The following is a 60,948-nucleotide window of genomic DNA, read 5'->3' on the forward strand; positions in this document are numbered from 1 at the left end:
CTTACGTTTGACTTCGAATAACCATAAGCATAAGCATCTAGCCTTGTCCTGACTATCTGGGCTCAGCATAGTTAAGGAAAAAATTGCACACAATTCCATAAATATAGTTAACAAACAACTCATTCTTAATATTCAAATATATGTTAAGTAAAAAATGCACGTGTTAAGTTACTATAGTATATCGATCAAGCTCAGCTGTCCATGCACTTCATGTATTCAATGACTGCATGAAATAGACATGCTTAACATTAATTGCGTAATTACGACAAGCACTTCATGTATTCAATGACTGCATGAAATAGACATGCTTAACATTAATTGCGTAATTACTACAGGCAAGCAAGCTCTGACCTCCCAGGAAAAACCCAAGCCTTAATAAGGAAAGCAAAAGCGAAAAAAGCACGGAAAAGGAAAGAAACTAAGACATTTATGCTTATGATGATATTCTTGAGACATTAGCACAAGGTCGCACTAAAGCATAGAAAATAAACAAAGTCAGAAGATTTTCAAACGTCAACCGGCAGCAGAACTGATCAACAATAAAAGGCTAAAAAAGAAAGGGTTAAGTTAGATGCCATTGGACAACTTAAATTTTCAGAGCAGCTTGGCCCACACATAGTAAGCATTGTCAACACCAAAGCCATGAAGCACTGACATCATGTCCATGCATCCCATACAATGTGCAACCTATGCTTTGTTGGCCAATCAGATTGTCCACAGAGAAACAGACCAGACATGTTCCATAAGACAAAAACTAAATGCTGCAATCAGGACTAGATGAAGTCAAGCTAGTTAGAGATACTATCCAATCTTTCTTGATATGAAAATGAAAATATCATGCTTACTGTAATACCAACTAATGATGCCCAAGTTACAGAATGCAAAGCAAAACAAGAAAATTGACTAGAAATAACAATTTCTATTAAGCAAATAATATTTTTTTAGGAAAAACTGAGATCTCACATACAAGGATGGAAGTGCAAAAATAAGGTACCCATGACATACCAGAAGACTTTCTAGGAGTTGCAAGACCAAGGCGCATGGGCCTACTAGAGCAAAATACACCATTCATTTCAGTCATGGCACGGGTTTTCTCATTATCATCTCCAAACCTTACAAACCCATAACCTTTTGAACGGCCAGTATTGGCATCGATAACAACTTTTGCACCTTTTACTGATGAATATCTACTAGCAAAAGTTTCTTGCAACATGGCATCAGTCACATCAGAAGTTAAATCACCAACAAATATAGAATGATCAGAAGCAGCATCTGAACGTTTATCACCCATGCTAAATGATGCCCAGTTCAACCGAAAAGGCTGTTCTGTGTTAGGCATCGCATAACCACTGAAGTTCTGAAGAACTTTCTCAGCTGCTGCATGTGAGAAGAACTCCACAAATCCATATCCCTCTGATTGTCCAGTCTTCTTATTGCGAATAACTTTAATAGAGACAACCTGCATGAAATCACAGTGTAAAAATATTAATATACAATTGCAGTGCGGAATTTGGATGGCTTCAAATGGCTACGCATGGAGTGTTATAACTGAAGAGATAACTAGAATGTTGTAAAGTATCAAATCTAAATGAAAGGCAGTGGGCATACTCTCCTCCCACCCACCCTTTTTCCTTTTCTCTTTTTTTTTTTTTTTTTTTTTGTTTGGGGGGGGGGGGGGGGGGGGGGGGGCCTATATATAAATTGACATTAACTATATAGTTTGAACTGCCTTTTGAGTCTAACAATTGACTTCACCACTTTTCATCCGAGTCTTTGTCCAGCAACAAAGGTTTTAAGGAAGTACTGGTAAGAAGTATGCTCATGACTGTCAATTGCTCTAGAAATAAGGTAAGACCTAACTAACATGGATGGAGATTATAGAGACATAAGTACATTAAATGTTAACTTTAACAGAAACAGCTGGAGAATAAGTTAATAAATTTAGGGGTTCCTTCGCATGTATACCCTCCTATATGCAAAATTATATGAATACCCTCGCAAAATTGTTATTCGTATGTATAGCCTCATAAAACACTTACTTTGCATGTATACCCTTTTTTTCTTTGCATATATACCCATGCCATCTAACGCCGTTAAGAAATAAACGGTTCAAAATTAAAATGACTGAAACACCCTTAACAAGTAGACATGTAAAAAGAAAGGATATATGCGCAAATAGCAACTTTGCGAGGGTATTTATGCAATTTTGCATATTTAGAAGGGTATACACTCAAAAAACCCATAAATTAATATGAAGAAAATGAGACATGGCTTGATGGTTATGGCTCAACCTCACCTCAATAGAGTGCGCTAATTCTATTCCTTAGTCCTTACATGGTAAAAAATGATATAGGTGTTAGCATATCTGAAAATTACGCTGACAACTTAAGCAATTTAAAGCTTTTCCTTAATTGGAATTTTTTTTATTTTACCATCAAAAACAAAGAGGTGGCTTTAGATAATCAATTGTTCTGGATACCATTCATTTGATTCTAGTTTTTCTTAGTGATCATTGGAGAGATCACCAACTGCAATCACTTATTAATAATAGGTTGTAGTGTTTGACTTGTTCAAATGTGCACTTCTTCCCAAAATTTTCTGTATGTTCATGATGTTTGGTTTGACATGGCAGTTCATTGTGCACTGGTTCGACATCTTTCTTCATCATGCCCTATAATCCTGTACATAGGTGATTTAGGTGACATTTCATAATAAGACTTTTTTCCAAGTTTCTAAGCATGATGATTACTATTTTGCTTTCTTTCATAGCAAGAATGGCCACAAAAGTTTCATTAGTTACGAAAATTGCATTTATTCTCTCATATTTCAAAAACGTTTCAGGCGACTAGAGGCTACCCATCCACTATTTGCTTGTCATAGGGCTATCAATGGATTGGGTTGGCCCAAATGGCCCTAAGACCTGACCTGGTAAAAACCAGGCTCAATCTCAAGTTTTAAAGCATGGGCTGAGCTCATACCTGGAAACTGAGGCCCGGTCAATTTCGGGCCAATCCTAGCTAAAGAAATGGAAAAAATTTAATAGGGGCCAGTTTTGAGCCTAGCCCAACCTGAAAGCATATACTATGTTGCGTCGGGCTTGGGCCTGACACCTTTGAGCCAAATCTAGGTTGGACCAAGCTCAAGCCTGAGGTTCAAATTTCGAGCTTGCTTCAGGCCTAGGCCATACTAGGCCCATTGACACCCCTAGCTTGTGATACAAGATTGCATTCAAGAGGGGGGATTGTACTTCAAGAGTAAGCAAATGACACAACCATGTGCTAAAGGGGTTATTGATTAAGAAAGTCATAAGGAGTAATAATATTGCCTAAAACTTAATTTGCAAGCACAAAAATTCATTAAAATAATTTAGCCAACTTATTTCAATTATTTTTCCTTAAAATAGGGTCTGTATCACTAAAATTGCAGTTACATCTACTTTCTTGTGGAACTTTGAATATAACAGAATTTTTATCCAAAAAGGTTATAGTTTAAAATGGCCAGCCATCTGGTGTATTATAGTATTGAAACAATAAGCTACGAAAATTGTCTTTTTTTGTGTGAATGGTGGATTACAACTTTTGGCATGGATTTTATTAAACATTCTTGTTCTCTCTTTCATCTGAAGAAACTCTGTTGTACCTATGAATTTCATCTCATAGATCCAATTGTTAGATTATTTATAGATATCCATCTATAAATCGAAAGGAAGGTGATAGTATAACATCTGAGCATATAACACCATTCATTAATCATATAGCAGTAAACAGATTGCAGACAATTCAGACATTTCAAATCTCACATCATGATCTATGTTGCGCCGAAGGCAATTTTCAACAAACTATCACCATTTATATAATCTTTGAGTCACAACAAATAAAAAGTTTAGGATGATACAGGCAGGTGTAATAGAAAAAATGATTAAAAATTGAAAATTCAAGTTCCACTGCTATTGGTCGGTGAACAGATATGGGAAGACAGCTTATGAAGCCAGTAGCACAACCTTCATTATTCTATTACAATTAACAGTGACTTTCAGGAGAAAAGGCTGCTCTCATGTATCTAACCTGTCCTTCAATTAACAATTTCCTCACTTTAAGATCTTGAAAATAATTAAGTTAAGAGGTCCAAATATTGTTGAAGCTCTTATAATTGCATCTCTCTTTCTTTCAGCATATTCAATGCAGATGCAACTGAAAAAAAAACATTTTTTTCTTGAATTTGTTCATAAATATGACAGATTAATCAGATTGAAGACAGTTATTGAATAAATATATACGATCAAAAGACTTAACTTCTGCCACTAGTAAATAAAGAAAAGAAACTTCTCAACAAGAATCTCAATTTCATTGCGAAAACGAAGCGCAATAAAGGAGAACAACAAGAAGGCGTCAAGATTGGAGAAGGCGAAGCCCGAACCTCGCCGGTGTGGCCGAAACAGCTGTGGATATAGCTCTCGTCCATCCAGTAATGGAGATCCCCCACCCAAATCGTCTTGTTCTCATCCGACGCCAACGCCGCGGCCCAGCCCTGCTGGTGGTGCTGCTGGTTCGGCGGCGGCGGCGGCGGTAGACAGTGTTGGGGGTACGGCAGGAAGAGCTGCGCGTACTGCGGCGGCGGCACCGCCCCCATCATCTGGTGCTGCATCGCCATCGCCGCCGGGTACTGCACCGCCACCCACGGCCGCATCGGCGGCCGCAGCGGCTTCTGCTGGGTATCTCCGCCGGCCACTGGTTGCATCATCGCCGCCGGTTCGATGAGGTCCGAGAGAGAGAGAATTTGGGGTGATGGGGTGGGTTTTAATAGGAGGCGGCTTGGAGGCGAGGTTTGATATCAGCCGTCGGATCGAAGGGGTGGGGGGGATGGCTGCCGTTGATTGGAGAGCGTGGGAGGTCCTGCCGCTGTCTGCCGTATCCGCGTGGATGTCGGGTTTTTTCTGGGCTGCCCTGCTAAAAACTAAAAATGTTTGCAAAATAGAGATATGCGTATCAAGCGATAAAGGATGCCGGTTAACAGGCCGGGCTGGGCTTTCTGTTAGGCCTTTGGGGGAACCCAGACTAGGGTTTGCAATGCTCTACCAGTCTCTCCTTATCTGGATTGGAGTTTTTAAATTTGGATAGTTTTTCGAGCTTTATAATATAGTGTTACCTTGTGAGGGCTGAGCACACTAAGTGATTACATCAAATTTCATCATTTGGATTTCGAAACAGGTTTGTTAAAGCAAGTAATTTTTTTTCAAAAAAGATTTTGACTAGCATGCCTCTTAATTCGAGAAGAATTATGCAGAACAACTGAAGACAAAATTGATGTAAAAATCGAGATCCATTTTTTATAAAATTTTAATTTTTCATAATTATTTATATTAGTCATTTTTCTTTTAGAAACATTGCATTTCTTTTTAACTAGAAGAGCAATTCAACTTATACTATGTAAGATGGACTTTACTAGTATAAATATAACTTTTGTGGGCTAGGATTTGGTAATATAAAGTGACATAGCTGCTCACAAGCAAGGCATGTGTAGTGCACGTGAGGAAAGAAAAGAAGAAGGGCAGCTGAAAAGAAAATAAAGAAAAGATGAGTGAGAGGGAGATTTTGGAAGAAGAGAAGTAATTACCAAACCCATGTTTACTCTCCAACATCTGTTTGTGTTACCTAGCACTTGTAATTTATAAAGTTTTCTAATTGCCCCTACAAAGATCTGTTTTTGTTCATTGGATGTTTTTTAAGCAATGGTGGAAAAATTCATTTTGCATATAGTTTATGCTTTAGAATTTTGCCAGGTAAAGAAATTATTTTGCCTCTATAGTGAAAATCTAAACCTCTTTTTTTTGGTTTCCTGACATTTGTATACTTGGAATGGTTGCACAAGTGGTGAAAATGGAGCTTGCATTGGACTAGTTGGATCATCAAAATGGAGAATATGAATGAGAGGAAGAGTATGGTTCTGACTAATTTGACTTAACAAGCTTACTGTTGGCTCTCAAATTGGAATGATTTCTTCCATGTTTTAAAATAACAACTAGTTGTTTTAGTTGTTAGTCATGGAATAGAATTATAGCCCTCTAGCCTTTGGATCACATGTTTGAACAAGCCCATGAGCCATGATTGTTCTTGGATTGTGGTATTACGTAAATTATATTGTCCCTGATGTCAAGTCTCCACTTCACGAAGATAGTCAGTTTGTGTACTCAAACATTATTTTGACTTCAGGCCATTTGACTTTTTTTTTTTTTTAACTCATGCTTGTATGGTATAGGTACCTAGATACGTTGAATCCGCAATCAATGACTCTAAGGGCTCGTTTGGTTTGCGGGAAGTATTTTCCCTCCTAGGAATATGATTCCTGGGAATCAGATTCCTAGGAAGAGGATACCTAGGAAAGTACTTTTGGCATGTTTGGTTAACCATGGGAAAGTGACAAATTTCCAAAGTGCTTATGTTTGGTTGACCATCCACTTTCCTAGGAAAGTTATGTATAATTCCTATTATGCCCTTAATAAAAATTAGGTCTTTAATGCCTCTTTAATGCTTCTTTAATGCTGAAGGGTCTTTTTGGGAAAAAAATAAAAAAGGAGTGATTCCCACCTCATGGGAAAGTAACTTTCCCATGTTTCTCATGGGAAAGACTTTCCCATGAAATGTGGGAATCATATTCCCATGGGAATACAACTTTCCCATCTCTCTCCTTTGAAAACTCCAACCAAACAAGAGGCATTTCATTACTTTTCCGTTGACCACACTTTCCCCCCTCCTTTTCCTGCGAACCAAACGAGCCCTAAAGTAAAACCATCCTCTTCTTGCTATTGCATAAACAAAAGGACACCATTATGAGAGCCAACGATTTATGGAAAAGAGGTCTTTTATTCTGCAGGAACATGCATGATCTAACTTGGTATTACGTGATATCTTTGGTTTTTATTCGTGTGAATGTTTGAGAATATTCTTGAGTATCAATCCGTCCCTTATCGTATTTTACGTATGAAAGCAAATTAAGCCACAATTATCCTGAGATAAAAGAAAATTATGAAATGCATGATTTATTAATAGTTTATTTTCCCCTAATTGCTAGTGAACTGTTAAAATTTAAAACAAACACCCTCCTCATTTCAACAATCTTTGCATATAGCAATTGCATAATCGTTGGGGCAGTAAGTCCATGGAGGCACCCCTTCTCAAGCTACCTGCAAGGTAGCATTGTGACCAAATCCTATGAGGTTCTTCCAAGGCCCTGTTTAAATAAATAGTGATGGTTAGTGTGATCAAGATGCACTACAGCAAAAAAATAGTCTATAGTGACGAAATTTTAGTAGCATTCGGCAAAATGTGTTACTATAAATGCTCTCTAGTAATGATTTTAAGAAATATCATAAAAGATGCATAATATTGTAGCAATTAGTCCAGAGTGTTACTAAAAAATATTATATAACGATGATGCCTACAAGAAATTATATTCTTTAGTGGTAGTTTTAAAAATCATTGTAAATGTATAATATTTATAGATGCTGCTAATTACATTGCGGTGGTATCTTGTAAGGATAATATTTTCTGATTAAATAGAATTTAATTGGCAATAATTATGTATATAGTTTTATTTAGAATATCAACCATTTGTCGATCAAATAAACTTGTCCACCTATACGTCATTGTACGGCTAACACTTTCGTTGCTAATTATTTATAAATTATTTTTATGACAAATTAGTGTCATTTTAGACTGATTTGGATTTTTAACGATGATAATATTTCATCAATAAAAATGTATTAAAAGTATTCTATATTAAACACAATTACTTTTTAATTATAGCATGAATAAAAAGAATCATGAATTATCTACTTAATTTTAAAAGAATTTAAAAAACATATATGATCATAGAAATATATCATAATTATTGATGTCTCTAAATATTTTAAATAAATATACTTTCAAAATATTATAAAGAATAAAATGAAGCTATTCATTTATTATTCTTGCTTCAAAAGGAAGAGAATCAAATTTTTTGTGAAGCAATTATTTATTAAAATATAAAATACCATAATATATTTAAAATTAATATATTTTATAATATAAACAAGATTTGAATAAGTATAATAAAACATCGCCACAAAGTTGCTCATACCAACGGTCACCTAAACGGTTACTAAAGTTCTTTTCTACTGTATTGATGCAATGTGGCACAATTTGGACCAACCATGCACCTAGTAACGGTATATAAATTCCATAGTAAGCTCATCGCGACTAGTCTTTTACTAGATTGTAGGATGGTAAGAGATAGAGCGGGCGAAGACACGTGCATGAACGAGTTTGAGATGAAGCACCAACAATAGCTGTTAAACTGTAAACAACGTCAATGAGCAACTCCTATTTTATTTAGTTGCGTCTATTTTATTACGGTCTTCTGCATCTATTTCCTGTTTTAGCTACTAGGGTCTTTATAATCCCTTTGGGATGATAATTATAATGAACATAACCCTGATAAAGGAGTTCGACGCACTATTCCACTAGTATTATGGCCACCTTTTTTTTATTCCACCATCATTTTCAAAAGAATAACAGCTATTATACCAGCCCACTATCCCGTATGTAAATGGAGGAATTGGGCAAGCTAGCTGGGGCTCAAAGCCGGAAGAGGAATGATTCCAATTACCTCGGAACGTGGTTGCTCTGCCCAATGCGAGACCAAGGTTGTATTCAGCAAGCTCTGGTCCCTCGGAATCTTATGCTTCCGTACCGCAAATACTGTTAATTTTGATTAAATAGAAGTACTAAGTAGCTAAAAGAAAGGCATCATTAGGTGAGGCCGTGGGTGCAACAAAAGCCATGAGCTGCCTCTGCATTAGATTTTGTGTCCGATTCTGATGTCCAGAAGGAAGGATCTTGGCTCTTGGGCAACCCAACGGCACACTTTATATATTTACACACGTGGGACCTCAAACGGCTCTAAAAAAATCTTTGGTTGAGTATTCTTAATCTGAGCGCCACTTGCATCTTTTTTATTACGTCGAAGTACAGATTCCATCTTAGAGTTCCAACAAATGTATTTGTTAATTAGGGGCTTTGTGAATGGAGAAAGGCCATTTACTGTAGTTGTTAGGGACTATATAAATTGAGAAAGGCCGAGGTACATGGTTCACGTTGGAACGGAGCTTTGTTTCTAATGAAGTGACCTAAGTTTAAAATGCACGGGCGTTGATTAAATGCGGAAACCGAATGCCCTCTATTTGGTTTGCCCGTTGGAAGTGCTACTGAACCTCTGATACTGAAGCGGTACTGGGGTGACGTACTTACACGTGGGTTCGCCTGTACTGATGGAAAGAATATGAGAAATTTTCTATCTGCATCATCTAGTGAAAGGGGGCTCAGTGGGGGCTGCTATGCGGGTAAGGTTAATTTCTCTCCCCTTCCTCTTCTTTTGTTTTAGCAAAAAAAAAAAAAATGTCGTCCATGTAGAGTTCTTTTTTATTTATTTTAGTGGGCCGATGTATATGGAGTTACGCACTCAAGAGTATCGGTAATTTATTGACTCGAGATTCAGTTTATGATTCGCTATTTATGATCCGATCAGAGGAAGAAGGAAGCGAGCTTTACAATCCAGCTGAAACTTGTCAAAAAGCAATTACAGAATACGAGAGTTATGAAAGTATGATCCTTAATTCTCTTTTCTCTTATTAATTATAAAATAAATCAAAATCTCCCTGCCTATGTTATAATGTTTCTGAAGTAACCGTGAATGGTGAAATAATCGTGAACAGACTAAAATTCTTGCGGAACTAGATCTTGACTCCTATATTTCCACTTTATTTTTAGTCGTATTGCTTAATTCTTTCTGGATTGTGAGCTACATCCTGAGTCTTACTCCAAAAATAACATTTTAATTTGACTGGCTTATTTGAAGATCCAATCATTAATATTATATGTCCCTGAATGTTACGTGTGGCGAATCCTATAGTGATGATTATACCATCATATTACTCGTCAAGAGCTTGGATGCTAAAAACAGAAACTGGCTAAAAAAGTTATGAGCTTCAAAAGTTGTGCTTTTGATCGAATACCGGATATAGTGAATCTTGCTACAGAATCCTGTCTAAATCCGCTAGGCCAAATTCCAAAGTCTCTCTAGATCGGTTTGATACTTTTTTGAGTAGTTATATTTGAAACTTTGGATTGAGATCTACAATTTCTTTCATGTTGACAAAACTTTTGCAGCTGGTGTTGTTTCACCTTTACAATTTCATGAAGTTCGTGACACATACAGTAATCAGTGGAGAGTAGGAAGGTGAAAATGAGGATGCTAGACCCATTAAACAAAAAAACATTTGTTGCTAGACCCATTAAACCCTTGTGAATTTAAATATTATAATAAAATCCCTAATCGTATGAATGCATATGGTTTTAACAAGTTAAATTGCTCATAGAAAACATTTGCAATAAAATTTCCTAATCAAACTTTTAATCTTTTTATCTAACTTTTAGTAAGCTTGGATTTGTTCATCACATCACCATTAATCAAGCAGGTATTAGAAATCCATAATGTGCTCACTTAAAATAATCAACAATACTCATGAAGAAGGACGGGTGGTTAAATTCACCTAAGAAAAGCTCAAGTTAAAAAGTCGATCACTATTATAACTTTTTTGGCAAATTGTCCACTTAATTAGGGATATGCACATATTTATCAACGAGTGAGCAAGTAATTACTTGTAATATAATTTTTTTGTAATCTATTGTCTGAATGGTATTATCGATTTTATAATTTGAGGACTTTGAAAATACACTAAGGCACTATTTTGTGGCCTATAATAACATCCCTTTGCAAGATTTTAACTTGCAACTGATTCTTAGCACTGTTTTGGTTCATAGTAAGTTTCTTAACCTGCGGGATTTGGAGATATGACAAGTTATTTGTACGTATCAAGTCAACTTGCAACTAGACTAGCCACAAGCTGATTTGCAAACCATTATTTGTGAGTCAGAGTGCAGTTAACTTACACCATTATTTGTATAAATTTAGTATTCTTGTTCCTCGTAAGAAACTTTTAGCATGGTATTTTTTCCTACAACAAAGAAATGGCTCGAGACGTAGAACTAGGCCTCTTTAGTTCAACACGGATAGATATATATCTTAATCTCAAAAATAAAATAAATAAAATTATGTTATTTTACCAATACTAATGAAAAGATATACTTGAACAAATTTTCTGCACTAATTTTTTGTTTGAAAAGAGAAAAAGAGAAAGATCCATCGAAATTAAGAAGCGACCGTAGAACTTTTGATTGTTGAGCAAAGAGTTATGGCTACCGAGGCAATCTTGGTTTACTGATACAGGGCAAAAATTTAATTTATACAAAATTCATGAGATGCGAAAGCTAACAATTTTATAAATTCTTGTTCATGCATGTGGCATGCAGCATGCACGCACACGCATGTGAGTGTGCATGTAATGCGCAATGGAGAGAATAGTAAGGACCCGTTTGGCGGAGCTGTTGGTAGTAGAACTTTTATAAAAAGCTGTTTGTTGTTTGATAACTATATTTCTAAAGTGTTATGTCATTTTAATATATGTTTGGTAAATAAATTGAGAAAGTATTTTTGGTATGACAAAATGACCATAAAGAACATTATATAGTATTATGCAACATAGCATAATAAAATATAATATGTATTAATACATAAATATATGATATAGTATAATATTACTATAATATTATTATAATATAGCAATAAGTAATGTGGCACTTTAACATGTATTAGGTAAACAAACTGAGAAAGTACTTTTGGTATGACAAAATGACCATAAAGGACATTGCATAGTATTATACAACAGAGCATAATAAAATATAATATGTATTAATACATAAATATATAATATAGTATAATATTACTATAATATTATTATAATATAGCAATAAGTGATATGGCACTTTAACATGTATTTGGTAAACAAACCGAGAAAGTACTTTTGGTATGACAAAATGACCATAAAGGACATTGCATAGTATTATACAAAAATAATACAAAAAGTATTAGTCAAAAAATAATTTTCCAATCGGACCTAAAAGTGCATTTTCGAAAAGCTCGAAAATGGAGATTCTCCCAAAAAGCTGCTTTTAACTTTTTGAGAAAGCTAAAACAGTTTTTCAAAATTTTTATCAAATATTTCTATTTTATCTAAAAGTATTTTTGAAGGGGCAGAAAGTATTTTTGTGGCCCTTCAAAAATTTTTTCAAATGGGCTAAAACACAAAGTAGTTAAGCACTTTTTTTTTTGCTAGAGCAGTAGTTAAGCACTTTTCATGCTACGTGTGGCTTCCAAAGAAAAAGGACCCACTCCCACTCGTGTTTGTCTTACGAAAAGTCGGCTAGCTGCTGCTTTGCACAAGGCAAAGCGGAGGCAAATGGAATGTCAGCCACGAGGGGCCCGGAAGTGGCATGTGGGGCCTCCATCTGAAACCCGTGTGAGAAATGAAGTTTCAGAGGAGCAATCTACTGGGATCCCGTTTCTTGCACGCAAGTAAGGTTCTCCTGCCACGTTGGTCCTGGAACTCAAATAACAAGCAGGGATGGTCGAATAGGAAATTGCCAGGCAAGCATAAGTAGGTCTAAGAAGCCATTCGGGTGCACCATCGCGGTCGCCCCATAGTAACTTTGCTTTCAGAGATTCCCAGCACACTGGGTTGGCTCCTGGGGTCGAGGAACTGCCCTACTGTCTTTTAAAGAATTGAAAATTGGAATCATGAGCCGTTCTTTCCTTCTTTTAATCCTATTGCCAGACTGTGTTGAATCGTTAGAACAATATCATTTTTACCTACATAACAGTTAGTTTTGCGTTCTTGACACTGGGCTTCTCCCGTTGCCTGACGTATCTGGTTAGAGGAAGTAGGGCTCTGGAATGAGAATGAACTCAATCTTAACTCTCCCCTTGTTGGATTTACTTTTTAAAATTGATTTTCCAAAAATACCTTTCTTTTTAATTGATTTTTCAAAACTTTAAATTTTGGACTAGTGCCATTTTGATTCTAATTTCAATTCTAATTACAAACCAAATGCATCGAAAAAATATATAGTCGTTCCGATTTTCATTCCAATTGGTCGCAAATCTAAGACACCTTAAAGAATGTGTTTGATTGGATGGAGTTTGGGCTTTGAAATAGAAATAGAAATACTTCAATCCTCCAAAACCAAATTCTAACTCTTGATTCAATATTTAAATTTTATTCTGCCAATGTTGGTTGCAATTCTAATTTCAATTACGAATTAATGCGCTGGAGATCAATATGGCCATTTTAATTTTTATTTCAATCTATTTCAATTCCAACTTCGATTTTGATCCAGACGCATTCTAGGAGTATTTGCCACCTTATTATTAGACAAGAGTAACATGATCATCATGTGAAAAATAGAACTGTTGCTCGACGCTTAGGCGCCTAGAGCTTAACGGGAGGGTGTGCTTGCAATCATCACTAGGCTCCGACCATGATGCGACTTATTATGACGTCAAGCCGAAGATCCACTGGAGGATCTAAACGCCATGAGGACCCTTTCTACATAGCATGGACTAGCTTTTCCCCGTGTATTTGACATGAGCATGCAATTTTTCCATAATTTTCACAAAGTGATTAGCGGCGTTATGACCATTACTCTTACAGCAAAAAAAGAAAATACAAAATATTGTTTTATGTTTAGGATACATTTTACGTTAAAAAATGCAAAGAACATTGTTTGCTTTTAGGATTCCTTCTGTGTAGAAAATGAATATGGTGATGTTTGTTTTCTTACAGAGCTAGGAGGGAGGGAAGGAGGGAGGGAGGGAGAAAGCTTGAATTATCGTACATAAAATTTAAACATAGATTAATACACAAACACGGTACATACAAATGCTAAATAAGAAGCTGAAGGCCAACTTCTTTAGAAATATAGTAGAACAAGTCGTCACACACAGTACTTAGATACCAGGAGCATGATCCCTAGAGAAATATAACCTAAACGTCCTTGTTGATCACGTCCTTGCCGCTAAAAGAATGGCCAACACCGGGACTGTGCCCGGGAGTCGTGGGTCTAGCATCCTCGGTGTCCGCCATAAGTGCATTGTCTCCATCGACTGCGGGTGGGACAGTCGGGCCTTCCACCAAACCTTTGAAACTAGTGTTTTCCACCAAGCATCTCCTGCACACCCTAGCCTTGTCCTCCATTAAAGTCCTTCCCTCAGAAGTGAAAGTTTCAAAGGCAAGGACCATGATGATAAGAAGTGCACAAAGGTAGAAGGGCTTGTTGGCCGCCATTAAAGACAGAGATAGAGAGAGAGAGAGAGAGAGAGAGAGAGAGAGAGAGAGAGAGAGAGAGAGAGCTAAGGAAAATGAAAGAGAGCGAGGGACGATAGTTCCTCTCCTCTGATGGGTATTTGTAGTACTCACCAGTGGCTTGGGAGAGTTCCCACCACTATGGTAGTGCATGCAGTGAGAAAATAATAAACTATATCTCAATTATTAAATGCTCATTCTGTAATGTCCGAAAAAGAGTAAAAAAGAAAGGCTCGTTTCATAGAAAAAGGAGTGTGGCATAGTATTCCTTTGCATATCCCATGCAATAACCACGGGTTGTTTCTTTCACGCGAATGTATGTTCGTGAATGTGCTTCTTCGGACCCAAATGTAATACTAAACCGTTACCTGATTGTTGGGATACCCCTCTGGAATTAAAGAGAGAATTATATGACCAGTGGGTGCTTAATTTTATTTCTAAAGATTTGTACGTCAAGCACCATGTAATTAAGAATGCAGTTGGGGAACACTGTATATATACTTGAAAAATGCTTGTTGGGCTACAAAGTCACATCCACCACAGAATGGGAATCTTTTATATTAGCTAGATTCTTAGTCTTGTCGAGTACCAGCTTGCACATTGCTCGCCAGTAAAAATGCGCAAAGTGCCTGAAGTCTCATCTACTGTACGTTAGGGTTTCTTTTTAAGGTCGGCCTTGTGGGTCACTAACTAGTGAGCATGTCCACATCCTACGGTAGTTGTGATTCTGGAATCGCAATTAACATCACCCATGCTGCTCCCATTCATTTCCCTAAAAATGAGGCTTTCCGATTTGCAAGCCCCCCCCCCCCCCCCCCCCAAGGGTAACCTCATGGGGGATATTATGGGGGCATCGTAAATGGAAAGAGTTGTAAGTCAACGTCAAGCTTCTGGTCAAAAGACAGTCCTAGCGTTGTTCGGGTCGGGGGTTCATCTCGGCGCGAAAGAAGGGCGAATCCACCTTTGAGATCTCCGCTGGCAGACGAATGACAGAAGTTCGGAATGCTCTGAGAGCTGTTAGGTAAGTGCTGGATTCGCATCAACGAAGGCGGATATTCCTGTCGCGCGAAAGATACAAGCCCAGATCCGGGTTGTTTTTGCTTAATTCCCATATGCCCATAGGCAAGTCAAAGTGTCGCAACTTCTGAGCATGCAGTCCACACCTATCTAAGTTTAAGGTGTGTTAGGATTTTTCTTGTTGAAAAATGAACATATATAGTTGGGCTTATATGTGATTTTGTTTGTTATATTTGTAATTAACTACATTTCCTATATTTAGTTCCTTGAGTTTTCAGCTACAGTAAATTAAAGTAAAATTTTATATTTAATTGCATAAAATAAGCATCATAATTATATTTGGTCATACCATGTATTTATCATCCACGATCATTGTTGGGGCTTAAATCTATCGTAAAGGTGTCTCTAATGCTTTTTCCAATTGCAGTAGTTTATCTTATAATTAACTAACTGTAAAAGGACCTTCACATAGAGTTTGACTTAAAAGGATTTTGCTCAACTTACAACAATCTAAATAGCAGAAAATAGCGATCTCCTATTAATATGGGATCGACTTACACCTCGTTATCGGTATCCAAACACTATCTTAGAGAGTATTTGGCATGGGGCGTTAATCCCAAGATCAAAAATGATGTGGGTGGAGGTGATGAGATTACCGCATTTGGTTGCACCACGGAGATCCTATATAGCACGTGGCACTGATCCCAAATTACCCCTACCTCTTGAATCACCATCCAGCTCAGTGACGAAATGTCCATCTTTAAGGTGGAAATTCAAGATCATCCTAGGATAGTGATCATTGGCTGAAAATTGAGGATAAAAATATCCCTCAGTCCAACCAAAAAAATTGGTATATCAACAATATCATATATATGATATGATATTATATTAATCTTATATATTATATTTATAATAATTTATGTTATAATATATTATTAGTCATATTATTATTCAATGATAATTTTAAAATATAGCACAAATATATTATCGTACTTTATACTTATATAATGAAAGTATTTGATATATTACTTCTATTTACCTTATTTTTCAAATCAAAATAATTATTAGCATTAAACATAATATATTATAAGTATAAATAAAAATTTTAATACTATAATGACAATTAATATATCTTTATAGGATTAATAATTTATAGAACTAATAAATATATTTTTGACAAAATATATTAATAACTAACATAAATAAATATATTAATATTTTATTATAATATATTTTATATGATTAATAAATATATTTTTATGGAATATATCGGAGGTAATTTTGATATTAAATGATGAATGATCTTGGATTCCCAGAGAATACAAAATAGATTACTTATGGATAATTAAAAATCTTCGATCACTAAAATATAGCATACTAAATGTGAAGATCTTGAATCATCAAAGATGAGATTACCTCGAGATGAAGATTATCAGTGATCTAAGATTACCTTGATGATCCATTTGGGTAACCAAATGCCACCACAGCGATTCATTCTCTGCAGGCCTTAGTATAATGTTGTACGGGGATGGTGCAGAATCCATATTTTATCTCCCAACCAAAGTGCGCTGAGGAACAAGTTGGCATGCACAAGTTGGCACGGGGATGATAACCCTTAAAGGTCCCTCCATTCACATGCACCAAAAAGATAGGGATTCGCTTGTCCTTCCCACTAAGCTTAGATAAACTCGTTTAATTGGACGGTTCCTGCGAGAGCTAAGCATAGTATTGGTCGACAAAGCCTGCTTTCCAACTAGAAATCCTCTGAACAAGAGGCCCGTTCTTTTGAGATTGGAGCCTTTAAGTGAAAGTTGTATATGCTTTCATTAGAAGCCAAAAGCTTTAAAGATTCCTTCAATTTAGTCCTCTCTTGAGGGTAGGGAGGATCAAAGTGCTTTCCTTAGACTAGGGAGGGAACTTTGATTTATTTGTACTAGTATAAATGGCATTAGGATTTAAGAGTGTTTGCTCCGGCAGAAGGTTATGGTATCCTATTGTCTTATTTAATACAAGGCATTGGAGGAGACAAGTGTATGCTCCTGGTTACATCGCATTTAACTACCTGTAAAGAGTCAATAAGTCATTATAAAGTAAAAGATCTACTGGCCCATTTGATGTCTTTCTTCACTGGTCGGTATCATATAATGGCATCACGAGCACGATGGAGAGTGTCAACGACCAAGACTGGTGGAGAATCTCCTAAGTTCCAGAGTTGGTATGTCGGCAGGACCGCAGGAGATTCCCCTAGTATTGGGGGACTGAACCTGGAATCTACCGTCAGGCGAGCGCACATGGAGACGAAGGGGATCACAACCTGGAATCTACCGTCAGGCGAGCGCACATGGAGACGAAGGGGATCACATGACGAGCAACTGCAGAGTTGCAGCGCGCTGTGTTCGACACCCCCATGGTTCCATGAGGAGCTGCATCTGTGCACCAATGGCACACGAATTGATTTCGAGTCAAGATGGCCAGCATTTTAAGTCCAAGGTGAGACATCCATGACGGCCTGAATTGGTTCTTCCGAAATTATCGGAATAGGTTTTGCCTTCTAATGAATGTAGATAAATCATTGCTGTCCTATCTTTCTTTTCTCTTCCTCTTATACGGATGGATTAATTATTATATGTGGAATGAGGATGGTTAATTGGGTTGGAAAGATCACTGCCAGTTCATATATTGATGGTCATTAAAGTGATGATGAACGGAAGGACGGCTTACTGCCTTACCTTCAGAACCCAAGTACTTGCCTCGTCCATCGCCATCAAGTTGGTCTATCACGTTCCCTCCTTGAAAATAATTGAGGCGAACAAAAGGCTTAAAGTAAACTGAACGTTATACACAGAGAGGTAAACTATGTGAAAGCTGTCACCAATTTCTTCTTGTTAGAAAGGATTCTTCAAACAAGTAGTACGGCATACCAAATAAAACAAGAGTTACAGCAAGATAGACAAGGCGGAAATCCAAAAACTCGCATGGAAAGAAGAGTAACTATTTGTCAATCTGGTTTACCAAGAACTAGCTACAAGCTCGCAACGAGAAAATGAGAGGTTGGAGAGACATATTCGACAACATGCATACCTCCTCCAAATGGCAGACGGGTGCGACTACTGGAGATATTTTTAACAACATTCGCCTCTAAGCTATGTTACTAATATGCTCTCGGTAAGCTGGAATAAATTTGTTTAGATTGAGGTCAGCTGGTCGACACCCCTCTCATTAGTAGGGAGATTCTAGGTTCCATCCCGGATGGTGACGGGTACCTCGTTGTATAATTCTACGTTTTTTTTCTGAATGGTGATGGGTACCTCCTTGTATTTCTCACAGGGGGGGGGGGGAGAGAGAGAGAGAGAGAGAGAGAGAGAGAGAGAGCCAATCACCATGGTCAAGATGCAAGGAATCCTATAATTTTCTCAGAAGTATTTGACATTCTGGTGTTAGTAAGCCTCCATCAGGTTGCCGGCTTCCACATTGACTGCATCGCTGACGTTAGACTATATATTTCCAATCTAATCCGGACCCAGAGACAATCGAGATTCAGTCTAATATCTTCGTAGCAAAGAGAGAATTTCATTGAAAACCACCGGAAGCTGGTCTTGGTTTGAACTTTAAAAAAGATAGTCGATATGTAATGGCTATGAAACATTACGGACCACTATGACGTTATGTTGGTTAATGTTAAAGAACATTCCTTCCAAAAGGGCAATGCACAGGAGGAAGCCTATCTGACCAGTTTCCGAGTTGAGTGCCTCAAAACATGAAAAAAATCTGGCATTGGAGTCTCCATGGGTGGGCTAGAGCCCTTCCTCCCTATTACTACTGCTGCTGCCTTGTCAGTCCTCAAGAAAAGAAATAATTAATTTAGTCATATGAATAAATGTCAGCAATCCACAGGGACAAAATCTAACAATCCTCAGGAAGGCGTGCAGAAGAGATATGCCAATCTGCGATGTCCTAAGGTTGCAAGTGAGTTGAGAACCACCAAAATATACTGCATAATGTGAAATGTGAGAACGATTTCAAGAATTGCACATAATACCAGACAGAGTGAGGAAGCACTATTAGAACAAGAGATCAGTCTATTCCTTGCAAGCAGATCTCATTGTAACTAACCCATCTACTTTAAACAAGATCATCACATCTTAAGTACATTGCTATCAATGACCGGTACCAAGCGAAAAAATGATCAAGAATGATAATTTGCCAACACAACATGAAAACAAGAACAATCCGTGTATAGGACCAACTTTGTATACCTTGAATGATCTTCTTGGGGAAGCCAAAAACTTGGGAAAGCTTTCGGAATAATTCTTTTAGCATCAAATGCTATTTCCACGGCCAAAACTTTCTGGCTTAAGATTGAATAAACAAAGCCAGACACTGGAAGGGGTAGAAAAGAGAGGAAGTTATTTACACATACTGAGCTCATGGTCACGCTCTACATTTCGTAGTCAGCAGTCAAGAATTTCTCATATTGAGTTCCTTTAAGGGCATGGTAGACATCATTCCAGTTCTGAACCTGCTCCGACAATGGCCTTGTGTGTATTTTTACATGACGACTGACCAGCTTTCTCCGAGGCACTTTAAGGAAGTCCAGAATATCCACCATTTTCTGGAGCAAAATAAAGTAAGCAGCTATGGCGAGGCTGGTAGAGAAACAATTTAGATGTTTTCAAAATTAAAGGCAGAGAAATATTGAACTCACATTATGGTTCTGAATGAGATCCTCATAGTAGAGAACAATATGGCGTGTGCTCTTAAAGTATCTGAGAATATTGGAGGCCGACTCTCTTGTGTTTCTTAAATTTGGAACCAATGATGTTGCATCGATTATAGGCTTGTATCGTGCAAGCACATAAGCCTGCAAGCAATTATCAACGAAAAAACAAAGAATCTGCCTTAGAATTTTTGTTTTGATTTTTAGGAGTCTGTGCTAGCATATGACAAGAGAGAGCGACCTCATCTTTCGAGTGCACATGAGCTTTATGTGTGCCATTTAACTGCTTGGTACTTCGATCATGATTGTTCGCTAGTATTGAAACCATCTGGCGAAGCAAGTTTCTTCTAAAGAGGAATATTGCAGAGACCCCTCTTATCTTGAAGTAATTAACTATTTCTTCATGATATGTCATAAGACCCTGCAGTAGCAATAAAACCATGGATGTCAGGTAGACCGTCATATTCTGCAACTATTTTGAAAGAAAAAACCGAGAGAACAAATACTAATATACAAGACATTATCTGCTATACAACAAGTGGCCCTGATGATGGAACATTTAACCAAACAGACACAGAGAGATGGAATAGGTGATTGAATGTAAAAGATGCACAACCATGCAAATTTGCACAAGAACAATCTATTGTTCCATTCTTCTCCGCTAAATTTCAGTGATTGAGATGAATTCCTTCTCAATTTTTTTTTTTATCACATAGAACAATACATGATGGACAATATGCGTGAGAAGTTCACCAATAGCTTACAGAGGTAGTATCTGGAAGAATTTCTGTAAATGTCCAGAAGAGTTAATGATAAAAAAGTAACTTATTTAGGCCTAAAAATGGCTGTGTTACCTGGACTCTAAAAATCCATATCGAATACGTATGCTAGTTGGATATATCTATCAGATAATTGGATACCCATGAAGTTCTCCCGTTGCCACTTTTAAATATTGGCTGAGAGTTGAGCTCTTCCAACAATAAGTTTGACCCTCCATTTCCATGTTAGAAGTGAGTATTCCTTCTTTCTAGTGATGCCAAGAATGTAAGCATTGAAATAACTGTGTAAAATGTTATTAAGTTAATTGAGAAGTTTAGATGAGAAAATGTATTCAAAGGCCTTAACAAACAATATCTTTTTAATATTTATTTTTAACATTTAAAGAGATAATATTAAAGGCACATATACATATATTAGTTAAAATTATAGTTTATCCTACGTATCCATGTATCTCCTCTTTTTTTCCTTCTTGTCGAGTTAGACACTTGATACTCATCTAAATCCGATTCTTATAATCCGTGTCCATGCAATGCCGTTAAAGAGATTAATGAGCGGGATACAAAATTTGTTTTCCAAGACAAACTTTTACATGGAATAAAATTAGCAACCTCTCTCTCATCAGGAAAATAATGTATCCACAAAATCAAAGGGTTTCTTCATATCTTGTTGTCAAACAATCACCCTATTCATTTAATCACAGAGTACATAAATCTTTACTGTTGCAAACAGCAATTTCATTAGAACAAATAATGTGTTGACGCATCAAAAACACTTCTTGGATATAGCAGTTCACCATACAAGGCTACTCAATCTACATAATGTAGGACTTTCTTAGCTATGCTTTGTCAGATTACGTTAGTAAATTTTTGATTTCTCTACAATTCAAATTTAATTATAAGTCTTGCTAAATTATGTTTTAGTTCTCCTCTGAATGTAAACATCCTTTCAGATTGATGCTGTTCCTCTAAATGGAGTTGCCTCAGAAAAGCCATCTCTTGGTCGTAACGGGTTTCCAAGATACATATCCATTGAATAGTTGGTCACTTTTCCGAAGAGATATCCATAGGAAAGTTAGGACCTTTTCTTAAAAAGCGCATCCATTGGATTGACGATTTCTCCCAAGGGACATCCCATTAGTTTATGGGTTGCATCCAAGCCTAAAGGTCAAGCAAATAGGGTTGATAGTTACAACTTTCACCCTCAACATACCTGCTCACATGCACCCATAAACTTTCACAAATTGAGGATAGTCAATAATTTGATCCCATCCTATCCAAAAGAAGAAAAAGGAGGATAGCTCATATTAAGAGTAAAAGACCTCTGAGAGAATTGAACACATCAAATAAGTGAAAATATGACAATGTAACTTATGAGAACATGTTCTTTCTGTTGTGATCTACATACATTCAACAAACCACTGCAAGAAATATGAAACCAACAAGAAAATGGTCTTAAAAATTTAATTGATGAAATGCAATATCAATAATTCAGAGAGAAGATTCACATAATGCCAACAGTAGCAATAATTGAGTTAGGAGACTGCTTATGATAGGTTTCGTATGGAGAAAGCCAGATGAATGAACCACCAACAATTTTAATCTCCATCCTCTTCCTCATGATTGGCAAATTTTGAAGCACAAGTACTTCTTTAAAGTAGCTATACCAGTATCCAATAGATATGGACATAGATGCACCTTAAAGACAGCCTGATACATGTCTGGCACTTCCACGAACGTCCATCTATTTTCTAAAGGAAACTGGTACAAAAGAAAACAAGGATATGATCCAATTATTTCCCACACATTCTAGATACTTTTTGAGAATATCAGGTTATTGGTTTAGGCCAAGCCAGTTTGACACCCAGATAAACATTCCATCATGGTAAGTAAAACCCCTTTCAGCTTTCATTGTAATGTGTGTCCGAAGTCAAGGATTGTAATACGGTAATACCACTCATGTAATGGCTCTATATTGGTTGGTATATAGTGTATCAAAGAATGGTATATGATACCCCCAATATACCAGCAGACTGAAAACAGACCCTGTACCAATCCACATCGCTTCCAAATCATCCTATACCAACCATACCTCCCCCCAGGGATACCACTCAGCATGCTCTATTTTTTCCTTCTAATTTGAGCCAACCTCATACCGGCCAGTGCACAATTGGGGCAATACATGGTATGGTGTATACGGCAGCGATCATGGATTGGTACAGTCCCAATAATTGATATTTAGAAATAAAAGGCCTAGACTGAGACTGAAAGAGAGACTATAAAATGAGAGTGATAGGTCTAAAAGTATAGAAGTTTCAATAAATGAAATAAAAATTAGTAGTGGTCATACATGATACAATTATATATTAAGAAAAATATTTGTGTGTTGTCATAAATGGAAAAATCTTTTTCCAGATTTGTGATATCAGCATGTATTTGTATCCATATCCCATATCTTTGTCTTTCATAGTTGACCAATGGCAAAGAGTCAAATATAATGGTGATGGCAAGAGTAAACTTCCCATATTCTCAAAGAGCAAATAAGACGAAAATAGAGGCCAGTGTAGGCCTAGAAAGAAAAATGATGTGTTAAATTGTCTTTTTCATTAAACCTTTTTTTCTGATTGGTATTCTCAAATGGAGCACAAATTGCCTCTTAAAGAATCCTTTCTTAACATGTTTAAAACATTTCTTGAAGGAATGACAAGAGACTTGCAATGATGGAGAGAAATCACTTTAGAGAAACATCATCAAAATGGCCACCTAAAGTGCTTAAGCAGCTGCTTAAATGACTAAACACTTCGGTAGTATCTGTTTAATCACGGATTCAAAAATTGCCGGAATGAGATGGTACCATTTGGTATTTTATCATTCCGATGAGAAATGGGCACCGATACAAGTGCCGGGATGCCGACACCATCCACGCGAGTATGTACCGGCCGTATCAATTTGTATTAGTGCGTACCAATGATACCATACCGACCATGCCCATTGGTATCGATGGTTTTTGATTCTTTTGATGCTACCAATTTTGATGCCTTGCGCTTGTCCGGGCCACGCAGAGACTTAGACACTACATGCTAGCTTACCAAGTCTGGCTTTTGTCCAGGATGGACTGTATTAGCTGCTAAAGGTATTTATCCAGCAGTGGATCCGTTAGATTCAACGTCAACTATGTTACAACCTCGAATCGTTGGTGAGGAACATTATGAAACTGCGCAAAGAGTGAATGTCGTGAGTGGTTGGTTCAGGCGGAACCAAGGCATATCCCTTTTTTTTTTCTTTTATTTGCAAGCAAAAATCAGATGCGGGAGGCGAATCGGATATCGAACGGGAGAGCCTACCAACGGATCTGGGGATACAACTATACTCAAGTACCGTACCATTGACAGTGGTGACCGTATGAACTATTCCAATAAAAAAAATATACAGGGTTCGATACCATCATTAAAAACCTTAGTTTAAATATTTAAGAACCATTTAGTCTTAACATGATTATTAATTTTAAGACCGAACTAAAATATCTCATCGACATGACATGATTATAATATGCATTTTTTTGATGCTGTCTTTTAGTCATCAAGCAGCCTAGAAGCTTCATGCAAGTACACTATAATTATTTTTTAATGAGAGAGAAGTAATTTTCCGATTCACCTGCACCTTAGCATTTATTCTGACAACAAGCAGCAATTTCTGATAACCTTTATATTAGGGAAACTTTCTTCTCTCCTTCCTCTCTATAACTAAATCTGTTTTTTTTTTTTTTTTATAATCTTTAGATGCTCCCTTCTCAAAATTGTTGGAACAAAAACTCTTCTACTAATTCTCATTTTATTCTGCTTCCACCAACAATAACCCTGTTTTGTAATTTTATACGAATTACTATGCACAGTTCCTGGTTTTACTCCTAAAGTTGATAAAAAGGACACCAGATTTATTAAATAACAACTCATCTAGGAAAGTCGTTATATTTTATAAGTTTTAGATATTAATTTTATCTAAATCACATACTTCTAATATTCCATAAAACTCACAGTCATTTCATGGTCCATATTAACTGATTATACCCTTAAGGACTGGAGAGAGTTTAAGGACCATTTAACCATTTTAAAAACTTTGCTTTAGACAAACAACAGCTGCAAGTGAAAGAGCTAGAAAAATTGGAAAACTCCAGAGTCAAAACTTCGCTTTATAAAGCAAGATGTTAGAAAAGAAGAACTCTGCAGCAAGTCTTCTTAGACATCAATTGTTAATACAGAATATAAGATAGGGGGAAATATTAATGTAATAACAAGTTGCAGATGGGCGTAAATTGTAGTCAAAAGTGCATGTAAATGAGCAAAAACGATGACTCTACTACTTTGATAACCAGACATGCATGAGAACAGCCTTGAGGATTCATTCCAAATATTATTTATCAATTATCATAACTGAGATCTTGGCTCAATTTTCACTTCCAGGCGTTGCTTGCTAAGTACTAATAACCATAGTGGATTGTTACCAAGTTACCCATAAGGAAGACTGACCAGAAGGCAATGGTAACACCTAACAATTGGGAAGGGAGAGCTCAGTGAAAGTTATAATAACAACAATGAAAAGTGGCCAATAACTGACTCCAAATGATAACTAGAGATGATGATCAAACACACACTACCATGGATGCTGAAGCAACTGGTAATAGAAGTTTAGTAAGGTCTGATGCTACTTGTGAGGAATGTTCTAGACGAGCTAAGATACTATTGAGAGGAATTGCATGAAATATGATTAGTAGCTGAGGAATTGCACGATACATCATAAGTAACCAGAAATAAGAGCACAATGGGGAACGTGAGTACGTGAATAAACATTACTAGAAAAGAAGAATGACTAATGTGAATAAACATATCCAGAAAAGAAGAATGACTAACTGAAATTTTAATATGGTGATATCATGGCTTAGGTATGGGTCCAACAAACCTGACCCGCTGGCAGGTCAGGTTAGGTTTTGGTTGTAGGGTTATCACCGGCAGGTAAGAACCCAATATATATTAACACCACGGAAATATATAATGCCCAAACTTTTCAAAAAAATACATAAATAAAAAGAAACACAGGCAGACACAATCATGTCCAAACCAGCCACTGTCTGGTCCTCACTTCTCCTCCCTCTCCCCTCTTACCTGTCTCCTCCACTACTATCCCTTCTGTCCTCCCCTCTCCTCTCCCCTTTCTCCTCCTCCATTTGGAATGCCTTAATCTTATCCTCAAGCTAGCCTTCGTCTGTCGAGCTCCAGCACTGCTCGATGTCACTCCATCGAGGCCCAAGTTCCAACCTACTAAACAACATCAGTGGAGATCCACCGCATCAACTATCATGTCATCCTAACCAAATCTAAGTACGGAACGGTATGAGTCTAAGACTCACTCCCAATCCCACCTTCAGCTGCGCAGCCCCACCACTACATGCTATATTTGACTGGTCACAGACAAAAGACAAAAGATAAACTTGAACTATATTGGACTGGAATTTTTTTTAAAAAAATGATGGGATTAAAAATTCCTTATCAGATATGCTAGCCTTAATGTGAAAGTGCAATGTGATTAATATAACGTCAACTTATAGATCACAGTATGATCCCTCAATTTTTCAGAACTATTTTGAATAGCGATCAACATGATGCCATGTTTGCAAATTAGTGCCAGATTTTTAGCAAATAATGATCAGCAAGCAAGCAAGCAATCTATCACACTACCAGGATGATAAATTGGTACTTAAGGGCAATATATCGTCAGATCACATAGCTTAAGCTCATGCAGCCAAGAAGGTACCTTACATGAACAAAGAGAGAAGATTAGTTTTCATTTTAAGGAAATTCATTATTTTTAAAGCAAGAACTTTTTTTTAGTTTTTTTAGAGAAAGGGAGGTAGACCCACCAAATATAGTTACCCACGCCCAAGAACCTAGGAAGGACCATCCAAGACTCAAACGTAGTTTGTTTGTTAGCTAGAGCAATGTGACCACGGCGATAAGCCCCTATTTACCATTAATTTTAAGGCAAACAAACTATCCTAATGATGGCCTCTCAAACAAAGAGCTTTTTCCTATCCTTCACCCTATTTTTGTTGTCCTTTTTTGTCCAAAGGTTACAGAAATTCCAGAAACAAACCAGACCAGCTTCTTTATTTTTAATTATTTAATTATTCATTTTCCCTCTCTTCTTCAGTTTACTCCTTCCTAGCCTTGCTAATGAAGCCATAGCATCCCCATCAGCACTGAAAACTTAAAGATATTCAAGTGATCATTCACCTCCAACAATCACAAGCACCCTCTTCTTCCTCCAATCGCTCCAACCCCCCATCCACACCTTGTAAGGTCCTCAAGCCCAACTTGATCTCCCTCATATACTTGCTGCTTGATCTAGACCACTGCATACTCTAAATCACCTAAAGCTTCAGCTCTCTCCTGGCCTCTGATGGGCTTAGAATGAAGATTAGGATTTAGAAGGGGGAAAAAGCTTCTTTTAGTTCCTTTTATTGCCCACCCACCCTGCCCCCCACCCCAACAAACAAAAAAAAGAAAAAGATACACTCTTGACTCTTGATTCTTTATTTTCAATGTTGCTTTTGTTTACTCTCATCGTTCAGAATTTGAAAGAGAGGAGGAAGAGGGGGAATGGCCAATAAAACAATCAAAACAGTCCAATTATAAAATAACACATATAATTGTTAGAATATCTAAGGATCGAATTTAAATCTCTTAATACCCAGAACCAAGTCCTATTAATCAATGTGCACACATGTACAAAAGGAAAAAGAAAAGAGAGGAAAAAAACTTCAAATTTAGATATCTTAATTCCCAAAACCACCCTACTATTAAATATGTGTACACATATGTATAAAAAGGAAAAGAAAAGAGAGAGAAAAGAAACTTCATGAATGCATTATATATGTATTATTAAAAATTATCTACTATAGAAAAAATAATTGCTAAAGTACTTAAACCAGTTGTAATTTGTTGTGATATTTGGATATATTTATACATATGATTAAATTTAAAGAAGTCGCTGAAAGGCTCCGCGAACAGAAATAAATAACCAAAACTATAATCTACCTCGTGGCACATGCATGGCACGTGCTAGACTCACTAACTAAAGGAAAAGGGTAAACTAGTCAGATGACCAAGTAGACATGATCTTTAAAAATGGATCACTTCTTACCCATTGGAAGAGCAAAAGCATAGAGAGAGTATTAGAAGGAATGGGAACAAGATTATCAGAGGGAATGACAAACGTACTACTCATTTGAACGAATGAGAACAAGGAATGACAAGGGAAGCAAGAAGGCAATTGATAATGCAATTGATTGCATAATATCATAACCAAGCAACTATATTTCTAGATTGAAGCATCATCTAGTAAGGTCTCTAATATGACTGTCAATTTGCTAGTAGAATACCAAGTATAAGAAGCAAATTGTCGCAAAATCTAGTCTATGGTGACTTATACGTGACAAGTCATCAAGTTCCAGTAATGCTGAGCCGGTTCAGTCTAGCTAAGGTTTAGGCATTCGAAGTAACACAAGATGATCCAATCCAACAGGGAAATGAAGAATGGACAAGCTAATCTCACACAAATCTCCTTATTTTTCACAGAAAAGATCATGAAACAACTCCATGCTTAGAAATAAATCAAATTCAAAAGTAATTCTTTCTGACATAAGTGCTCATTCAAAATTAAAACAAAACATACATAAATACCTTAGAACTACTTAGTTAGATCCAACATTAACAAATGCATGACTAGAACCATAGTACATACCATACTAAATACAGAACACATAACAATAATTTTCTTAGCTTTACCTGATTAAGCATCCACTTAAAGCCAATGGCAGCTGTGCATTCATTTTTTGAAGCACTACTGTACCAATCTAGATTGTAAACTTTATCCAATGTCTTTGTGATAGCGGATATATTACTTCTCCTTTCTTTGGCAGAAAATATTTCCCCATTAGAGCTAATGTTAATATGGCTATTTAATAAAGTCTCAAACCATCCGCTTCCGGACCTCTGCATTGACAATATAGCGAAGTATCGAACTGGTGTGCATGCACATTCTTCCCTGACAAGTTAAGAGAGTTTTTATGCATGGTCATCGTAAAATCAAAGTCAATAATATTCAAAAAAGCCTCTTTACCTGCTATAAGTGGAAGGTTCCGGATAGTGCACATAAGGAATCTCAGCTTGTGGAATACCAGGATTATGACAAGGCTGTTCTGCTAGTTCAATCTTTATTATTCTAGGCTCTCTGTGATTCCCTATTAGCTCTAAACACACAGAGAAAATATAAACAACACAGATCATAACAGCAACTAAGACAACCGTCCTCAATACAAGCGGTGATTTCTTTGGAGGCTTTATATTGAGTGAGTCCTGTTTGAGATGAAAGGAAAGCAAGTATTTAATATGGTAAGTGATGCGAGGAAACATAGCTAAGCAAATGCCCTGGTAGTCCCATTGCGACCAGATACAAATGTAAATATAATTCTAACAAAGATTTCACTTAGCATGCGAGGAACTTGATAGGCACACAAGAAGGTTTCATATTTGCTCTACCTGATGCCGAGATAGTAATAAGCTCAGTTATGATATTTTGAATGCCATGCAAAGAAAACAAAAGGGAAACCACATGGTATAGGAGGTCCAAACCAATGAATTAATCAGTAAGGAAAACTTGAACTGATCAAACTTCCTTGTTTTTTTTTTTTTTGACTGTAAACTGGAGGAAGTGAGGAACTTCCCCCCACAGAATTTATTGAATGGAGAAAAGAATGTACAAGATAAATGAGATGCAGAGGTGTTAAAGAATTGTTTTGATGAATATGTCCAGGAAAAATAGCAAAGCAAAAGAATTGTAATAAGCTCATCAGCTAGTTGAGTGATTTGGGTCGAGAAAAAACAAATCTTTTGCTTTGCTATTTTTCCTGATCGAATTTCTAGAAAAAAAAAACAAAAGAAAAGAAATTCAATGACCAGGTAAAGTAGCAAAGCAAAAGAACTGTTTTTTTCTCTACCCAAATCACTCAACTAGTTGATGACCAGAAGAAGAAGAACATGCAAAGTCCGTGGAAGTTAATGAATCCCAGACCAGTAATTCATACCACAATTCACCCAAAAAAATCCTGATCTAAGAAATATTTTTTTCAAATGCAAGGCGCCAGAATATCGGGGTAAACCACAAGCTATGAGATGCTTCGAAGTCCACAGGCACAGAGGATTGTTCAAGCCAGTGCATTAATCGGATACAAAGATCTTGAAAATCACCAAGAAACCCTAATAAGGAGAAAAGAAAGGAGCTTTTAAGATATACAAGCAGTAAAGAAAAAGAAAAGAGACAAAAACCAAAATATACTATTATTTATTCAATTACAGTAAAAGTTCACAAAGTTAAAAGAAGAGTAACTCTGGCCAAACAAGGAAATGTGAATTAAATAAACCTCAGATCAAAGCATATTAAGATGAAACTTAGAATTCCAAGAAAAGAACAGTGTCCTAAAAAAGTTTCTACCAACAAAACAGACACTCGTATCTCCACTAGACAACATCAAAATTCCAACTTTTTGAACCCCTCATGGAATCAAAACCAGAGCGAGATATCTAATGGCATTAGACAAGAAAAAAGAGAGAAGAAAAGAAATCACCTTATTGAAGGAACAGCAATCTTCTGCCATCTTTTGCTTTTATTTCGGCCTTTTGTCGATCCTTCAAGGAAAAGGGCATAGAAAGAAGAGCTTGCCACTCTTCTTTCTCTCAGCTTTCTTCCCCTTACCTTTTTCTAATCCTCTTCCTCTTGTTGCCTCCCTCTGTTTATCTCTCAAAAATACTTTCTTTTGACTATACCCTCCTCTTCTTCTTCTTTTGGCAAAGGAGGCTCTTTTAGGGAGTGGAACGGAGGCGCGGAGCTAAGAAATCAAAACCCACAGCTAGGCTCGGCCTTTTCCCACCTTGTTAAAACGCTCTCCCGACCCAGCATTATTGCCATCAAACGCCTCCCACGCTCTCCTCTCTCTTCTCCGCCCCCTTTTCCTTTCGCTCGGATTCGCTTCTATCTCGAATCTCCGTTCGTTTTCTTGTTCCAAATCAAATCTTTCCACCTTTCTCGACCTCTCCCATTGCGTCGCGTCTTTAAACAGAGATGGAGCGAACGAGCGAGCGAGCCGGCGAGAGCGCTGAGAAAGTTAACAGGCAGAGGGAATATATTAATACATGACGGCAAAGAGAGTTTGATTATGGTTTAAATTTGGTTATGAGATTTTGTAGTGATAGATTACATAGTTTTTTTTGGGTAAAAGGTAGATTACGTATACTGTTCATCAAGTTTTAGAATTTCTCGATCTTCCACGTCAAACGCTTTAAATTGACAAGTAATTAATTTTATATAATTAAATATTTTATCTAAATTGACAAATTTATTTTGGCTCTTAGTTGCAACAATGACTTCTTTTCTTTTCGACCGTATATGACTTTCTATTCAGAAGGTAAGGAAGAGAGATGAAACAAATTTATGTTATATGGGCAGTAATGGATATATTTTATGGACTAACTTTTCTATCTCAAAAGGTATAAATTAAATTTTAAGAATTATTGTTTAATTGTATTTGGTGTTAAGAATGTCTATTGCTTGGGTGATTGTTTAGAGTGAATGTCAAAATCCCAAAAAGATGATCTCTTTTTTCTAAAATATATATACATAGCACATTTTTTGGGTTATTAGTACAAAATAGTCATGTAACTAAACTAATGACTGATTTTGTTGATTGTTATCTATTTAGCAATGATTTTTTATCTATTTTTTATTTTTAAAATACATGCTTTTAAAAGAAAAGAAAAGAAAAGAATGAAGAGTTCGTGTGGTTTGCAATCTAAAAAAAAAACTAGAGCATGATCATCGTTTAATAGATGGCAATCCATCAAATCAATAATTAGTTGAACAAGATGGACTATTTTATCCTAGTGATTAAAAAAAATGTGCTACAACACACACATATACACATGCACATATGTGTGTGTGTATATATATATAATTTTGAAAAAAAGTATTTTGAGATTGGGTAGGACAAAGGAGATTAAGGTGCCTTTTTTTTTTTTCTTTTTCCTTTCAAAGAATTTGAAATCTCTATATCTCTCTACTCCATAAAAATTATAATAGCAAGCAACTATTGAAGTTCTATAATAGGAGTCTTGCAACCAGTGATGATGATGAATAACTAATGGTTTTAAATATGGTACTAACAAACAATGAAAGTGAAGTGGCATTGTAGTTGTTGCGACAAGTAAAAAAAATAATGAAATAAGAAGAAAAAACAGAAAAAAAATAATAGTACACAATATTTATATAGTTCGGCCTATTAACTTATGTCTACAGGCAAAGTTGATGCAAAAGTTTCCGCTGTAAAAACTGAAAATTATAGAATATAAAATTTTCTCACAAACCTTAGCCCTCAATATATCCAATTTCTAGAACACTCAATTGCATTCTTCTTTTATGGTTACAAGAGATGTATATAGTAGATGGTTGATCTGGACTCGAACTAGTATCCTACAATAATCAGGTCAGTCTGACCTACGGCGCTCCATCCCCGCACCCCGGCTAACTATTCATGCGGCTCAAATAGGACAAGTATGTCGGTAGAGGGGCTCTTTTTGCAGAGGAGAGTGAGTGAGACAATATTCTTTGTACCCAACTAATTATTCTTTTTGCCTTTTTAGAGCTTGCAAATTCAAGACATACTCGACACTAGTATGTCAAGAACCCAACCCTCCCCCTTGTAAGTAACCTCAAGGTGACTAGTTATCTAGATTCCTAGCTTGGGAGAGAAACTAGGAATAAAGATAGCTAGATAATTTTTTTAAAAAATAGAGAGAGAAAACAGAAGAAAAGAAAAGATCTCCTCGCTCAAAAATTATAGTTGGTTCAACCCACTCGCACATACAACTGGTAGAGTTGTCAGCTAATGGCGCCCTAGTGAAATAAAAATTGAAAATATAGCTAAGCCCCATGTCTCACAATTCATGCATGTCAAGATGTGAGAAGGATCATTGATAGCTAGGAAAATTCGAGATTTTACGTTTGCAGTTTCTGCCCGTGGTCGTCACTTTTTCTTGTATATGATACATTCCTAATTGAATTCAAACTTTTTTTTTATATGGATTAATGTAGATATAGATAAAATTATCGAGAAAAGAGTAATGGGGATTGTATATTTCGAAATCATCACGAAAAATATATTCTCAGTTTAAATCTAAGAATAATTCCCAACAATCAATAATTATTAGTTATTATTTGTAGTTACCGACCAAACAAAATAAAAAAAAGCTTGGGTCTTTTATATCAAAACAAAATCTTAGCCTTCTTGAGTTATTCATCTCACCTAGAGCTTCCACCTCTTAACTTTCTCAAAATCAACTTTGAGAGTAATATGAAGAATAGAGGGCAGAATGCTAAAGCGAGATTTGTTCATTGTCCTTAATGGCTATGGGCAGGACATGACTATGTGATATTATAATGTTGTTAGTTGAGCTAAGAGCTACATGGAAGAGGCTAATCTATGCTATAACTATTTTAAGGACTGGATATACAATCTTGGAAGGAAATTTCAAAACAGTAATTTCCTGAACCAATAGCTAGATGGATCAAAAAAAAAGGACCCTCACTCCTTGCTAGTGGATAACTTAAGGCTTATCTCGATTCTCACCTTCTTTATTGACAAAAATATTTAAATAAAAATAAAAAGTGACGTTGATCGGGTCATTGCTTATGCAGCCAACTATAGTGGAGCTATCCTTTAATAGCCATCACTTCTATCTCAAGGCACCTCCGAAATAATTTGGTAAGTGATAGGAGTGGGCCCTACGTACTTTAAAGCCCCACAACGACAACAAAAACAATGATAATAATAGTTAATTCTGATATTTTTAAATTATATTTTAATTATAATTTTTTTTAAAAAAGCAAAGACTAAAAAAAAAGGGGGTCAAATACAAAGGGGTGGTGAAACGCCTTTGGGCTCGACGGAAAAGCCAAAGCCCAAGGACAAACTCGCAGCTATGGTCCTAATTTTTAGTCAGACGCTGACAGTTCCGTGTCCCGCATCCCCATGCTAGCTTGAAGCCCAAGGAGCATCATTATCGTACAGCCGTGGATCCCGGGGTACTACTTTTCAGTGGTCCCTCGTCCCCTGCTCGCAGAGCCGTCCGTTTATATTTGGAACCGAGCTCCGGGTCCGACAACCACCGTTAAGAGCCGTTCGATTCGATCAATGAGGAATCAGTTCGTCGCGGTGGTGACGCGGAGCGTGGCAGTGCGGGTACGGACAACGAGACGGTCTCGCGAGAAGAGCCCACACCCCACATGGGCCACCACATGATGTGGTCGGCGGTGAAGGGAGCCAGGACGTGGGCCTGGCCCATCATCATAGCGTCCAGTGTTATGGCATCTGAACCATTGAGACAATGGGCCCAATTTGGGTTATGCCTAGCGTGTGCTAGAGACCAGGGTAGATTTGCTTGAGGGTGACTCAGCTCCAGTAGGTCAGAGATATACAGACAGTATATATGGGTTTCATACCCGCTTCGAGATATTCGGGCCGTAGTTAGTGATGGCGTGGTTGTCCAAGCTAAATATATATACAGAAAAGCAACGGAGCTGCGGATTGGGTAGCCTCGTATGTGGCCAATTACTCTAAAAGTGTCTTATGGGTCGAGGAGAAAGAGCTGCCTAGAGCGTTCTGAGAGGTACTGTATTTTGATTTTTTTGGATATATTCGTAATAGAATTATATGGATCATTCATTTTTAGAAAGAAAAAAAAAACATATTCCCATCAAGGAAATTGGGATCGGAGCCGGTGACCATGGGCTGGTTTGTTTAGGCGTCATATCCAAGGGATGGAAAATAAGCCGGCAGACAGCGATAGACTCGAGACTGTTCCAAATCTTATTTAGATTCGGAAGAAGAATTGAGGACTTAGTTTAATACGCACTTGACTTTTAAGGATTTTTCCTATTTATATTTTATCTGGTTTTATTTTATATAAGTTTCTTTCAAACATTTGCTATCGAGAGATGCATTTTCTCCATGATGATGATTTTTATATCGATTGTGACGATTGGAAGGGCTCGACTTTCGACTTTTTGATGGAGAAATAAATGGAATCTGTCCATCCCGAGAGCAGTCTTCAAAGACTAAGGTATGATAGAAAAGTATTTTGGCTATCTAAATATCTGCTACTATCTGTCCATCCCGAGACTAGTCTCCGGGAATCCTCCATTTGATTGGAAGTGAGAAGTAAGAACGTGCGGTCTTCAAATTGCATCAATCCCACCCTTCACCGTTCTAACATTTTCTGACTTCTTGCTTGCTGAAGTTATCCAAGAACTATAAGCACTTCCTCGGCTTTTGATAGACCTGTAATCTCAAGTAAATTTGATTTAGATGGCAGTCTATTTTAATTCATCATGGTAACACATTCCATTGGAAGATACTAAGCGTTTCTAACTTTGTTTCCAATGGGCTTGAACCGTTCTCTTAACATTCCGTGCCTACAAACTGCTTCTTTTATAATCGCAATAATGTAACTGAACACGTACAGCAGTTTAGAGAACAAGAAAAAATTTCATACTAAGATAAAAAAAAAAACATAGCATGTCTGCAGCTTATATTTAAATTTTCACAAAATAACATTAATATATAGTGATCCCAGGTAGAGATGTTAAGAGATGACACCTTGGTTAGATTTCCTGTTGTTTGATGATCTTAAGGGTATTTTTGGGTAATCCAGCAAAATTGGGCTGAAATTTTTAATGAATTCGTGAATTGGGCAGCTTATTTAAGCACAGCCCATATCGATGCAACACCTCCAACTTGAATTCGATGGGAAGAAAAAAGATATTCAAGAGCTTTTTTTTCCTTCCAGCAAACTAATGAGACCACAGGTTGAGATTTAGGCTAGAACTTTGGCGGATCTTTAGAAGATGCAGCCTAGTTAGTCTAACATGCTCGATTCCTACAGGATATTCTTGTAGGAATATACATACAAACTTTAAGTGCTTGTTTGGGTAAGCTAGCACCACCGGGTTAAATTTCCCACTTCCATTCCTCCCCCCAATCCTTCTTTCTCCTTCCTCCCTCCACCACTCCTCCTCTCTATCCAAATAAGGGAGACACAGCCCTACAGATGGAGCCGCAAGAAATTCATCAAGGATTTCAGCTTGGCTTAAGTGCAGTTCCAGTACGGGATTTCAAACAGCATAGTTTTATTAGTGACGTGGGCCTTGTTTTGGGCTTGCAGCCCCTTAGTTTTTTAAAGGCCCGTTTCAGGCCCAGTTCAGTGATGCCCTAATTTCAAACCGAAGCACATGTCCTCTCTGGCTCGCCCCCGACCGTAGCCGTCGCTCTGGTGCCGCCCCGATGTTTCCGATCGATCCCAAATGAGATGGAGAGCTGCCGCCGCCTTCTCCTCTCTCGAATCCCTCCTCCAAGCCCTGTCCACCAGCGGATCCCTCCCCCAGATAGCCCAGCTCCACCAGCACCTTCTCGTCCGCGGCCTCGCCGCCGCCCCCTTCCGCGCCACCAAGCTCCTCCAGCTCTACGCCGACGCCGGCGACCTCCCCTCCGCCCTCCGCCTTTTCGCCGCCCTCCCCTGCCCCTCCGTCTTCGCCTGGACCCCCATCCTCGCCCTCCTCTCCCGCTCCGGCGACCATCTCCGCTGCCTCGCCACCTACGCCGCCATGCGCTCCGCCGCCGTCCCTCCCGACGGCTACGTCTTCCCCTCCGTCCTCCGCTCGTCCGCCGCAGCCGCCCACCCGTCCGCCGTCCACGCCGACGCCGTCAAGTTCGGGTCCGACGCGGTCCTCCCCGTCCGCAACGCCCTCATCGACGCCTACTCCAAGGTCGGGGACACCGCCAGCGCTCGCCGCGTCTTCGATCTGACGGACGGCCGTGATCTGGTCTCCTGGAACTCGATGATCAGCGCTTACGTCAACGCCGGGTACGTCGGATTGGCGCTGGACCTGCTGACGTCCGTGGAATCAGACGGCTGCGAACCCGATCTCGTGACGTGGAACATAGTAATGGATGGCTACAGTCGCGCGGGCCGCTGCGACGAGGCGCTTAAGATCTTTGATCAAATATCTGATCCGAACGTGGTCTCGTGGACCACGCTGATCTCGTGCTATTCTCGTTGCGGGAATCAAGAGGCGGCGCTGGCGATTTTTAGAAGGATGACGGGTGCGGCAACTGTTCCGCCGGACCAGGATACTCTGTCCTGCGTCATCTCCTGCTGCCGCAACGTGGCACGTTTAGCTAACGGCCGAGAGGCGCACGCCTACGGCCTGAAGACCATGGCCGCGGACGCGTTCTATAGTTCCGCAGGAGCAGCGTTAATTACGATGTACGCTAGCTGCGGTAAGCTCTCGACGGCCGAACAGGTTTTTCTGATGATGGACCCCGCCGATGTGGTGGCGTGGAATGCGGTGATCCTCGGATTCGCCCATTGTGGATTGGATCACACGGCGCTGGAACACTTTAGAGCCATGCAGTCGCGAGGCATCCGAAGTGACGAGACCACGGTCGCCACCATCCTTCCGGCGTAATCTGAACCTAGGCAAGCAAATCCATGCGCACGCGGCACGGCGCTATGCCGGATCCTCCGCCCTCGTGTGGAATGCACTGATGAACATGTACTCAAGATCAGGGTGCATCAAGGATGCTTATCTGGTGTTCTCTCGCATGGTTTCACGGGATGTGGTCTCGTGGAACACGATGATTGGAGCTTATGGGTCACATGGGCTGGGGAAGGAAGCACTCGAGTTCATGGACTTGATGAAGGGGCTGGGGCCCAAGCCCAATGCTATAACGTTCACGAATGCTCTCGTGGCGTGCAGCCATGGCGGGATGGTGGACGAGGGGCTGGAGCTGTTTGAGAGCTTGACTCGGAGCTGCGGCTCGGCGCCGACAATGGAGCAGTACGCCTGCGTGGTGGATTTGCTCGCACGTGCCGGGAGGTTCGAGGAAGCGGCAGGGTTTATCGAGAGGATGGCGGTAAGGCCGAGCAAGAGCGTGTGGGGGGCGCTGCTAGCGGCGTGCCGAACGCACCAGAATGTGGAGTTCGGACGGTTGGCCTTTGAGCAGTTGGTCCTGCTCGAGCCGGAAAACCCAGGGAATTATGTAACGATGTCAAATATATATACCAGGGCAGGCCAGTGGGAGGAAGCCAAGAAGGTGAGGAGAATGATGGAGAAAAGAGAGCTGGTGAAGCCGTCGGGTTATAGTTGGATTGAAGCAGCATAGGGGAGGGAGTGTAAATGGGTGATGATTGCAAGGAAAAGGGAAAGACCCATAGAATGTTGGCTTGGCAAATGGCAACTCAACATTTAACTATTCATGATGGATGGCACCAGTGAGCATGAGTTCTACTAAATCCTTGTATCAAGTGGCAGAGGGAATTTTTGATGGGTAATTTACTTTATTTTCAACTTCGGTGATTTTGAAATTTCTTTTTTTTTTTTTTTATAACTTTGGATGAAATCATGTTATTATGGCATTCGATGCCTCCATAGGTAGGCCGCGAACATGAGCCTGGGCTAGCCCAACCTAGTCTGATTCTCGTGAGAGTTGGGCTAAGGGTTTTAGTGATTGGACTGGGCTCGAGCTTCAATTTGCAGAGACGAGGTCGGACTGGCCAGGTTTGGGCCTAGCTTTTTAATGGTGATATTGGATCTTGACCCAGCCCAAACCCAACCTGGTCTCTTTATAGGAAAGTTTTGGAATGAAGGTAAAATGACAGCATGTCCCTTTGGATAAGGTAGAGATGATTTGCTTATTCGATGAAATGGTCGTGACAGTTTGACACTTATCGATGACCACTTAGTATAAATATGATGGAAATTTAGACAAAGAACCATTATTTATCCTTATGAGTTATGACCGACCAAAAGAAAAAAAAAAAAAGCTGCTTCTTCTGTTCAACTCCATTTCCTAAAGTAGAAACCCTCTGTGAGTGGCCTTTGCACCCAAATAGGCCAGTGAAAATGTCCAGATTGTCTAAACTTTAGAAGATCTAATTTCAATCAATTGCGCATGACTTAGATTCCTCGGTGTTCTGTTGAGGAAATTAGTTTCCTAGTTATGGGGTTTTCTTTGATCGGAGAAACTCTAAACTACAAGGAGTTCCAATTGCCTTCCCTCATGCTTGATGGTGGTAGGAAGGGGGGTGCTGGCTTCGTCATCAGAAGCCCGGACTCTAAGATGGTGATTGCTAGAGGCTGTCAGATTTTTGACACCTCAGTTCTTAGAGGAGAGCGGAGGATGGCGTAGGCCGCCCTAGGCCATTTTTGGTGAGTGCTGCGGGCTAGCTCAGTCCTAATTGAAGGTGAGTAGGCCACTGTGCTTGGATATATTCAGGGTGACACCAGCGGTGGTGGCAAGGGCTACCCCTTGCTTCGAGACATTTAGGTCATGATGAGTGGCGATGTGGCATTCTAAGCCAAACATATATTCAAAAAGGTAAATGGGGCTACAGACGGATTGGCTTCGTATGTGGCCAGTCACTCCAGAAACACCTTATTGGTTGGAGAAGGAGAGTTGCCTAGAGCACTTTGGAATTTGTTATTTTCTAATCTTATTAGATGTATCCATATTAGATCTGTATGAATTTATCCGTCTCAAAAAAAAAAAAAAATCCAATTGCCCAACTCCATAAAAAGGTAACCACCTAGCCTAACTATAGCTACGCGAGAGACACTCACAGAATTCATGCTCTACCAAGCAAGCCAAGTTCAATTGGCCGTCAGACTATTTATTATTACCATTTGAAAATATTGCAAGTAATTGCGATATCATGTGACTGCATGGGAAGAGAAACTCTTCTGCTCGGCTTGTTCCATCTTTTTGAATGTTTCTGGTTTTCTGCTCGGCCAGCGAAACTTTTCCCCCCTCCCTTTTTTTTTGGGCTTTCTGCAGAACATATTGGAAACTTTTGAGTAGAGCCTTTTGGCATGGAAGGACGATGAAAGCGTAAAGGCTCCCTAAGGACATTTTTGTCTTATGGGCATGGAAGGGAACCAATCCCTTGGCTTCTCTCTCTCACTCATTGAAAAGCTTAGATTCCTTGGCTACTTTTTATCCCCCACTCCTTTTTCTTTTCCCCAATAATGCTGCTTATGGCCATGCATGAGTGGAGCGCCCCCCTTCTTTTTACACTGAGATGGCCGCCTAGGGAATTCTCTGCCCCATTCACCAGTGAAGCACTAAAAAGTCAGTGCGTAATTACTTCCAATGGACCACAGGAGAGGAAGCCCGGGCCTCCAATCTCACGGACACTAATTAATTGGGATGGACAGAGGGAGGGCCTATAGGATGATTCACGACGTAGAGTGACATTGCGATTACACAATGGTAACATAAAATATGGTAAGATTGTGTTAGATCGCGTGATCTTGGCCAATGCGGGTGATAGGAATTTAGTTGGTTTTTGTCTTTGTTGTCGGCTATACTAATTCCCATGGCCAATCATTATGCATTAACCAATTTCATATTGTGTTTTCTCACCTAAGAAAGTTTTATCTTATATGACTAAGTTTATGGAAGGAACCAATTGGAGAAATGGATGCAATGGTCCCTCATGATGATCCAAGACGAAATTATATAATGTTAATAGTGTATAAAAAGTTACTTTATTGGCAGAGAGAGAGAGAGAGAGAGAGAGAGAGAGAGAGAGAGAGAGAGAGAGAGAGAGAGTCGCAACTGAGGTGCGATTGTTTTGTCATTAAATACTAGGCAAATTGATTCCAAAAAACTTTTGCCTCTACAGCAAGGAAAAACATAGAGGGACATATTTAGGACTTGTTTGGATTTTTCTACAAAATTGGGTGAAAAATTCTGTAGGATTTATGAATTGAGCTAACGTAATTAGCAAGATCACATGCAACCACTACAAAAGAAAGGATATCTCCCGGCGGTTTTTTTGGTCTCTACCGACGCTTTTAAGCGTCGGCGAATATCCAGCCCACGCACCCCAAAGCGTGGGTCAGACGTCGGGCAGGTGGGCGTTGGTCCAGTTTTTGCCGACGCTAAGAGAAAGCGTCGGCAAAAACAGAGCTTTTCCGATGCTAATAAAAGCGTCGTCGCTAAAAGACTCAACGCCGACGCTTATAATTGTCGCTAAAAGGGCAGTTTTTGAACGACGCTTTTTAGCGACGCTTAAAAGCGCCGCTAAAAGACTCAAAGCCGACACTTATAAGCGTCGGCGTTAGCCACCTGTTTTTAAAAAAAAATAAAAAAAGAAAGAGGGGAACCAGGGCATGGCGCTCGTCGGCCTGGAAGGAGAGCTGATGGTTCATGGCATGGAAGGAGAAATTTTACAAAGATTCCATGAAAGAGGAACCAATACAAATTGAATCTATCAAAGATCTAAAGGAACCAGGGCAAAGATGAACCATAAAGGAACCATAAAGCAAAGATCTAAAGGAACCATAAAGCAAAGATGAACCTGGGAACGGTCGATTGATGAGGATGAGAGAGAGAGGAACCAGGGCATGGCACTTGCCGGCCTAGAAGGAGAGTTGGCCGCGCTGCAGAAGATGGAGTACCTGCAATTACAGAAGAAGAACTCCTCTCTGTAAGGAAGCGCCCGGAAGCACCTGCAATCACCAAGAAAGGAAAGGGATCTGCAAAAACCCCCAAAAATCAACCCTCTGGTTTTGGATTGCCAAGAAGAAATCTCGCCCTGCATCAATGTCATCGATCATCGAGATCTTCTTGATTGATAGAGCTCCATCCGACCTCTGGCCTCCGGCAAGGAGGAGTCCACCCTGGAGTCCTGCACCAAGTGCCCCTGCTTCGAAGCCCAGGCGAGGACCGCAAGGACCCCTGCCTGTGCGAGATCCTCACTCTCCAGCACGTTGAGGGAGACGTAACACAAGAGAATCAACGCCTCGGTCTGGAGCTGCTCCCCAAAATACACCAGCTGGACGAGGTGCTTGGCCCCTTCGGCTTCGATGATGGCCTTGGAATGCTCGACGCAAAGGAAATTCTCCTTGCACACGAACTTGGTCAGGGCAATCACCGCCTCCCTCGACACGATGGCTTTCCTCTCGTCCAGCAGCCGCACCAGAGGCCCGATGATCCGCGTCTCCGTCGCCCGGAAGGTCTTCGACAGGCAGCCGAGAGCGGTGATGCTGAAAATCAGAAGATCGTCGAAGATGCCCTTGTCGGCGATCCGGAGGAGCTGGTCGACGACCGCCTTGGCGGCAGGCGAGGTGGGCTTGAAGGCGGAGTGGCGGAGGTCGGGGTTGTGCTCGAGGACGCCGATCGGAGCTCGGGAAGCGAGATGGAGAGGCGATCGGAGCTCAGGGACCCTTTTGAATGAGAGGAGAGGAGACGAGACTTTTTAAGGCAACTAGGGCATCAATCGGGAGGGTTGGAAAGGATTTGGCCTACGACGACGCTTATAAGCGTCGTCGTAGGTCCAGCTTACAGCGACGCTTAAAAAGCGTCGTCAATTCTAAAGATGTACCGACGCTTTTTAAAAGCGTCGGTAAAATTTGGCGCTGATCAAAACTATCCCGATGCTTTTCCCTAGCGTCGGAAAATCTATCTTTTCCTGTAGTGAATATACTGGGTTAGGCTTGTATTCATAAGGTACCCAAAAAAAGTTTTAGAGTGAGCCAAACCCAAATTCCATATGGAAGAAAAAGAGATATGTTGAGGTTTTCTTTTTCTTTCTATGGGATTCGTACTGACCTATTTCAAAGACATTTTTGGATATTTTGCCTAGTCAAGCTTATAGTCAGTGATCTTGCTGGTTGTACTGGTGCAGTCCACAAATCCTACAGGATTTTCAGCTCAATCCTGTTGAAAAATCCAAATGGGCTCTTAATCTCATAGTTAACAATTTTATTCAAGATGAAATGTGCGATCAAAAAATAAAATGAAATTAGATATAGGTTACACCATGACTTATCAATCTAGTTGAGGTTTCCACTGTCATATATTTTAGTTAGTTTGTGAGAAATGTGAGAAATGAATGGATGACGTAAAAGATCTAGAGGAAGAAGATGGATAACTTTTCTGGGTAGATTGCCATGCATAGTGATTACCATGACATTTAACCAAATATGATCAAACTTTGCTGCAACACTACCAAATAACATCCGATCTGTTCTTTTCACTCGTTTTTCCTTATATGTTTTGGCATGCCCCACATTTGATGGCAGAAGATGGCACCTTCTTGCCTCATTAAATTTGTTTGGGACTTAGCTAGAGTGAGGTATCTCTAGGTTTGGTCCAACAATGGTTGAACAAGAATGATGGAGACGCGTGAAGATTGTTGATTGCAAGGGTTGTTGATTGAAGGACATTCTAGGGCTCATGCTATGGGGGGAGTCCATCCTAGCCTAACTAAAAGCCTACAAGGAAGTCCTGCGCCTACATCAATCCCAAATTATCTTTCCCAGCGAAAAAAAGGAAGACAGTAAAGAAGAGAAAGGAGAGCAGGCTTTTTCTCAGACTATGAAACTCCCTGCATGGAATACTTGGTCTTAACGTCGTCCTCCACGTCATTTACCTCATTGCATGCATGTAAAAAAAAAAGAATCTAAGAAAAAATTTGGACCTCTCCTGAGCGAGGGTTATTTGACCTTGTTTGTACGCTACTATTACACGCTTGGGTCCATGCGCTCCCTAGCCTGAAGTTCCCTTTACCCGGGAAGAATCTCTTCTCTTTGTTCTTCCTTTCTATGTAAAAATTTCATCTCACGAACAGTGCTGACCGGAGGTCTTTTGATTCAGATTTGGCCTACCAGTCCATATTGGAGCGACCTTTTGGGTAGTTGTTGGTCCACCACTTCCCAGGCAAGCCAAGGTGGTGAGCCCCTCGGTCTGCTCATCGGTTTCTTGTCGAAGCTGGATGCCAGTTGAGGCTTAAATTTCAGAGCGCTCTGTGTAACTAATTAAAGTTGGCTTTTCGCACTAAATGTATAAAATGGATAAATTCTGGCCTTTTCTTAATAATGTGGAATTAGGTACAGAGCATAATTCAAGCTGAGGAGATTTCCAAGGGAAAAATGGAGTTGATCCTTATATCAACCAGCTGAAAACTCTCTCTCTCTCTCTCTCTCTCTCTGTGTATGTAAAAATATATGCACACAAGTTAACTCCTCGGAAAAAGAGTTAATGATTCATAATCAATTTCAAGATTCAAAATATCGAACATGATCTACGATGTCATGAATATCTAAAAACCAAAATTCATATGTTTTGGCGGTCCTTAACCTAATCATCAAGTATGTGTCAAAATGGATAATTTTTGTAGCATGATTTTTTTTTATTGTGATTTAATTACAAAATTTATTGATTTTAAATCTATATACATTTTAAAATATATACATCATGATCTATAAAGTGAAATTTTAATTTATATCCCCTATCATATATTTTACATTTTACTACAATTGATAATGCTCATTTTTATGTGGATTTGATACATGGATGACTATTTTATATTTGAATTTTATTTGTTTAGTATTTTTGTAGTATAGATTATATTCAACAGTTTGAATCTTTAATTTGAATGGCCTATAATTGATTTTAGTTAACTCTTGTCACAAGAATTTAAGGCAAAGTTTGCGATACTCGCATAGCAATAATTTATAAATTGACTATTTTGCCCTTCACTCTATATATATATATATATATATATATATATATATATATATATATATATATATATATATATATATATATATATCGTTAAATGTTCTAATACACTAAGGGATGTGATAGCCTATTGGTATTTTATTGCTTAGAATAGGTAGTGGAGAGCTATCTTAAAGCGATGGGATAGATAAATTGATGAAAGGAAGAACACACATAATAGGTATTCTTGCTTCGCCTCTTTCTAGGGGTTGCATTGATCTTCTTTTTGTTACGGATTGATTCTTCAAATCGAGCCATATTTTCCTCTATTCTTATTTATAAAGAAAAACTATTTTTACATGAAATTAAAGAAAAAGGGTGCATTAACAAAAGGAGAATAGAAATAATTTCTCCCCTTAATTCTTTTATTTATCTATTATCCTTCCATATATCTTTTTTACTAATTTTAGTTGCCTGACATGGGGTAGGGTATACTTCTATTACGTATTAATAATGGTTTAATTAAGTAGGTTAGTACAAATTGAGCATACCGAAAATAGTTACTGGTCAAATAGTGAGCCTCAGCCATAATCAAATAATCAATGTGCTGATGTTTAGTAATGGAACCATTGTGCATAACAGATTCCAATAGCTAGCAGTCTAGGTTACCCTTTTGGCTCATGGTTTCGATACATATGGCTAATTCGAAGGAGGTACCCAAAGCAGCTGGTTTCCCATACCTAGAAGAGGAGAATGCATCATAAGGTAGCTAGTTAGCAAGTCACCCTTAATTACTATTGTAATAGGAGTATAACCAGCTCATGGCAGGGAACCTATCCTTGAATCGGGGGAAAGCAATATTCATCCTTGAACTAAAAATTACACTTTGGGACGATTATTGGGGCAGTGAAATAATTTATTTTTAAATTTGGATAGTTATTTTTGCACTATTTTTTAAGCATCAGAAAGAAGATCTTGCTTTAAGACTATTTCAATGATTTATACATGAATTTCAAAGTACCTAGCAGATTTTGAGGATTTTATATTAAAATTGAACTAAGTTTTCTGCACAGATTTCATAGCAATGTTTTGCTAGTCTTGAAAAACTGATTTTGCAAAGGATTTAAAGGATCTTTCAACTAAAACTAATGTAAAACTTCTTATTTTTAATAATTGAAGATACTATTTGGCAAACTGCATAATTGCAATATTCGATGATAAATCTATATTATTACGCTTGGCTTTTTCAAGCATGCAAATATTAGCAATTATTAAGATAATCTGGAATTCGTTCTTAGATTTTGGATACTATTTTGTAGAAATTAGTAATAACCACATCAAATAAATTTATAAATAATTATAAAATTAAATAATAAAAGGAATCTATAAGGCGTGTTTGGAACAAGGCATGTATTTCAGAAAAAGGAAACTAGTACATACATGCTTTGATTAAGTAAATACATGAAAAGGCCTATAAAAACCTCAATGGCCTATCTATGCAAGTCATTCATTTGGATCAGGAACTCTTTGGCTTCAATAAACATAAGAACAATTATATTTAAAGATCTAATATGAGATTATTAAATATGGTTTTAATAAAATTTTTCAACACAACTAGTGGATAATCAAAAATGTTTTTAATCATGCAATTCATGCATTAAAAAAAAAAAAAAGCCCTCCCCACCGAGCGTTCGCAAGCTTTGCATGGGGTGACGTGTCATTCATGGGCCCGTAGCGTGCCGCCTTGCATGTATGAACGCATCTAAGGCGAACCTTCCGTGCCTCCGTCGGCTTCACTCATCGGAGCCCGACGTCCCTCAGTTCGTACGTCCGTCCACGATCCCACCGCCTTCACGGTAGCTAGCCTACAGTCCCCCCGTAAATCAAGAGCGAGAGAAAAAGACAAACAAGGTTTCCACCGGATCGTCCGCCGGCCGCGACAAGCGGCGCCAGCCCTCTGATCCATGACCCTCACCAGTGGACCCTTCTCTGCCGTGGGCGAACGGGCGCCCAACTACCCCGGTCGCATCAGCTCCTTTTTGATCAAATAATAATTTCCCAAAAAAAAGAAGATTCTCGGCATCAACCTCGCACCTGCACTAAGTGTTCCCCTTCCCTGGTTTCAGTGTACCACCACTGGGGTACGACATCATGTGTTTTTTTTGTACCAACCCATTAGTTTGGCCTTGGACCCTCCTGTTCACTTAGGCGGTCTGATCTTCTTCGTGCTGCCGTTCTGATCATAATGCTGCTCTGGCGGTAGGTTCATTTACACATGGGAGTAATCATTACGTTGAGTGATGGGAGAAATCGTACGGACGTTACGTTTGTTTAAATCTTTATTACTACCGAACGCTCTAGCCGATGGATCATGATCAGAGGGTTGTGAGGTGGTGTCATGATCCAGGACGCTAGGTCCGTACACCTGTTTGCAATCATTGTGTTCAGTGGCGGCAGAATTCGTGTCATTTTGATCACATTAAAACGGACGATATGAATGATTTCAGAACTTTTCTGCCGATCGATCAGGATCGGATGGTGATGTCTCATTAGCTCAACTGCGGCCGGACGGTGGCAACATCGTAACTTGGACGAAAATTAGTGGTAGGATGGTAAATTCGTGTGAAGCACAATTATTACATTCCGACCATTATGCTTCGGGTGGTTCTATATACACCCCCCTATTGCTAAGGACACCCCCCAAAAACCAAAAAAAAAATACCCAAACTAACCTTTAGTGTAATTACCATATTGCCCTTAAAATTTTCTCAGTACACCCCCACCCCTCAAACCCCCCTTAAACCCCTCGATCCATTTACATCGTTTAGGCGATCTTTGAAGGAGATTTAAGCCCCATTCGAAGCATGGACAAGCAACTAGTGATTTGGGACGAAGAATCGGCCGCAAAGGTACGTGTTCCACCTTGTTTCGAAATTTTTTTTTTTCACGGTTCGTGCTCCGTTCGGCACTGGATCGCTGAACAAAAGGCTTCTGTTCGGCTGAACAGTGCCGAACAGAAGCCTTCTGTCCGGCTCTGTGCAGCCGAACAGAAGCCTTCTGTCCGGCTCTGTGCAGCCGCACAGAAGCCTTCTGTCCGGCTCTGTGCAGCCGAACAGAAGGCTTCTGGTGCCAAATCGCGTGCCGTGCTGAATTTTGTGCCGAACAGATCCTCTGATTCATTAATTCTTGGTGATAAATTATTTTATATGTAGGGCTATGCTACAACCGAATCGAGTATAATTGGATCAGAATTTGTACTGGATTACACAAGCGAATTTACAACTTACGAGGTATTATAATGTATTGTGCAATTTTGTATTAGTTTAGCGAGCTATTTTTACAACTGTGTACTTACATAAATTGTTTAATGTATAGATCTTCAAGAGTAGAGAGGACTTGTGTAATTGGTGTCGTGAAGCTGGGAGGCGAAATGGTTTTGTTGTTGTAATCAAATCATCCGATGCAGGTACCATTTCTAAGAAACCCAGAATTACGTTAGGTTGTGAGAGGGGTGGGACGTACCGAACCAAAAAAGAAAAGCGAATAAAGACTGCCTGTGGGACAAAGAAGTGTGGATGCCCTTTTGCATTAAGAGGAAAGAAATTGGATACTGCGGATGATTGGATATTACTGGTCGTATGTGGAGTGCACAATCATCCCGCTGCAGAGAATCTGGAGGGGCACTCATATGCAGGGAGATTATCTGAGCAGGAGACGGAATTGTTAGTGGATATGTCGAAGAGTTTGGTTCGTCCAAAGGACATATTATCCACATTGAAGGAAAGAGATGCCCTCAATGTTACGACTATCTACAATGTACGTCAACGGTTTAAGGTTGTAGAAAAAGCCGGGAGGTCTGAAATGCAACATCTATTAGGTAAATTATCAGAGGCTAAATATATTGAGTGGCATAGGAATTGTACATTGGGATTCGGCCCTATGGGGACCAAGATACATTGGGTCGGCCCATGGGGCCGAACCAATGTATTTTGGTCGGCCCCATGGGGCCGACCCAATTGCAGCGGGTCGGCCCCATGGGGCCGAACCGAAGGCACTGGTTCAAAGAACCAATGCCGAACGATTTGGGGAGGCGGGGGGGGGGGGGGGGGGAGCTACCTCGAGGTGGTCGTGGAGGCGCCGGCGAGGTGCTCGTTGCTCGGGAGATGGCCGGGGAGGTGGTTCCGGGAGAAGCCGGCGAGGTGGTCGGAGATCGGGAGAATGCTGGCGACGAGAGGGAGAAGGGGGGAAGGGGGGGTTTTGGGCGTTGGCGAGGTGCTTTGGGCGGAACAGTTCAAAGGGAGACGGAGGGGGTTTGGCCGCCGGCGAGGTGCTTGAGGCGAGGTTTTTTGGGCGGAAGGGAGAAGCCGGCGGGTGTTTTGGAGGGGAAGAGCGGGGTGGGGGGGGGGGGTTTGGGGGGTGTAGAAAGCAATTTAGGTGAGGGGGTGGGGAGGGTGGGGGGTAATTTAGGAATTTTTAATTTTTTAGGGGTGTCCTTAGCAATTGGGGGGGGGGGGGGGGGGGGGGGGTGTAGAGAGTATTTAATTTTTTTTTAATTTTTGGGGGGTGTCCTGAGCAATAGGGGGGGTGTATATAGAACCACCCTTATGCTTCCCACCAAACGGAGACCGGACGTAACTAACCCCGCGCCGGTTCTGTGCTGGGCTGGTGGCGGTGCAGTAACCGGCAACGGTGATTTCTACCGGGCCAGCCGGTTAACGGACCCGTCGCGTTACGATTCGACCGCCCGAGCTCCTTTCCCGCAACGGCCAGATCTGGTTAACGTCCCTGTCTATGATTCCGTCCCCGTTAACGGGAAGGCGTTACGCACCACCTTAAAAGCACGATCCCGCCGTCAAACCGGATCTGATCAGCTCCCACTCCACTCTTTCCTTCTCCAGTTTTCAGTTCCGCCGCAAGAGGGAGAGAAAGAGACCCATTCGCTCTACTCTTCCTTTTTCCAGTTTTCAATTCCCCCGTGAGAGAGGGTGGGAGGGAGGGAGAGATATGAGGAAGTGCAAAGAGATCGGAGATGTCGCAGTGATGGAGGTGAGGACGCGGGCGCGGAGGACGGCCCTTGCAGCTGCGGCTGCTGCTGCTGCGGCGGCGGCGGCGGCGGGGAGGGGCAGAAGCTCGAAGAGGAGGAAGGCCGTGGTGGGGTCGGGAGAGATCCAGATCTCGTACCTCCAGCTCCGGAGCCGGAGACTCGTCATGAAACCTCGGATCACGACATCCACGGCGAATTCCGGCAGCCGGCGGTGCCCGAGCTCCGAGGTCGGCCTGATCTCCCGGCACTGTAGCAACGTCTCCTGCGAGGCCGCCCCAGAGGAGCCCCCTTCGCCGTCCGGTGACCCGGAGGTAAGCCCTACGCGACATTCTGCTGGAATTCGAGCTCTTTCATTTTTTTTTTACGAATTTTACGTTCTTGTCTTCTTCTCAGGACAGCGAGGTTCTGGACACCGCGGCGCGTTACTCCGGGTGCAGCAGTGACGGGTTTCCTCGCTTTTTCTCTCTCTCTCTCCCCCCCTCTCTCTTCCTCTCTCTGTGTATGCGTTACTACAAAAACACATTTCTCATGGAGAAATAAACATCTTATATATTTCTTTTTTAAAAAATGATTGCTTAAATTCCATAGGAAGGAGACGACGCTGTCGAGTAGCCGAGTAGAGGAATGGAGCGATCTGGAACCGACGGTGGAGAGGACATCGAGGAGGCGATGGAGAGCGGAGATGATGCCGTCGGAGGCAGAGATCGAGGAGTTCTTCGCGGCGGCGGAGAGAGACGAGCGGCAGCGATTCGCCGCCAAGTAAGTTCCCGGCCCTTGCGGCTCACGATAGCAATATCATTGGCAGAGATCCTAACCTGAGCCTCCTTTTTCTCTTCTTCTCGTCGTCGCAGGTACAACTACGATATCGTCGACGACGCCCCGGTGGAGGGCCGGTACGAGTGGATCCGTATCCCATGAAGTGAAAAAACAAAAAAAAAAATCTGGAAGGAAAAAAAAGAAAATGGAAAAAGGGCTTTGCAAAATTTCTTTTCCTTTTTTTCCCCTCTAATTTTCAAAAATTAATGTACAGTTCTCGTATCCACCGCTTTCTCTTCTGTAAGAAACAACCCCTTTCTCTGTACGATTTTATTCGGAGAAGCTTCTGAGCTGAAAGCCAGAGCCCTCTCTCTCTCTCTCTCTCCTTTCTTGTTTTCTTCAGTCGAAATGCTTCGCTCTAAATTTTCGTCCATTCCTCCCTCTGTGTCACGGTAACTTTTTTTTTTCTTTAATTTTCCCTTTGAATTGGGTTTTTGGTCTGCCGTCGTCGGATCGGACGGCGGTTATGATTTTTCCTCTTACTTATTGTTATTGTTGTTATTATGTTTTTGGATTTATCCGTTGCTGCGGAGGGAACGAAGTTGACGTGGCTGATAACGGCATGGCTCGAGGTGGGCGGGAGCAGGAGGAGAGGGCGGTGACGCGACACCAGTCCGGTGCCGGGAGCCGAATAAAATAAGGGGAAAGTGGCATGGAAGGCGACTGTGCACATGGTGAGATGCCGTGGTCCTCCTCCTCGAACCCTCGTCATAAAATAATTAATAAAAAATAATAAAATAAATATAGTAATAAAAAATAAATTATAAAGTACTTTTATATATAACATGCAAAGCATATGCCTCGTAGATTAAAAATAGCGATTTTAATCAGATTGATTCTAATTATTTAACACTCACTATATAACAATTGAATATATGTCATTGTCTATTATATTTACTTACTGTAGGTGTCTAAGCAGCATAAAAGCTGCAATTTTTACCCATTAGTTGTACGGGCGTTAGTACATCATATATTATATTCAGTATTTTTTTTTCCTCTGGATACTAAATGCCTCTCATGTGCATCACACCAATCTCATGAATCATACCTGGGATGTGGAGTGACATGCAGAGCCGTGTTGAATTATAAGAGTTGACACCTTGGATTTTGTCATGAAGGGAGATTTGGAGGGTGATGGAGATATCTAAATCGTTTCCTCATTTTATTCATGGATGAGTGTGCTATATAAACTACGTGATTAATGAATATGATAATAATTATGGCCACCAATGTTATCGTTACGAACGTCATTGCTCTCATTACTAATATTTAATATGCGAGCGCGTACAAGAGGGTGGAACAATAGAAAAATACCTAGGAAGTAGGTGAAATCATATTATGCACGGCCTACAACAGGTGCCCATGCATGTCAATCACCGCCGTATATCTTTGTAGCGATGTATCAAGATAATTATTTAATAAATGAGATCTATTAAAAAAAAAAAAAAAGCGTTGTTGTGATTGATGGCATGCATCGTTTGCACAACATGTAGGATATAATGTTTTTAGAAAGCAGCATGAGATATGTGCGGTGGGCAAGAAGAACAACTAAGGAATATGTAAACTATTCCTTTTTACTAAAACGGGTGATTCATGCATGCAATTCTAATACAGATATATTTAAAAAAGTCAAAAAACAATAAGTTTCGAAACACATTACGCAGCTCCCTTTTCCAAACTTAAAGAATATTTCCGAAATGGTTAGCCACATACGATGCCATCCATTCCGAAACTCGGTTGGCCTCTTTGTACATATGTTTGGCTATTACAGGCTATGATTTAGATATCTCGAAGCAAGAGGTGATATCCATACCTACCGCCCCAATAATCGTAGCCGAATCAGCCTCAATCAGTTACTGTCTTCCGTTAAGGGTTTAAGTCGTGGGAGTTGGAGAGTGTCGGACTTTTAAGACTCGTTTGGTTCACGGAAAGCATTTTTTTTCATAGAAATATGATTTTTAGAAAACAGATTCCTAAAAAGAGAATGTCTGGAAAAGTACTTTTAGCATATTTGGTTGATCATGGGAAAGTGACAGATTTTCAGAGTGTTTATATTTGGTTGACCATCCACTTTCTTGGAAAAGTTATGTGTAATTCCTATTATACCCTTAATAAAAATTAGGTCTTTAATGCTTTGGATTAAATAAGGATCCTTGAAGGGCCTTTTTGAAAAAAAATAAAAATATTTCGATTTTCGGCTCACGGAAAAGTAACTTGTCCATGTTTCTCATGGGAAAGACTTTTCCATGAAGGGCTCGTTTGGTTCGCAGAAAGCATTTTTCCTCATAGGATTATGATTCCTGGAAAGCAGATTTTTGGAAAGAGGATGCCTAAAAAAGTACTTTTGGCATGTTTGGTTGACCATGAAAAAGTGACAAATTTTCAAAATGCTTCTATTTGGTTGACTATCCATTTTTCTGAAAAAGTTATGTGTAATTCCTATTATATCTTTAATAAAAATTAAGTTTTTAATGCTTTAGATCAAATAACGATAGCTAAAGGGCTTTTTTGAAAATAAAAATAAAAATTTTTCGATTTTCGGCTCACGGAATAGTAACTTTCTCATGTTTCTCATGAAAAAGACTTTTCAATGAAACATGTGAATCATATTCCCACGAAAATACAACTTTTCCATTTCTCTCTTTTGAAAACTCCAACAAAACAAGAAGCATATCCTTACTTTTTCGTTGATCACATTTTTTCTCCTTCTTTTCCTGTGAACCAAATGAGCCCGAAATATGAAAATCATATTCTACGAGAATATAATTTTTTCCTCTCTCTTCTTTAAAAACTCTAATCAAACAAGAAATATCTTTTTATTTTTTTGTTGACCATTTTTTTTTTCTTCCTTTTTTTTTGCGAATCAACCGTGCTCTTAGAAAGGTCATGGAGCTGGGTAACGTTCCTTGCCAAGTGAAGCGAGAGGATAGGCGAGGTAGGAGGGCAAAAAGTATTCATTAATTATTCAACCGTGTTGGGAGACTTCAGCCGTTTAGTCCATGGAAAAAAGTTCGGGACGTGCACGACTGTATGGAAACTTCAGGACTATGTCCCAATCCTTGACCCCCGCTTGGCACTGCATATAACTCAGGGTATGGTTTTGTTGCGACAGTTTAATTTGGAAAGCGACTAATAATTTTTATATGACATCGTGTCGAGAAAAAGCTAGCAGTACTAACAATTTTTATGTGGCATTATGGATTTATGATCGACGGGGTCTGTGAAATCGACTCACTTTAAGTTGCTTTATTTGACTCCGATTTATTGTACAATATCATGGATATGATAGCTGTAAATGTGAAATTTACTTGGATTTATTTTTATTGGCATTATGTTGCATGTATTTGAACAATGGGAAATGTGAGACTTTTGGCTGGTGTCAACAGCCAAGTGGTATCAACTTCTTCTGCTCCTTCACCATTGATCATCATGATAATCATCATCACCATTACAACAGCCGTTGGATGTATTGCAAGTTGCTAAAAATTGAAAGGAAAGGATGGGAAAATATTGAACACAAAATATCAATCTAGAAATTTGACATACACAAATATTTGAAAGAAGCACCCACAGACCAATCCACAATGATGCTAGAGTGAGTGATCCCCCCCTTCTTCTACATTGCATATCTAGTTGCGGAGGAATTTATTTGTAACATGGAGATTGGCAGAACTTAAAGCACTTAACCATGACATTTGATTATTTATTGAAAACAGATGGCCATACAATCAATTAAGTTATCCGTAAAACTATTTTGTGGCCTGACATATCAATAGACCTGCAACAAATTCAAAATAAGTGGGTTAAGATTTGGTGTAAATGGACCTTGGTTGTAAACGGGTCGATCTAACTTAACCTGTTTAATAAATAGATTGGATTTAGGTTCACAATGCTAACCTGTGTAAGCCATCCCGACTTGTTTACAAATTGGATCTAGTCACCCTACTTGTTCAAGACTCGTTTAATTCATTTATATTATTTAAGACCCATTTAATTTACTTCAAATCTATTTAATCTATTTAACTTGATTATTAAAGGGGTTCCAGCTCCATATTTAATAAAGAGGTCGTTTCAGTTTTGGATGTTTGATATGTTTAATAACTGGTTAGATTCAGGTTCAGAAGTATTTAAGCCAACCCGCATCTTGAGATGATCATATCTCACCCAACACAACTCATTGCCACCCCTACTGTGAGATAATGACAAGAAGCTAACATCACAAATGCAAATCTAGATGTATGTATGGTCAATGTGGAAAATAAATATATTGTTTGCATAGAAATATCTAATATTGTTTGCATAGAAATATCTATGTACTCATTCGTAAAGATCGCATCATCTTTGAGTTTATGAGTTGCATGCTTCCCAATCTTTTATGAGATAAAGCATGACACTTTGATGCATGAGTCCTGCATCATCATCATACATCAAATACCTAATTTTGACCCACACAAGCAAAAAATACTTAAATGTCCTAACTCATGATGCATTTATTTGAGTGATTCATGCCCATACACTCAGTTATTTGTCATGAGAATCATATGGATCAGTTCCTAAATTCGTTTCTGAAGCCATCTGTCATGCTCCACCGTTGGCGTTCCTCAGGATAAAAGTTGAGATAGCCTCCTCATTCCAACAAAATATCCGAACCTGTTTGCAGTCTCTGTAAGACAGCAATAAGCTCAAATGAGAGCTTGAGAAGAGTCAGAATCGATCCAACCGATCATTTATGCAGATGTACACAGCATCAAAGCTCTTGGTGTTGTTCTGGGCTACATCCTTTCTGACGTTTGTGTTCCAAAGAACGTAGAAGGGCGGGATGTGCATATGATCTGAATCCTGGAATAACAGATGAGAGGTATAAAGTGAAAAAAAAAAACAACAAAAAAAAAAGAAGATGAACCGCACTTTATTTTTTGTACAGAATTACGTTATGAAGGGAGAGCAAAGTGTTAATGGAGGAAGTTAGACGCTTCCCCTAATTTACTAAAGAAAAGTGACCAGATTATGTACAAGAGAGTGGGTACAAGAAGAAAAGAAAGATGAAAGAGAAGAAAAGATAAAAAGGAAAGTGAGAGCAACTCTTTATGTGGTTTATCCATGCTCCTGTACAAAAGGAACACTTGCCTCAACGACTTACCCTAAATTAAGGTCCACATGTACTGGGATTTCAGATATCCACTGAATTACATGCCACATTATTTTATTTTTTTCAATATAATAGGAAAAATTTAACTCACAAAAAACCATAGGATAAAATTAACTAAATGAAAGGCCCAATGGTTATGTAGTGAGAGAATTCTAGCATAGCATCCACTTGGGCATACTTGCCTGGCAACTTATTTGAATTTCCACTACTAGTACACTGCCTCCCCATTTGGCAGGGTAGTAAACTAGTAATCAATAGGCAGTCTTGTTCATTTCTCATATTAGGTACCATACCTCAATCATATAAAATTAATATAAGACAAGAAAAACCCACTTCATAGACTTTAATTTATCTAAGTAGATACTGAACCTTAATCATGTAACATTATTCTAACACAGAAAAAAACCCACTTCATGTACTCTTAGAGCTGACGCCACTGCTTCTAGCTTCACGTATCTTCCATCTCTAATTCTTTCGAACCAAGCCGCAACTGAGGCATCAAGCTCGCCTATAAGAATCATGACATCCTACCGTTCATCAAATACTCCTATCAGTTATATATGATACCAGTGATGAAACCATAGGCATCCATGAACCAGTCACATGCTTCACAAGTGCCAAATGCCAATCCTAGCGTAAGGGTGAATGGTTCCTCTTCCTGGTTCTCATGTTTGTCATCATGTTCTCAGTAGATTGTTCTTTCTGCATGGAATGATATCCGCTCATACCTCTTAGAGGCAGCTTAAGCTCTTCCACAGTCCCGATGGACACCGACGAAGCCCTGCAACTACTTTCTCATATTTCCCTCATGGCCTTACCATGACTGCTGGTTCTCCTATCTGACTCAGAACACCTGTCAGTGGAGCCAGCTTTGATATCAAGCAACTATTGGGAGATGAATCCATTTTTCGTATTTTAAAAAAAAAAAGGGGGAATCCACATATGCATCTTCAAACAATGCTAGCAAATCTTTCCTCCCAACCCACCCACAGAAAAAAAGGCCAAAAGAAAAACAAAAGAAGACAGAAAATAGATATACAAATTTAAACAATACTTGTATCTTGTATGCTATATTTATATATCTAATTGCAGATTTCGAAACCTTTACTTTGCTTTTCATTTCATATGGTCACATAATTACACAACAGTAATTCTGTTTCTGATGGATATGGTTCAACACAGCATTCAACAGAATAAGTATAACATAGAGATCTATGTACTCTTCTTGCACTTGTTAAGATATGCTTGCTTAAAAGGCCTAAGAAACAGCATTTAAGCTTACCGAGCACAGATAATTATAGGGCAAATGCAGGAATTATAAAGAAAACAAAATACCAGATTTAGTATTGTATCAATCCCAAGCTCTTGAGCCATAGGAGGATCTCGGTCAAACCCTCATTCAAGCTTCTAGGACTATAACCTAACTCTTCTTTGGCCTTCTCACAGGAATATGCCCATTGATGTCCCAATACTCGCACAGTCTGCAATCCGGAGCACAAAAAAAATCAATTTGAACTAAACAAAGGACCCTGATAAAGCAAAAATACAGAAATACAAAGGGAAACCAATGGAGACATACTGGATAACTGATAAGTGGGAGTTTTCCTGTGATTCGAGAAAAGAAAACTGATATCCATCCATAGATTTCTATCACCCATAGTGGGATGTGAAACCACGGCCTCTTTCTTTTCGTGATGAGCGCAGCCATGTCAAAAACATGTTTGAAAGATGCATTTTCTCCAGCCAGAAGGTACCTTTCACCTACTCTTCCCTTATGCATTGCTGCTATATGTCCGCTGACAACATCTTCAACATGGCAAAATGATGTCCTATCACTCCCACTGCCTATATAACCAGGTAAGCGTCCATTGAAACGTTCAATCAGCTACAAAAACAAAAGTAAAAGGGAATATGAATATGGTGGCACCTACAACTAATGCATCGTTTCATTATTATTGCTCCAAAAAAGTGTACATTAAGATATGAAAATAGTAATACCATTCAGCATACAAAAATAACAAAAGGCCAAAATAACAGAAGCACAAGGGAGCATCTTAATAAAGTCAACAAAACTAATAGTGGAAAACAAACTACTTTCCTATCATGTGAAAATCATTTTAATCAATTTTCTGATTTGCTTTGATGTTTTTATTTTTTAAAAAAACTAGGATGATAGGAAGCCCTAGCAAATTTGGGTTGAAGGCAAGCTTGAACCTAGGTCATGATATCCAACACTCAGCGACTTTGCCAACTCAACCAGTTGGCATCCTTGATATGCCTTGAGATGTTCAAAATTATGACCCTGTGAAGAATTGGTTATTAGCTTGCATACCACAATTGGAGAATGTTATACCATCCTTGGATCAAGTTAAATCTATCCAGATAACCCTAAATGAGATACAAAACCAGCAGACGTAGATCCATATCTTGGCACAGTTGACAGTAGCATCAATTTTGCATTATTTATTTAATTTTATATCAAGATATTCTTTGTGGAAGGTCAACAGTAAAATTAGAAAGGATAAAATGAAGAATGATATACTGGAGGGGCTGTAGGAGTTGCAACAATTGAGGACAAAGTGATGGAAGACTAGTAGAGAAGGTATTCTGGATGTATAAAATGAAAACCTAAGAAGGATTCAGTAAGGATAGGTACTCAAATCTTTGAGCAGGATTTAGCAAAAGGAGGGAAAGGTTCAAGGAAACATGGATGGAAGTTGTGAGGAAGCATTTGCAAAAGATAGCAATAACATAAGAGGTAGCCCTTAATAGGAATAATTGGCAAATGATGATTCATAAAGACAACCTCAAGTAGTTGGGACAAGGCTTGATGATTATGGTTATGGTTGAATTCCTTATAATGATCAGTAATTACGTTCCCTATTAACCAACACAATCTTTGTTTTCATTCTCTATTGCTAGGAGCTTAAATACCAAATTGGAAATCAGGTTTTACAAAAGCATGCCTTTCTGAAAAACTGGAATGCCCAATGTACGAATTTTCCCCTGCTAATTCAAGCAAGCAAAAGTATGGCAGTGTCAAAAAGACCCACCAACAGGAGATCATGAGACCATGAATCAGGACAAAGTATAATGCGAAAAGGAGTTAGTTTGAGATAACATGGTGAAAACTCTAAATGAAGCAAGGTAAAGAATTTAAAAATTGTACATCATTATGCTATATTATTTATCTACTTTTAACACTATTTAGTGGAAATGATAGGTCATTTAGAAAATGAAGATCTCATGCTTCAAGACTCACTTAAATGTATGAAACGCTATCTGATTCCAACCAGATCATCAAAATGGTAAAATAAAATACTAAAAATCTTACGATTCGTGCAACAATATTTCCAGTTGTAATTTTTCCAGGACCATAAATGACTCCTGGATAGAGAAGAACAACTGGTATCCCATCTGCTGCAGCCTGCAATGCAATCCTATCAGCCATAGCCTTGGATTTTTCATATTCTGTGCAGAATACCTTCCCCTGATGCATCTGTAATATATTGAATAAAAGAAGTAGAAGTGACAACATTTGTTAATTAGCAGTTACTTTGGCAAACTACAAGAGCAAGGAACCATGACTGATTAGGAAAAAAAATATCTACAGGATATAATCATTTTTGTCCAGGTGATCAAAAAAATGGAAGAAAAAAAACATCCATGATAAGATGCTAGAAAAAGCACCAATTTGCCAATAAGAACTGCTCAGATTGGAGGGTGTTACCAAAATGTATGCCCAGACTCAACTCCGCGAACCTGACTGGGAGATGGCATATGAAACTCAAATTTGATTCATTTTTCATTCATAAAAAAAGATATGATAAACCTTGAGCCTTGCATCTTTCAGTCTTAGCTTGTAATTAGTGAGTGCATATTGCAAAATCTCAAAAATAAACAATAGCCTGAAAGTTTGTAACAGAAATTAGCGACAACAAAACTTTGAAACCTATGAGGCAAATCTAAAGATAAGTTATGCACATTAGTCTATCAAGGAAAAGAAAATGCATATTAGAGCTAAAGATAATCAGACACAAAAATAAGAAATCCAAGTTTGCTTAGCTTCTCATGTAGATTGACAGGAAATTTGTTTTTTTACACGAATTAATTGATTTGAACTTAATCTTCGACTTTCTGGTCTTTTTTGTTCTTATTTTGTACATTGATTAGGCTTGCATATCACTTTACCATCTATCAGCAATCATGTGGTTTCCAATTAAGTCATCTTTAGAATTCGATCTTTTCTTTCTGTTATTGCTGTATACAGGGAGGCAAGCGCGTGCAAGAATTGATAAATCATATTAGCAGCAGACACTGCTCCATTCTCCAACCAGACAACTATTATCTAGATTCTTACAAGTCATGACTTCCATTATGATTTATGAGCACTAGAAATCATACAATCATGGACAGAAAGTATAACATAAAGGATGAAATTGTTGCATCAAATTCAAAGAATTTGATTCACCTGCTTCTCGTCTGCAACATATCCATCAGTAGGACCGAGAGCGAAAAATGACGACGTATATATTATCCTCTGCAGCGTCTCGGTCTCTCTGAAAGCTTGCAGCACATTCTTCAACCCTCCGACGTTGACCTGGAGTAGAAACGGAAAGAGGATCGAACAAATCCATCATACACCATTTAAGGAAACAAAATTTTTTGGGGAATAGAATGATCCAATCCAGGGCTCACGGCGAAGAATCGAGATGGATCGGGGAGCCAGGGTTCGACGAGGGCAGCGGTGTGGAAGAGGAGGTCGCAGCCGGAGCAGGCGGCGATGAGCGAGGGGAGGTCGGTGACATCGCCGTAAGCGAGTTCGAGGGAGGGAGGGAGGGAGCTGAGATCGCTGCTCCGCCGCACGAACGCCCGCACGGCGTGGCCCTCCGCCACCAGCCGGCGGCAGAGCCTGCCGCCCAGGTACCCGGACGCCCCCGTCACCACCACCTTCATTCCCGGCTCGATTCCCATCGCCGCCCCTTATCCCTCCACTCTTGATTGCAAGTCGTCGCAATATCGAGCGGTCGAGCGGATATCAGATCCTTTTCTTCTGACGGACGGTAGGGATGGCACCCGATCAAGCATAAATGAGATAGGCCATTATCCTCCCTCGTTTGGATCCCACGAAAATTTTTTTCTCACCAATTTTTTAAAAAAAATAATTATTTTTTTAAATCAACGATATTTTAAATAAAATTAATTATAAAAAATTTGGTTGAACATTTATTTTTAAAAAAATATATAATATATAATATATTTTAATAAAAATATTATCCTAGATTTTGATGGTTTAAGAATAGTTTTGAAAAAAAAAAATCTCAACCCGCAGAAAAATAGTTGTTTTCATAAAATATAAAATTTTTTTTCTAAAACTTCAATTAAATAAGAGATTTTTTTTTTGTTTTTCCGTCGTTGACCATTTTTTTTTCCTTCTTTTCCTGTAAACCAAATGGATCCGTTAT

The 60,948-nt window shown here is 39.1% G+C and overlaps 6 protein-coding genes across 13 annotated transcripts in view; 2 read left to right on the plus strand and 4 right to left on the minus strand.

Annotated features, from left to right (window-relative positions):
* The window catches only part of LOC103701806 (polyadenylate-binding protein RBP47-like), a 9,943-nt gene extending 4,981 nt beyond the window's left edge, over positions 1-4,962 (minus strand). Inside the window, exons 1-2 of the mRNA XM_008783982.5 lie at positions 4,417-4,962; positions 1,006-1,459 (exon numbers count right to left, since the gene is read on the minus strand). Of these exons, the coding sequence (XP_008782204.2) occupies positions 1,006-1,459; positions 4,417-4,740 (778 nt within the window). The 5' untranslated portion in view covers positions 4,741-4,962. The remainder of the gene's footprint in view (positions 1-1,005; positions 1,460-4,416) is intronic.
* Positions 4,963-19,374: 14,412 nt separating this feature from the next.
* Positions 19,375-31,064, minus strand: LOC103701807 (uncharacterized). Of its 4 annotated transcripts, none has more exons than XM_008783986.5 (6): positions 30,483-31,064; positions 28,979-29,214; positions 28,645-28,903; positions 20,269-20,448; positions 20,016-20,171; positions 19,375-19,922 (listed from the first exon to the last, which is right to left on the minus strand). In XM_008783986.5, the coding sequence occupies exons 1-6, from the start codon at positions 30,510-30,512 to the stop codon at positions 19,749-19,751; spliced, it is 1,035 nt and encodes a 344-aa protein (XP_008782208.3). In that variant the 5' UTR covers positions 30,513-31,064; the 3' UTR covers positions 19,375-19,748. The 4 variants fall into 4 exon arrangements, with proteins under 4 accessions (XP_008782208.3, XP_008782207.3, XP_088565102.1 ...); XM_008783985.5 differs by having other exon boundaries at positions 28,979-30,114; positions 30,483-31,063; XM_088708976.2 differs by lacking the exon at positions 30,483-31,064 and adding an exon at positions 29,943-30,464.
* Positions 31,065-35,713: 4,649 nt separating this feature from the next.
* On the plus strand, positions 35,714-38,314 carry LOC103701898 (pentatricopeptide repeat-containing protein DOT4, chloroplastic). The gene is given in 2 exon segments (XM_008784116.5): positions 35,714-37,428; positions 37,430-38,314. Coding segments are annotated over 2 exon segments (1,860 nt in total). The 5' UTR covers positions 35,714-36,268; the 3' UTR covers positions 38,130-38,314.
* A 3,269-nt stretch (positions 38,315-41,583) lies between these two features.
* LOC120111994 (uncharacterized) lies at positions 41,584-43,409 on the minus strand. Its single transcript, XM_039130569.2, has 2 exons — positions 43,405-43,409; positions 41,584-42,196 (listed from the first exon to the last, which is right to left on the minus strand). Exons 1-2 carry the CDS (start codon positions 43,407-43,409, stop codon positions 41,584-41,586), a joined length of 618 nt encoding a protein of 205 aa, XP_038986497.2.
* Positions 43,410-49,330: 5,921 nt separating this feature from the next.
* On the plus strand, positions 49,331-51,483 carry LOC103701808 (uncharacterized). 3 transcript variants are annotated; one of them, XR_015972176.1, is made up of 5 exons: positions 49,331-49,829; positions 49,912-50,015; positions 50,107-50,277; positions 50,370-50,726; positions 50,877-51,332. XR_015972176.1 is itself a non-coding variant. In XM_008783987.4 (4 exons), exons 1-4 carry the CDS (start codon positions 49,479-49,481, stop codon positions 50,434-50,436), a joined length of 642 nt encoding a protein of 213 aa, XP_008782209.3. In that variant the 5' UTR covers positions 49,333-49,478; the 3' UTR covers positions 50,437-51,483. The 3 variants fall into 3 exon arrangements, 2 of the variants coding, with proteins under 2 accessions (XP_008782209.3, XP_088565104.1); XM_008783987.4 differs by having other exon boundaries at positions 49,333-49,829; positions 49,912-49,964; positions 50,370-51,483; XM_088708978.1 differs by having other exon boundaries at positions 49,334-49,829; positions 50,370-51,483.
* A 3,088-nt stretch (positions 51,484-54,571) lies between these two features.
* Positions 54,572-60,536, minus strand: FLDH (NAD(P)-binding Rossmann-fold superfamily protein). 3 transcript variants are annotated; one of them, XR_015972175.1, is made up of 8 exons: positions 60,182-60,496; positions 59,955-60,083; positions 58,818-58,982; positions 57,063-57,368; positions 56,819-56,964; positions 56,212-56,336; positions 55,853-56,010; positions 54,572-55,173 (listed from the first exon to the last, which is right to left on the minus strand). XR_015972175.1 is itself a non-coding variant. In XM_008783988.6 (6 exons), exons 1-5 carry the CDS (start codon positions 60,455-60,457, stop codon positions 56,824-56,826), a joined length of 1,017 nt encoding a protein of 338 aa, XP_008782210.3. In that variant the 5' UTR covers positions 60,458-60,536; the 3' UTR covers positions 54,572-55,173; positions 56,819-56,823. The 3 variants fall into 3 exon arrangements, 1 of the variants encoding a protein (XP_008782210.3); XR_003384645.3 differs by having other exon boundaries at positions 55,853-56,336; XM_008783988.6 differs by lacking the exons at positions 55,853-56,010; positions 56,212-56,336 and having other exon boundaries at positions 60,182-60,536.
* Positions 60,537-60,948: the final 412 nt, after the last annotated feature.

This window comes from Phoenix dactylifera, chromosome 12, assembly GCF_051530095.1.
Source record: "Phoenix dactylifera cultivar Ajwa chromosome 12, Ajwa_hap1_PhDact_Kaust_v1.1, whole genome shotgun sequence".
Taxonomy (NCBI): domain Eukaryota; kingdom Viridiplantae; phylum Streptophyta; class Magnoliopsida; order Arecales; family Arecaceae; genus Phoenix; species Phoenix dactylifera.

What these genes read in the sequence shown, in the direction of transcription:
- LOC103701807 (XM_008783985.5), bottom strand. Translation starts at nt 29,271, where the DNA reads ATGTTTCCTCGCATCACTTACCATATTAAATACTTGCTTTCCTTTCAT. An exon ending in GAACCTTCCACTTATAGCAG is followed by an intron (nt 28,904 to 28,978) that starts GTAAAGAGGCTT and finishes TTAACTTGTCAG; the next exon opens with GGAAGAATGTGCATGCACAC. An exon ending in ATGTGCACTCGAAAGATGAG is followed by an intron (nt 20,172 to 20,268) that starts GTCGCTCTCTCT and finishes AATTGCTTGCAG; the next exon opens with GCTTATGTGCTTGCACGATA.
- LOC103701808 (XM_088708978.1), top strand. Translation starts at nt 49,479, where the DNA reads ATGAGGAAGTGCAAAGAGATCGGAGATGTCGCAGTGATGGAGGTGAGG. An exon ending in CGCCGTCCGGTGACCCGGAG is followed by an intron (nt 49,830 to 49,911) that starts GTAAGCCCTACG and finishes TCTTCTTCTCAG; the next exon opens with GACAGCGAGGTTCTGGACAC. An exon ending in CCCTCTCTCTTCCTCTCTCT is followed by an intron (nt 50,016 to 50,106) that starts GTGTATGCGTTA and finishes TAAATTCCATAG; the next exon opens with GAAGGAGACGACGCTGTCGA.
- FLDH (XM_008783988.6), bottom strand. Translation starts at nt 60,457, where the DNA reads ATGGGAATCGAGCCGGGAATGAAGGTGGTGGTGACGGGGGCGTCCGGG. An exon ending in ATGTTGCAGACGAGAAGCAG is followed by an intron (nt 58,983 to 59,954) that starts GTGAATCAAATT and finishes AATATATTACAG; the next exon opens with ATGCATCAGGGGAAGGTATT. An exon ending in GAAATATTGTTGCACGAATC is followed by an intron (nt 57,369 to 58,817) that starts GTAAGATTTTTA and finishes TTGTTTTTGTAG; the next exon opens with CTGATTGAACGTTTCAATGG.